Source organism: Pinus tabuliformis, chromosome X, assembly GCF_031772625.1.
Source record: "Pinus tabuliformis cultivar Carrire ecotype Pingquan chromosome X, CPIR1, whole genome shotgun sequence".
Classification (NCBI taxonomy): Eukaryota; Viridiplantae; Streptophyta; class Pinopsida; order Pinales; family Pinaceae; genus Pinus; species Pinus tabuliformis.
The window spans coordinates 767,981,873-768,053,961 of record NC_142308.1 but is presented as its reverse complement, the minus strand read 5'-3'; the positions used below and the strand labels follow the sequence as shown (position 1 = coordinate 768,053,961).

Here is a 72,089-nt window from a genome sequence, read left to right as displayed (position 1 = left end):
ATGAGTTTACAACTTCATATTGGCTAGACTACAATTTACACATGAAATTTTGTTTCACCGCTACAAAACATTTTCATTATGTTTCCAAAGAATTGCAAGTGAATTCACCAACTCTGAAGACTTTACCATCAATCTCTATGTGTGTGTCTTATGCGGATATTGGCTTTAAGGGTATCACTAGACTGGTTCTCTTCTCTCTCTTTTTTCATTTTTCGCCCGAGTGTTATCGTTTTTCTCTTTCTTCAAATCCTGCTGCTGACCATCAATATTGAGTTCCTTTTCTGAAAACAAAAAAAGCTACAGTGCAGAGTGTAATACATGAAATATGATGAACACTAGAATATAAACTAAAGTAGAGTATAAAGGATTTATATGACATATTGATGTAGGAGCATTCAACTCAACAATTTAATCATAGTCTAGTTAACTTAGGGGTCTTGTGTTTTCAAGGAAGTTGGATTCCTATGTATGTAATTATTAATGTTTTGAGTGATTAGAATAGGAATTAATTAGATATTGTGAGGATATTTGTAAATGCTCTTGAATGTAAGAGAACATGGGTGATTAATGATGATGAGAGTTAGAAATCAATTGTGAGTCTTGGACTAGAAAGTCGTTTCATGATTCGAGGAGATAGAGAGGATTCTTAGGGATAATTAGGAGTTAAAAGTGGACTTAAAGGATATTGAGGAGTTAGTTTAGTAGATTAAGGATTTGAACTAGAATTAGTTCAACGGAACCTTTTGTATAAATGTAAGCCTAAAAGGCATAAAGAGTGAGTATATAGAGGAGTAGCTGGAGAGTAGCTAGTGAGTCAAAGAGTCAGATTGTAAGCCTACGAGCAAGAGAAGAAAGGCCACTGATCAGAAAATTAGGCCAGAGAGAGAGACTCTTGTGTAAATACTTGTTATTAATACAAAAAACTCAATTCTGAGTTCATGTGTGTGTATTGAGCAATTAATATGTATATTGTATATGATCTGGAATTATTCTGTGTAACATAGGTTGCAGGTGCAGATCCAGAATCAGAGGCATAATACAGATAAGAGTAACATAACAAATTCCAATTGTGGTTGGGTGGAAGTTGTTGGGGCAGCTCCATAGTTGCGATTGTGGGTAGAGTTGTCTTAGAGATAATAATTCCAACAAAGGAAGTGTTGGGTAGAATTGTTAGTCAGCAAGAGGTTCGAGGAGAGAACCATAGAGCTTGTGTTATGGCTTTGTACACATCGACAGTATAGTAGGAAGCCTTTAGTGTTACAGTGAAGGTGGAGGAGCATAAAAGCGAGTGGAGTTAAGCGAAGGTGAGAGATGTGGCAAAATAGCGAAGGACCAGATCCCTGAAGAAAACTAGAATCACAGAAGACATTGAAGAAATGGCGTAAAACCAAAGTAAAGAGTTGCGGGGGTAGAAGAGGTCAAATTCCCTTGACCATGGTTGAAGTTCCGCAATTGAACTCAACCGTCGATCATAGAAGTCAACACTTACGTCATAGTCAACTACGGGGGTTGAGAGGTTGATAACTCGCGTGCTAGTTGAAGGGTCGTAGATTGTAGGATTTATAGGCCTCGTCATCCAATGGATATCGAGCCGTAAAGGGATCAAACGTTAACTGCAAGGACAGACCCAAAATTTTATAAATTGAGGACTTATAATTCTCATCAGGTCCGTAAAGGCGTTAAATGTTGTGCAAGTGATCCACTTGATATCGTTGTGGACCTTCGGATCAAACGGATCTTGATCAACGATTATAAAGCATCAGGTTAGTTTGTTGATCGGGAGAAAGTGCAGCCGTCAGATCGAGGGTCAGATCGACGGTGGATATTGAAACGAAAATATTTATGGAGAAGGCGGACCTGAGGAGGTTATAGGCACGGTTCTAATTTAATTGAAGTCTGGTTGTATTGTTGCATGTCGCATGTGAAAGGCGATGAAGGAACATGCTGGGGTGATGCGATATTGCGACAACCGTTGATCTGATGGACGAAATCAATGGTGGAAAAGGATCATCGCATATCGCAAGTCGGGAGTTCTGAAAGTATATCCTATTGAGTTGAAAGGTTTTGAGAAAAGGATGAAGGGTTGAGTTATAAGTCCCGATAGAAAGATTGATGAAGGGTTAGACTATAGAAAGTCTAATGAAATGTGTTCTACATGAGTTAAATGAAGGGGCCTTAAACCTTAGCTTATGAAGATTTGATCAAAGCAGGTCATAGAAACTCCTGGGATGAATGAGATTATGCATTTTATATGCATATTGTGGGTACATCAGGTTTTTCCCCTACGTCAGAGTGGTACCAAAGCTAGTTAAAGCTCTTTTTTATTAAAGAAAAATTGTGCAGAATACAAGTGTGATTGCAAAAGAAAGAGGAGACCAAGTTATTTGAATATGATAAGTAGAAGGCATGAGATAAGATGAGAGTAAGTGATACTCTCAAGAATATATTGCAGAAGCATAAGGAAAACACAGTGATGTTTGTTTTCTTGAGGAAAGTGGAGGTTCACTCAAATGTGAATAATGGATGGAGACTACTTGTGAAGCCATGCAGTGGCAGTGATCCTGAAGAATCCAACTGAAGGTTGGACAGGGAGGATAAGAGTGTTCTTATAAGGAAGCTAAGAAACAAGCTTTTGAAAGCTTAGGAATTATCTTTGGTTTGAATAACATTGATACATAAGTGACAACAGAGGAAGGTGAGAAGATTACAGCAACCTAGAGCAAGGAATGCTCAATTGGTTCCAGAGGAAAGAACAAGTGAAATGCTAAAATACTAAGCTTAGAAGAGAGAAGCTTAGTGAGGCATATGTAGCAAGGAGGAGACTTGTTACTGCAGAGGTATTGATGCAGCTCACAAAGGCAATTCCACAAAGGATGTGGGTAGAATTGCTAAGGGATGAAGAAAGCTGGTAAGAGTTTCTGAGTAAACGAAGAAGTGGTCAGAACCTAGTATTTCATTTGTGATTTAAGTACAAGAGGACAGTTGTGTACTTAGAAGATGTAGATGAGTTGAAGCCTAGAAGGAGCAGAGAGAAGTGCTCAAAGAGGTTCCAGATAATAGAGAACCAAGTGCTTGCCAAAAGACCAAGTACAGAGGAAATCTTGTTGAGGTAAGTGGCAACAGGGAGGACTTGCTATTGCAGAGGCTTTAATGCAGCTCATAATAAGTAAGTGAGGAACTCATGAAGATAGTGAAGAAGATGGCTATTGATAGTCATAACAGAGATAACAGAGGTTCTAAAGAAGACCACAATAGAAGAAAAGTGAAGAAAGAGGATGCCAAGGCAAATGGAAAGAGGATGAGTCGAGAGGAAATTGACAAAGAGATTGTTGAGATGAAAGAACAACTCAATGTATTAAGGATGATACTTGAGGAAAGACAAAGACAAGGTTGGCTCTTGAAGAAAAATCCAGTGAAGTGGCATAAGTTACAGAGAGGGCTATGGCAGAGGTAAGTGACGTGGTTGGTGGAAGTACTCAAAGAAGCTAAGTTGAGAATGGAAGTTTCCATTTGTGAAACAGAACATGGTGAAGTTCTAGGTGAAGATGAAGACTGTAGATCAGTGGAAGATATTATGAATCAAATGAAGGATTCAGAACAACAAGGAGATATGATGACTGAAGCATCAAGTGAGACCAAGGTCGTATGTTTTTAAAACTGATAGTTTGAGTATGATTGTAGGAATTCCAGGAGAAAAGAAACAAAGTGAAGATAACCAGCATAAGATTAAAGACAAATTTAAAGAAGAGACTATGTTAGCTGAAAACATAGTAAAGGATCATCATTCCATCATGATGATAGACACAATGTAGATAACTAGGGAAATTGTTGAGGCAGTAAATAAAGAAGAAGGACTAAACAAATATTAAAGGATTAGTGAATGGGAGACAGAATTGGAGCTACTGGAGAAATGGCTGAAAGAACCAGTAGGGAAGAAAGAACCTGATGAAGGTTGCAAAGGATATGCAAGAGAGGAAGAGGAAAGAGTGTTGGAAATAATACTGAGAGGGGGGGTGAATCAGTATTATCAGATCAATCAAACCTTTTCAATGCTCAGAAACATATACGCTACTTCAGTTAAGTAAAACAGCGTGTACACGCTACTGTGACTAAATAAAACAGCGTATAAGCAGAAAACTCATAACTTAGTTAGCTTATTCTTCAGTTAAGTTCATCAGGACATTATTCAGCACATTAACAGTAAGAAGATGCAGTATAACAGAACGGATCAAAAGCCACACACATGAACACCAAGATATAAGGTGGAAACCCAATGTGGGTGAAAACCACCTGCTGCAAGTTATCTCTATCTTTCTTTAAGAAACTTCAGTTTACAATCTTTTGTACTGGTGCAGCCTTATACCAGTACGCAGGCTACAACCTGCAGAAGGCTACAACCTTCTCTCGTTCTCCAAACTTCCTTGGAAGGGAGCTCCAACCCCCTTTGTTCTTGTACTAGCCAAGATACTAGTACGTAGGTGCTGACCTACAATCTTCTTTTCTTCAGGTATCACCTTTCATACATTTTCAGACTTGAATATTCCTGAAGCACAACATTACAATCTGAAGACCACAATTCATTCAATTTCCACAACAGATCATTGAAGCATAAAACAACCAAACTCTGAATCACTGAACCACTGAACCCTGTCAATCACCAGTTACCAGAACACAGAGCAGACTACAGAACTCTGCAATAACTGTCAGACCCCACTGTAAACCCAAAAACAAGCTTCAAAAGATATACGCTACTTCAAGGAGCCAAACCCGCGTATACACGCTCTTTTACCGAAGCCAACCTGCGTACAGATCTAAAAATAAACTTTCTCAATTTGCAGCTGTACCAGACATTAGTTAGACCCAGAACATAGCATTGCGACAATATGCAGATCTAGAAATAAGCATAATCAACCATATCATGATAGTGCATTTCAAACCATTAGATCCCGATCTATCCTTAGATCTAGTCTTCCATCAACCAATGTGATCTCTCCTTGGCTTAGATCAAGCAACCCAGCACCTGCAAATCAGATCTCTTTCACTCTTAGATATTCAAGCCCTTGTCGAAAGATGATATTGCCTAATGATCTTCTTCTCCTTATATAGTCTTAGGCCTAGCTCAATACCAAGAGCCAAAACCATAGTAACACAATACCATCAACTTCAAAACTAGGGATCGACACGCCCGTCGAGACACAATGGTCCGAAATCATAGGCACAACTTCCAAGGACTAACCACCATGGACCAAAGGAACCTTTCCACATACACGCGCTTTTTATGAATCGAACTAGCGTGTACACGCGACTTGGGCTTAACGAAACGGCGTGTATGAGCTTCCTTGGCATGCTGTACTGAGATCTGTCTTCTGATTAAGATGCCATCACTTGTACCAACCTCTGAGCACCTGTACCATCCTCTGAGTGAGTTGCCATCAAGGACAACACTTGAATCATAATGCCAACAATCTCCCCCTTTGGACTTGATGGCAACCACCACACCAAGTCACTCTCCCCCTTTGACATCAAGAGCAAAGGGCTGTGCTCCCCCTGAGGACATGCTGATACCTCTGCTTGGCTGTGCTGACTCGTGCTCCCCCTGACAGTAGGCCAGATCTGAAAAAGATGTTCTTCAACAAGAACCAAGATTTATACACCATAAGGGACCTTCCTATCACCAAAAGACTCAATACATACATCCATACTCCCTACCAAGAGGGGACATATCAGAAACAACCAATTATATTACAGCATTCATCCCAGGCATAGTGGGGAAACCAACATAGGCCGTTACATGACCTTGACACCATAAAAGAGATATGACAAGAGAGATACATGACATAGAGACAACAGATCTAGACCAAGACTTAGGAAAGACACCAGCAGCATCTGATAAACATCTTGTTAGATCAGCAACCAGAATTTCTTTCTGAGCTCCTTCTCCTGAAACCAACAACCAAAACATCTGAATGCCAACAATGCTTTATGAGACTTTTGAGCTGCTCCCCCTGAACCTGTGCCTGTTGCACTCCCTGAAACTGTGCCTGAAGAATTCTGACATTCCTATTGCTGTTCAGAACTTCAGAGTTTTCCCTTGCTGTTCAGAACTTCATATACGCGTTTTATCCTGTATAAAACAGCGTATGTACGCGGATATTCTTTCTGCAACAAGCGTCCAGCATACACGCGACTTACCCAACATAAATCCGCGTGTATACGCTCATATCCCTTCCGTAACCTGCGTATACCAACTTTTCTGTAGAACAAACAATCTTCAACAACAGGATGAAGCATCAACTACTCCCAGCTTTTGTCTGAGATATTCAAAAGTTTCCCTGGGCAGTGGTTTTGTGAGAATATCAGCAACTTGCTCCTTAGAAGGAACATACTCCAACTTGACCTTCTGCTCAAGCACTTGTTCCCGAAGAAAATGGTACTTGATTGGTATGTGCTTGGTCTTTGAGTGCATGACAAGATTCTTTGAAATGCTGATTGCACTTGTATTATCACATAAGATAGAGACAGGTGGAGTGCAAGTGATTTGAAAGTCCTGCAAGGTCTGCATCATCCAAAGAAGTTGTGTGCAACAAGATGCTGCAGCTACATATTCTGCTTCAGCTGTAGATAAGGCAATCGAACTTTGTTTCTTGCTGAACCAAGATACTAATCTGGAACCCATGAAGAAAGCACCTCCACTTGTGCTTTTCCTATCATCCACACTTCCAGCCCAATCTGCATCTGTGTAAGCATGAAGAGTGAGATCAGTATTTCTAGGATACCATAAGCCATAGTTTTGGGTCCCTTGAAGATATTTGAAGATTCTTTTGACTGCCTGAAGATGAGTTTCCTTTGGGTTGGCTTGAAATCTTCCAACCATTCCTACTGCATGTGTAATATCTGGTCGAGTACCTGTCAAATAAAGCAAACTCCCAATCATGGATCTATAAGTGGGTTGGTGAACTGCTGCTGATTCATCATTTGCACTGAGGCTGCATCCTGTAACCATGGGTGTACATACTGGCTTTGACTCTTCCATGCCATACTTCTTCAAGATCTGCTTGAGGTATTTGGTTTGAGACAAGAAGATACCTCCTTCATTTTGTTGGATTTGCAATCCAAGAAAATATGTCAATTCTCCAAGAAGTGACATTTCGAATTCTTTCTGCATAACCAAGGCAAAGTTTTGACTCATGGTCTCTTCATTGCTGCCAAAAATAATATCATCTACATAAACAACAAGGATTAGCAATTTGTTATTTTCAACTTTTATATAGAGATTGCTATCTGCTGATCCTTTTGAAAAGCCTTGTTGGTGAAGATATTTGTCCAACCGATAGTACCAAGCCCTTGGAGCTTGTTTGAGCCCATAGAGTGCCTTTTTCAATCTGCATACAAGGTTTGGATCATTTCCAAGAATGAACCCATCTGGCTGCTCAATATATACTTCTTCTTCTAAGTCTCCATTTAGGAAGGCTGATTTCACGTCCATTTGAAATACCTTGAAGTTTTGAAAGCTTGAGAGAGCAAGGAACATTCGGATGGCCTCTAGTCTTGCCACAGGAGCAAAGGTCTCTTCAAAATCTATTCCTTCTTGCTGTGCATACCCTTTACAAACAAGTCTGGCCTTGTTTCTAATTACTTCTCCATTTTCATTTAACTTATTCTTGAAGACCCATTTTGTTCCTATTACATTCTTATCTTTTGGTCTAGGAACTAATTCCCAAGTGTTGTTCCTTTCGATTTGCTCAAGTTCTTCATCCATTGCTTTGACCCAACATTCATCTTTGCATGCTTCTTTCACATTTTGTGGTTCAATGGAGGAGAGTAGAGCCAAGTAGCTTGAAGCTTCTGCAAGTGTCCTTCTTGTTTGTACTCCTGCTTCTTTCTGCCCCACAATCTGAGTTTCTGGATGATTCTTTTGGACATATCTGGATGGAGTCTTCTCTTCTATTCTTGTCTGCTCCTCTGGTTCTTCTTGAGATTCTTCTTCTTCTTGAGGTTCTTCTTCTTCATCATTTCGCCTTTGAGAGTAACCTTCATCTTCTTCAATGTCTTCATGATGAACTTGCCTAGGAATATATCCCTTCTCATCAACCACTATATCAATACTGTCAACAATTCTGCCAAGTCTTTTATTGTAGCACTTGTATGCTTTGCTATGTGGAGAATAACCAAGAAGAATGCCCTCATCTGCTCTAGGTTCAAGTTTGCCAAGTTGCTCATCAGTATTCTTAATATAACATTTGCTCCCAAAGATTTTGAAATGCTTCACGGAAGGAGTTTTACCACTCCAAAGCTCATGAGGTGTTTGAGTGCTGTTTACTCGGACATTTGTTTTGTTAAGAATGATAACAGCAGCATGTGCAGCTTCACCCCAGAAGGTTGCAGGAGTACCTGATTCATCGAGCATAGCACGAGCCATTTGTTGGATAGTTCTGTTCATTCTTTCCACAACCCCATTTTGCTGAGGAGTTCTAGCTGTAGAGAATTCTCTTCTTATCCCATGTTCATCGCAGAAATCGAAAAATTCATTTGATGTGAACTCCCCACCTCTGTCAGATCTGAGGCACTTAATTTTGTGTCCTGATTCATTTTCAGCCAATGCTTTGAAGGATTTGAATTTTTCGAATGCTTCATCTTTGTGCTTCATAAGCCCTAACCAAACAAACCTTGAGAAATCATCAATGAATAATATCAGATATTCTTCTCCTCGAGGTGTCCTTTTCCTAAATGGACCACATACATCTGTATGGACTAGCTCAAGAGGCAAGCTAGCTGATCCTTCCTTTTCTGGAAAGTTAGTTCTGGTTTGCTTTCCAAACTGACAAGATTTGCATATAGTGTTGTCTGGAATTTTGATATCTGGAAGATCGCGAACTGCCTGATATTTGCATGCTTTTCTTATTTGTGAGAAGCTTAGATGTCCCAACCTTCGATGCCATAGCCAGTGCTCTTCATCCTTGCTAAGATAGCATTGTTGTTGTCCTTCTTCAAATATGTACAGATTATTTGGAGTTCTTTTGCCTTTGAGAACTGTTTTACCTGTATCAAGATCACGAACAAGACATCCATTCGATCTGAAAATAACCTCGGTTTTTTGATCACACATCTGACTGACACTTAGAAGATTATGCTTCAATCCATCAACATACAAAACATTTCCAGCCTTGACCTTTTCTTTCAAAGGAGCAATACCTTTTCCTTTTATAGTTGCAGGAGTATCATTTCCAAAAGAAACTTTCTTTCCCTTTTCTAAAGTAGAATAAGATTCAAGTTTTTCTTTATCACCTGTCATATGTTTCGAACATCCACTGTCAATGTACCATAGATTTTCCTGTCCTTCTGCATAAAACGCTATCCCACATCTTTCTGTCTGAGGTTCTTTTATTCTCCATTTTTTGGTGCTCGTGGCTTGTTCCTTTTTCTCCTGAAACCTGCTCCTGCATTCAGATTCTTTATGACCAAAATTATTGCAAATAGAACATTCAACTTCATTTTCAAGAACCGAAAAGTTGTTATAGGTCCTCTTTGTAATCCCTGTCATACTTCTTTGTTTTTGAGCTTCCCTAGTCATGATTGTTTTATATGCAACACATTGAGCTGCTTTGTGACCAAAGTTATGGCAAGAAAAGCATTGTCCATTGAAGAAGCTTCTGCGGTTATTGAATCTACCAGCCAACTGATTGTAATTTCTATTTTCATCTATTCTTGTGCCAAACTGAGAAGATTTTACCTGTGGTTGGTTGTAGCTTTTGTTCACCCTTAAGAAGGATTGTCCCTGATAGTTTCTGTTTGTAATTCGTCCCTGCTTTACCTGATTATCTTCATTGTTCTTCTGCTCATTTCTTCTTGCTGCATCAAGATAACTCTTTGAGGTGGATGCTTTAGAGGTTTCTCCATTATAGCCCAAACCTGTCTTGTTTAGAGGAGACCACTGCACATTGATAATCTCATCCAAAGTTTCAGATCCTTTGACAAACTTAAGATTAATAGCTTTTGTTTTCTCAATTTCTTTTCTGAGACCAACAATTTCACCTTCTAGTTTTTCAAGATGTTTTTCCTTTTCATCAATTTGAAATTGCAAAGTATCAATGATCACACTCTTTTCTTCTATGCATCTCTTGAGTCTAGTAATTTCATTATAGAGATTATCCACATCTACAGCATCCTCATAATCATCATCTTCAAATGCCATTAATAGCTTATATTTATTACCTTGTTCATCTTCATCACTGTTTGATAAGCCATCACTATCTTCATGGGTGTAGTAGCTTTTCTTATTTGCACTTTGTTTCTTATTCCATCTAGCAGGTTCTTTTCCTTTATCTTTATTAGGACATTTTGCAGCATAATGACCTACTCTTCCACAAGCAAAGCATTTGAAAGGTAGCTTACCTCTGAACCTTCCAGCACCCCTTTGAAGATTTCTGACAAAATTTGATTCTTCTTCCTCTTCTTCTGGAACATGGCTTGCCTCATAGTAATCTTCTTTTCCTGATGCCTTAAAAGCAGCTTCCCTTCTGTCTGATGGACCTCCCTTTCTCATTTCATAAGCAGTTAGAATTCCATGTAACTGAGACATAGTGAGAACTTTGAGATTTTCCTTTTCTTCTATTGCAGATACTTTAGATTCAAACTTGGGGGATAATGATCTTAGAATCTTTGAAACTACTATAGTCTCTTTTATTTCTTCACCCAAATTTTTCATACAATTAACAATCTCGTCTACCCGAAGAAAATAATTTGCCACACTTTCATCATTATACATCTTGAGAGTCTCATATTGAATCCTGAGAGTTTGAAGTTTAGCTTCCTTTACCTGTTCATCTCCTTCATAGCTAGTGATCATTTTGTCCCATATCTCTTTTGCTGATTTGAAGTGCATGACCTTCATGAATTCTGTTTGGGATATACTTCCTAATAGAGTACTGACTGCTTTTGCATTTGTTTCATATGTCTTTTTCTCAGCTGGATCTGTAGGAGTAACTGAAGGAAAAGCATAGCCTGTTTCTACAATGTTCCAAACTTCTGTACCAAGAGATTGAAGATATGCAGTAACTCTTACCTTCCAATAATTGAAATTTGTTCCATCAAAAACCGGTGGCCTGATTGATGCTTCTTTCTCGTAGTTGCTCATGATGAATGATCTACCTTCAAGCGATCAAGCTTCCCTGAAGGACCTGCTCCGATACCAATTGTTGGAAATAATACTGAGAGGGGGGGTGAATCAGTATTATCAGATCAATCAAACCTTTTCAATGCTCAGAAACATATACGCTACTTCAGTTAAGTAAAACAGCGTGTACACGCTACTGTGACTAAATAAAACAGCGTATAAGCAGAAAACTCATAACTTAGTTAGCTTATTCTTCAGTTAAGTTCATCAGGACATTATTCAGCACATTAACAGTAAGCAGATGCAGTATAACAGAACGGATCAAAAGCCACACACATGAACACCAAGATATAAGGTGGAAACCCAATGTGGGTGAAAACCACCTGCTGCAAGTTATCTCTATCTTTCTTTAAGAAACTTCAGTTTACAATCTTTTGTACTGGTGCAGCCTTATACCAGTACGCAGGCTACAACCTGCAGAAGGCTACAACCTTCTCTCGTTCTCCAAACTTCCTTGGAAGGGAGCTCCAACCCCCTTTGTTCTTGTACTAGCCAAGATACTAGTACGTAGGTGCTGACCTACAATCTTCTTTTCTTCAGGTATCACCTTTCATACATTTTCAGACTTGAATATTCCTGAAGCACAACATTACAATCTGAAGACCACAATTCATTCAATTTCCACAACAGATCATTGAAGCATAAAACAACCAAACTCTGAATCACTGAACCACTGAACCCTGTCAATCACCAGTTACCAGAACACAGAGCAGACTACAGAACTCTGCAATAACTGTCAGACCCCACTGTAAACCCAAAAACAAGCTTCAAAAGATATACGCTACTTCAAGGAGCCAAACCCGCGTATACACGCTCTTTTACCGAAGCCAACCTGCGTACAGATCTAAAAATAAACTTTCTCAATTTGCAGCTGTACCAGACATTAGTTAGACCCAGAACATAGCATTGCGACAATATGCAGATCTAGAAATAAGCATAATCAACCATATCATGATAGTGCATTTCAAACCATTAGATCCCGATCTATCATTAGATCTAGTCTTCCATCAACCAATGTGATCTCTCCTTGGCTTAGATCAAGCAACCCAGCACCTGCAAATCAGATCTCTTTCACTCTTAGATATTCAAGCCCTTGTCGAAAGATGATATTGCCTAATGATCTTCTTCTCCTTATATAGTCTTAGGCCTAGCTCAATACCAAGAGCCAAAACCATAGTAACACAATACCATCAACTTCAAAACTAGGGATCGACACGCCCGTCGAGACACAATGGTCCGAAATCATAGGCACAACTTCCAAGGACTAACCACCATGGACCAAAGGAACCTTTCCACATACACGCGCTTTTTATGAATCGAACTAGTGTGTACACGCGACTTGGGCTTAACGAAACGGCGTGTATGAGCTTCCTTGGCATGCTGTACTGAGATCTGTCTTCTGATTAAGATGCCATCACTTGTACCAACCTCTGAGCACCTGTACCATCCTCTGAGTGAGTTGCCATCAAGGACAACACTTGAATCATAATGCCAACAAAGAGTCCAACAAAGAAGGGAGTTGGAAAAGCAGAGGATATATACTTAGGATAGATTGCTGAAAAAGGAAGACAAACAAATTGTCATGAAGCTCAATCATAAGGAAAAGGAGATGGTAATGAAAGTTCTACAAATTGACATTACAAAAGGAGGAGTTCATTATTATGAACCAGAGCAGAGAGATATCATTGAAACAGATGATACGGAGGAGAGTTTAAATCAACATACTGATGTGTTGAAAAAGGAATTGAAGGAAAACTCAGTGCAACATACTAAGATGTTTCCAGAGAAGGAAAAGGTAATGAGGCCTTATATTTTTAATTCTAATAATTGTTTTATGATTACAGGGTTTGTTGAAAATGAGACAGACATGTTTCAAATTGAGGAGTCAGTTTTAGAAGTGAAGAAGACTGGAAGTTGCCAGGACAGACATGGTGATGAGGAAAAAGAAAAGCATGAAGATACTATGCTTGAAGAAGTTAAATTGATTGTTAGAATCAGTCAAGAAAGTGAAGGACAATTATTGAGGGTTGTCAAGGAAGAAGAAGGAAAATATGTTGGAACTGATGAACAACATAGTGATGTATTTGAGGGGAATCAAGTACAAATGAAATTGGAGCCTGACAATTTACTTTTTGAAAGTAAATTTACAGATATTGAACAGAGGTTGTTTGGACAGCAACAAGAGGGTAAGGATGAAAGGGTGGTAGTAAGGATCCAACAACTTCAAAGAGAAGACAGTAAAAACAGTTTGAAGATGAGTGGATAAAGTACAACAACAATTGGCAAAGTAATTATCAGTCAAAGGACAAATTAGACATAGAGATTGAAAGAATAATAAGATTGATGATGAAGGTGCATCAAAAGAAAACATCAATAAGAATACCAAGGAGTAGTAGAATGTGAAAGCATATCTAGTGCAGAAAAGCAACATAAAATGTGGAAACCTGGAGAACAACAACAAACAACATCAACAACTAAAGGCAAATTACAGAATAAAGTATGGGATCTAGGGAAACAAAGGACAAAAGCACATGATCAGGAGATCATGATTATTTTAACCTTGGGAGTCTGATGCAGGCGCATTCAGCTCAACAATTTCATCATAGTCTAGTTAACTTAGGGGTCTTGTGTTTTCAAGGAAGTTGGATTCCTATGTATGTAATTATTAATGTTTTGAGTGATTAGACTAGGAATTAATCAGATATTATGAGGATATTTGTAAATTCTCTCGAATGTAAGAGAACATGGGTGATTAATGATGATGAGAGAGTTAGAAATCAATTATGAGTCTTGGAGTAGAAAGTGGTTTCATGATTTGAGGAGCTAGAGAGGATTCTTAGGGATAAGTAGGAGTTAAAAGTGGACTTAGAGGATATTGAGGAGTTAGTTCAGCAGATTAAGGATCTGAACTAGAATTAGTTCAATAGAACCTTTTTGTATAAATATAAGCCTAAAAGGGATGAAGAGTGAGTATCTAGAGGAGTAGCTGGAGAGTAGCTAGTGAGTCAAAGAGTCAAATTGTAAGCCTACAGTTAAGAGAAGAAAGGCCTCTAATCAGAAAATCAGGCCAGAGAGAGAGACTCTTGTGATACTTGTTTATTAATACAAACAACTCGATTCTGAGTTCATGTGTGTGTATTGAGCAATTGAGATGTATATTGTATATGATCTGGAATTATTCTGTGTAACATAGGTCGCAGGTGCAGATCCAGAATCAAAGGCATAATACAGAGAAGAGTAACAGAACAACTTCCAACTATGGTTGGGTAGAAGTTTTTGGGGCAGCTCCACAGTTGCGATTGTGGGTAGAGTTGTCTTAGAGATAAAAATTCTAGCAAAGGAAGTGTTGGGTAGAATTTTTAGTCAACAAGAGGTTCGTGGAGAGAACCATAGAGCTTGTGTTACAGCTCTGTACACATCGACAGTACAGTAGGAAGCCTTTAGTGTTACAGTGAAGGTGGAGGAGCATAAAGGCGAGTGGAGTTAAGCGAAGGTGAGAGTTGTGGCAAACAGTGAAGCACCAGATCCCTAAAGAAAACTGGAATCACAGAAGACATTGAAGAAATGACGTAAAACCAAAGTAAAGAGTTGCGGGGGTAGAAGAGGACAAATTCCCTTAATCGTGGTTGAAGTTTCAAAATTGATCTCAACCGTCGATCGTAGAAGTAAACACTTACGTCATAGTCAACTACGGGGGTTGAGAGGTTGATAACTCGTGTGCTAGTTAAAGGGCTGTAGATCGTAGGATTAAAAGGCCTTGTCATCCAACGAATATCAAGCCGTAAAGAGATCAAACGTTAACTACAAGGATGGACCCGAACTTGTATAAATTGAGGACTTATAATTCTCATCAGGTCTGTAAAAGCATTAAATGTCGTGCAAGTGATCCACCCGATATCGTTGTGGACAGTCGGATCAAGCGTATCTTGATCAACGGTTATAAAGAGTCGAGTTAGTTTGTTGATCGGGAGAAAGTGTAGTCGCCAGATTAAGGGAAGATCGATGGTGGATATTGCAACGAAACGATTTGTGGAGAAGGCGGACCTGGGGAGGTTATAGGCGCAGTTCTAATTTAATGGAAGTCTGGTTGTATTGTCACATGTCGCATGTGAAAGGTGATGAAGGCACATGATTGTGTGATGTGATATTGCGACAGTCGTTGATCTGATGGACAAAATCAATAGTGGAAAAGGATCATCACATATTGCAAGTCGGGAGTTCCGAAAGTATATCCTATTGAGTTGAAAGGTTTCGAGAAAAGGATGAAGGGTTGAGTTATAAAGTCCCGATAGAAATATTGATGAAGGGTTAGACTATAGAAATTCTAATGAAATGTGTTCCGCATGAGTTAAATGAAGGGGCCTTAAACCTTAGCTTATGAAGATTTAACCAAAGCAAGTCATAGAAACTCCTGGGACGAATGAGATTATGCATTTTATATGCATATTGTGGGTATAGCGGGTTTTCCCTGCGTCACATATACCTCAACATCAACAATGTTAAATTCATTTCCCCCATAAAAGGAAGAAGCTCGAACAAGATTTCTTTCGTTGAGCGATAATGGCCACTATGTGGTTAGATGACCTGTATAAACAAAGAAAATAAAGTTTCACCATAGAAAATATCACCTTAGTAACTTAGTATTCAACCTTCAGGAAAAGCTTAGGCACAATCATGCTAACTAAATTACATTCTAAAATTCTCAAGCTATAAATAACTTTTGAAAACAAATAATTTGAGGTGTGATGTGTAATCCTTGTGGTTTTATTTGCAACATCTCATTCTATAACGCATGAACTTGGTCAAGTATATAAACAACATGTGCTCAAATAACAACATGAAAGTAAACTTTTCTAATAGTCATGAAAATATTTCAACACAAAACAATTAACAAATTTCAATCAACATTGTGTAATACTAGTTTCATCTTCAAGCTTTGGTTGTTGTTTAAATGGACATGATACCAAGTATTTTCAATTTCATAGTTAAAATACAAAGAAAATTCAAAAGTGATGCTTAAAATATAATCAAACAATAAAGAGAGGTTATCATGGAACAGAAATTGCAATTATAAAAAAATTGTTTACCTATCAATTGTTGTATTGCCAGACATTCCTAAAACATTTTCTTGCCCAAAATAACCATGAGGTGAAAGAATCACAACATTAAAAACATCGATGGACAACCTATGCTCAAACCATTTTTTATTTTTTCACTTAAAAAATAATTGAAACAAGATATAGCACTGATTTCAAACAACTTACAAAAAAATTCCTTAGTGGCACAAACTCTCCCAATATTTGTACTAGAGCTTAGAAGAATTTTGTATACTCCTTTTAGGACTATCTGCAATATGCCACTTGTCTTTAGTAAAGTTCAACAACATATTACACTCTTTAAATGGAAAATCAGATACAGTTTCAATAAACAAAATGAGAAATTAAGAGTGAAATGCATATGGACACTAATACCATTGAACAGACAATATGTTACCAATAAGAAGATTGTTTTTAAGAACTTAAAGGAGGACAAAATACCAACCCAAGCATGATTTAAGAGCCTTTTGAATATTTCCATACTTCTTTCTCGCAAACCCTTTCAACATGGATTCAAAAGATCGGGTAACAAAGTAACCTGTAGTTATAGCCATTGAATTAAAATAAGAAAATGTTATTTTCACCCTCTTGCTCTTGGGAATGTTGCTTTTACATTGCCCCTATTTCTGAGTGTGTCGTCCCATCATCCAACCTACACAGGGAAAAAAAATATATTCAGTTGTTGAATATATTGGAAATCAAATGTAAAATTAACTCAATTTTATCTTTACATGGCATAGGCATAATGAAATGGTATAATATAAGCATGCTAACTCAGAAATAGGAGATGATAAAAAAGAATAATGGAGCATTGTTTCCTGCCATAAAATTTTCTCTAGCCACAACAGTCGAAATGATGTCATGTATCAACATATGCTCCTCATTGGTACATGCATTTCCTTATTCCATGAAATCTTGCACATCTGCTACCCTCTTACTAGACATGACCCTCGATCCCAAAGCTTAAGCGCAGTGAGAATAGCGCTTCTGCAAGCATGCGTGCAACTTGATATTCATGGTGAAACCAATGAACGTGGCAATGGTATTGAGATTTCTCATTCTTGGCTAACATTGTTTGCCTAGAACAATGTTCTTGGTAACTGGAATTCTCGTTCTCATTCTTGGTACATGTTTCCTGCATTGATCATCATAAACAACTTGATGTCATAAAGTAAGTCAAATAGACATCAAAATTTAACCATAACTCCTATAGTCAAATATTAAGGTCCGTCTTGCATAATGAATTTTAAGGAATTGCTCATCATATCCCAGTAAACTTCTAATTTAATATCCTAATATCATGGATTATAATCAATATGATTAGCCTCACATATTTCATCACAAAAATAATTCTCCTTATATAATCACCCAATTTTAAATTAAAATCATAACCTTCAAAGTTGTCATTACAATCATCCATCATTGGACTCAAATGAGGGCATGTATATTATGGATTTAAATGACAACTATAATCTAATTGAAAGATACAATTTATGAAGCATGCATAAATATTTGAAGATGTAATCAATGTGAAGTATGTAATTTATACAACATATTTTAAAATTTTAAAATAAAAAATAAATAAATATGTAATTTATACCAATGTTTTAAAATTTAAAGATAGAAAATAAGTAAAAATAAATAGTAATAAGTAAACCAACATAGATCCACATTTACCCTAGATCTACCAAGCAGAGAAGGATCAAATAAATTTTCACTCTATACACACTTAGGAGTAAAGATGGATCTATGGTGGAATAGTTCCCCCTTTAAATAGGCTACATTCCACGCGATAATACCAAGTGCCATCTTTATTTTTATTAATATTAATATTAGGGTTAATAATGTTTTTTTGCATGATAACATTAGAAATTGCTCTGGACTCGGATTTTCGGCTTGCTGCTGCGCGCGCGCGAACCCGCGATCGAGCCTCGGCCTGGGAACGCCTGAACGAGCTTCAGCATGGATCCTCCGGATCCACCCGGTGGGGATCCGGAGCTGCAAAGAGCCTTCTCCAATCTGGTAAAGTCACTCCCTCCGCAAAGACCTAGATCAACAACAACAAAGTTTGTGAATAAGCTTGATGTATTACAGGAAGTCCAACTGCCTCCTACCATTCCACGCATGGCAGCCATTTCCTTAGCAGAGAAAGGGTTAATCGGGCAATTTACAGGACTGTGGCCATCACCCAGAACAGTGTAAAGATGGGTCGAGAGAAACTGGTCGGACAAGATCCAGGGTAAAATATCAATCAGATTCTGTGGCAGAGGATATTTTACTTTTCATTTTGAAACCAAAGAGGATAAAGATCTAATATTCAGAAATGGGCCTTACTTTATGGACTCCAGAGGTCTCTATCTCAATAAATGGACTCCAGATTTTGATCCAGAACTTGATATACCAAATGCGATCCCAGTTTGGGTTAGACTGCCTCACCTTCCCCTTCACTGCTGGGGGGACGACTCGGTTAAAGCAATAGGAAATGCGGTTGGGAAATACATAGATCGCAGTGAACCCAAAGACAACATGCAGGCGTCTGTGCGGATTTGTGTTGAATTCGATCTGGGTCGAGGACTACCGGAAGCGATCAAACTGAAATTTGATGACAGGTGCCATATTCAGCAGTTGGATTACGAGCAGATACCCTTCAAATGCAAGGTATGCCACGAATATGGACACTTTGCAAATAGATGCACTAAAATAGTTAATGTAGAATCTGATGAGCAGGATGGGCAATGGGAAACTGTAAAAAGGAAAAAATCATCTCCTCCCCTCAAATCTACGAAACCTGAGGCCCCTGGTCCTTCCCATCAGCATCCTTCTCGTCAGCAACCTTCCCATCAGCAACCCTCCTCCTCCCAGCAACCTCCCCTTCAGAATCCTCCCTCATCTCCTCGAATTTCCGATCCTCTTATCCCTCCTTCCTCTAATCCCTTCGTGATCCTCTCTGAGGCAGATTTCAGGCCTGATTTCCCTTCCACAGATCCTCCTCTCCATCTTTCTCCTCCTCACAACTCTCAGCCCTCTCCCGATCCCCCTTCTTCTAGGATTACCAAGAGCTCTTCAAAGGAACATGGAGCGCCTAGCGATGTTCCTAAAAAGCATGGGCCTGGCAGGAAATCGGCTAAGCAACAGAGGGAAGAAAATGCTCAGAAAGACATAGCCATGGGTTCCCAGACTCCAATAGAGTCCTTCATTCTTGGACACTTGGAAAAAGAAAATAGTAACAAAGGCAATGAGAGGCGAGCACCTCTCCATGTAACCAGTAAATCATGATGAAAACACTATCTTGGAATAGTAGGGGATTAGGGCACCCCTCCAAGATAGCTGCCCTCAAAGATTTAATACACAGTGAAAGCCCTGAAATTGTTCTTATCCACGAAACAAAGCAAGATCAGTCTGAAATTAGCAGAGTAATAAGCCAGCAAAAGCATTTCAATGGATGTGCAAGCGAAGCAAGAGGAGGCTCAGGCGACATACTAACTATGTGGGATAGCAATAAATGGATTTGTGATTCCACCAGAGTCCATCAGAACTAGATTCGAGTCAAACTGGAAAGCAAAACTGGTGGCCCAAAGGTAACAGTTTACAACATATATGCACCGAATCAGTACAGAGAGAAAGAAGTGTGTTGGAACACATTGGAAGCAAGTATAGAAGAAGAGCAGAACAATAATCTCATCATAGCAGGAGATTTAAATCTGGTGATGCACGCTAACGAAAAAAGAGGAGGGAATTTCATCCCTGATCCTTTCAGAAGTCGACTTGAGACTATCATGCAGGAGCAAGACCTTGTTGATATCAGACCCAAAAACCGTAGGTACACCTCGAGTAATAGAAGAATTGGCGCCGGCAATATCATGGAACGTCTTGATAGGTTCCTTATAAGTATAGCATTCCTGTCCACCTTCACTACAAGCCATTCAAATATTCTCAATGTTTCAGCCTCTGATCATTACCCAATAACGCTCACTCTTCATAATCAATGTCAGTTAGGACCCATACCCTTCAAATACTGCTCCATTTGGAATCGTTCCCCAGCAGCAAAAGATGTGGTGCAGCAGGCTTGGATTCAACATGTGGAAGGATTGCCAACTTATATTTGGGAGACAAAATTGAAGAGAGTAAGACAGGCTCTAAAAAATTGGGCAAAGAACAATTATCAAGAGCCCGAGGTGAACAAAAAGAAAATTAAGTAAGAGCTAGAGGAAGTGCAGCAAAGAATTGAAACTGTTGGGCTATCCCAGCAAACTAAAGAGCAAGAAACTAGATTATATTCTCAGTTAAGTCAAACTATAAGGGATGAAGAAACAAAATGGAGACTGAAGTCAAGGCAACTCTGGTTGCAAGAGGGGGACAAAAACACAGCTTATTTCCACAAGCAGGCCACAGTTCGAAAGGCCAAAAATACAGTGAGCACAATAAAGGATAATGAAGGGAACAGTTACAACACTCAGGATTCTATAAAGGAAGCAGCCACCAAACACTTTAATAGCCTTCTGACTGAGGATAAAGATGAGGAGGATTATTCAAGCATGCTGCAACATCTGTCTAAAGGAGTCACACAAGAAATGAATAGCAGTCTCAGAAAAGAAGTAGAAGAAGAAGAAATCCAAGCAGCAATTTGGAGCTTACACCCAGATAAAGCTCCAGGACCTGATGGGTTTCCAATCAGCTTTTATAGAGAATATTGGCAGATGATCAAAAAAGATCTCTCAAAGATGATTCGTTGGGTTCTTAAAAAAGGAAAAATGGGGGGATTTACCAACTCCACCTATCTAGCCTTAATCCCAAAAGAGAACAGACCTTCCACTTTTTCAAGATTTTGGCCAATATCTCTATGCAACTCAACATATAAAATAGTTTCAAAAATTCTAGCATCCAGGCTCAAGCCATACCTCCCATCCCTGATCTCAGAAAACCAAGGGGGCTTTCTCCCTAATAGGCACATCATTGATTCTATCCTTCTTGTGCAAGAGGCCATCCACTCAAGTTTAAGCAGAAAAGATAAAGGGTTTGTCCTTAAGCTGGATCTCGCCAATACTTTTGATAGGGTAAGGCATTCCTTCCTGTATGCTGTTCTACATAAAATGGGATTCGACCCCTCCTTTATCACAATGATCAAAGCTTGTATAACGGATCCCTGGATCTCCCCTTTAATCAATGGGAGACCGTGTGCTGCATTCCAATCTTCTCGTGGCCTTAGACAAGGCTGCCCCCTATCTCCTTACTTGTTTATCCTTATGGCTGAATCACTCAGTCAAACCTTGGATTACAAGCGGAGAATAGGTCTAATCACTGGCATCAAGATCGAACAAGGAACAAAGAACATCAATCACTCTCAATTTGCAGATGATACTCTCTTAATAGGAGGAGCTTCCACCACTATTGCAAGGCGCTTTAAGAAGATTTTAGACCAATTCATGGATTACTCAGGTGGGAAGGTCAATCAGATAAAAAGTTGTATATATGGTTGGAACACACCAAATCACACCATCCATAACATTGCAAGTATATTTGGAGTCTCCTGCAAACTATTCTGGAATCATTTCTCCTATCTAGGGATGCCAGTAAGTATGGGACCGCTGAAAGCTGATACCTGGAGCGAAATTCTTGACAAAATAAAGAGAAAAATCTGGCAATGGGGCACCATGTGGCTGAATCCAGCAGGGCGACTAGTTCTTCTAAAATCAGGTATAGCCTCTCTTCCCATATATCGTTTCTCCTTATATCAAGCTCCTGTTGTTTTCCATCAGAAAATGGAAAGAGATCTCAGGGACTTCCTTTGGCAAGGAGGGAAAACGGAAAAAAAAAATAAAAAAAAATTCAATCTTGTAAGCTGGAAGAACATCATTCAATCACAGGAAAAAGGAGGATTAGGCATCAGATCACCAAAATTGCTAAATTTAGCACTTGGAGCTAAAATAGTATGGAGGTTGATCACAGGGCCTGCAGCGTGGTGGAAGAAGGTTTTAGAAACAAAATACCTGAACTGCATAAGGCATCAACTCTTGGAGACTAATATACCCAACAGAGATAGTACAAAAATTTGGCAACTCTGCAAGAAGGCCACTACCTTTATGTCTCAGAATATCTCAAAGGTCCCAGGAGGGGGGAGCAGCATCAACTTCTCCACAGACAGAATTTTAGGGCAGCATCCCATTGGAACAAACATGGAGGCAATCCCTGCCATAAACTGGCTCAATGGCAAACGAATAATGCACTTGGCCCAAATATCACAATGGGACAATCATTCTCAAGCATGGACAGGTTGAAATTTCCTGGATCATCCCAGGGAGCTAGACACTAGCCTCACTGTCCTAAAGAATCTCCTACACAGCAAAGCTCTGATCCAGGAAGGCAAGCATGATGGATATCGTTGGGACCCAACTGGAACTCAATACACGGTTAAAGCTGGACACCAATTTCTATGTGAGAGCAAATTCCATCAGGAAATATGGAACCAATGGAAACTTGTATGGAGAGCAGAAGCCCCCCCCAAAATCAAATTTTTCATTTGGCTGCTCTTGAAAGGAAAAATACTAACAGCGGAAAACTTAAAGAAAAGAGGCATAATGGGGCCATCCAGATGCCCAAACTGCTATAGATCATAGGAAACAATCTAGCACCTGTTTATAGAATGTCTGGTGGCTGATGAATGTTGGAGAAAGATGGCCTCAATAGGGGAAGCTTCCTGGGAGCCTCAGGCAACTATTGCAGAAACGATACACAAATGGAGGAAGAACTGTCCATGGAAAGAGAAAAGGAGTAAATTGGTGCAAAGGGTATGGAACACCATTCCTCTAACCCTTTTATGGCGCATTTGGTTGGCAAGAAATGGAAAGGTTTTCCAGGAGAAAGGCTGCAATACCAGGATAATTTGTCACAAGGAAAAAATGTTAGCGAAGGAGACAATCACAAATCACACCAAAGGCAAGATTGAGGCAACAAATTATAGCATAGAAGAGAGAAATCTGATCAGCTATGTTTTAGAGAATACTGCTAGCGCTCAGGAAACAAATCAAGCAAGAACACAAATGAAAGAAACAAGTAGCGCATGGAAACTGAGGCTAAAGGATGAGGAATTTTCGAATTGGTTGAGAAATTGTAACAGGTTCTACTTATTTTTTGATGGAGCTTCTAAATCGAACCCGGGCCAAGCTGGTGCAGGGGGTCTAATTTGCAACGCAAATGGAGAGAGCATGCTTCATTTCGAATGGGTGCTAGGAGAGATCTCCAACAACAGGGCATAGGGATTAGCACTATATCAGGGCCTCACACAGCTGCTGAAGTTAGGGATACGAAAAGCAGTGGTATTTTGGGACTCAGCAATAATTATCAGGCTTATGGCATAGAGACAGAGCACGCCGAATATCCTCCTCCAACAGATAAACCACCGGAATCAGATCCTCCATGCTTCAATGGAAGAGGTCGAATACTATCACATCTTACGGGGCTTGAACAAGGAGGCTGATAAGTATGCCAACAGGGCATGCGCGCGCTCCAAGGGCAGCCTGAGTTGTAATAACATTGTCTCTCTGCAGCCATTACCATGAACCTACAACGGTTAGTCAACAGCAGGTGTACCACAACTGACAGAATTAATGACATCAGACAAGTAATCAGAGCCGATGACGGAGCAGGTAAGGTAGGCAGGATTTGGATCAGAATTGAGATCAGAACATCGATTCAATACATGGAAACCAAGAGAAATCCAGTAGAGAATCGTCCTTACAGTAGGATCCCATTTGCGGTTCATGATACGCATTTGACCATCCCGTGGACTACTGCGAGCCGTAGCTGAGCATCTTCCCGCCCACACAGCATGCAAATGGTTTCTATTTATACCTCAGATGGCAGAACTTCTCAATACATTAAGAAAGCCAATTTCTCCAGGCAACAGAGCATTATCGTTCCCGTTCAGCTCCAATCAGCTCGAGGGAGTTGTTATAGCGCCCAACAGAATCATAACAACCCTGCGAGAGTCGTGGTTGCAGTCTGCAGTAATTAAGAACTCAGAGGTCCCGCGCTAAAGAAGCCAACAACGCAGACAGGGAATTTTCAGTGATAATGGCTCGCTCAGAAGATTGCTTCCACTGCAGAGACCTTCAGGCAGAGTTCGAGGAGTTGAGAGCGCAACAGCGTGCACTGGAGGACCAAGTCCGAAGCTTGGAAACGCGAATGGAAGATCAGTTCAGAGTTCTCAATGAGAAGTATCGGGCAGAGATCAATTTGTTCCTACACAAAGTCAATTCTCTACATGAACAATTCAGCAACTTGGCCAACCGGTGCAGCCATGCAGAAGAATCGATAGTAGTCCTCAAGTTCATGATGGACAAAAAGCTCAAGGAAACCCCTTCTTCCTCCAGTGCAAAACAGAATGAGCCGGACCCATACCCAGAAGAGTCCACAGCAAGGAAGATCAACCATATAGAGATAGACTAAATATGTTTTGTAGTTGTAAATTTTGGTGCTTGCAATATGTAAGGATCTGCAGTAGTATAAGAAGCCTTAGAGGCAGGAAAACTAGAACAAGGATCAAGGAATGGACCCTTTTTGTAATTCCTTGGATCCATGATGTCCAGGAAATATTGTATGTATGGCGAACAACCTCTTCTTTTTTCAGATTATAATATAGCAACCGAAGTTTGTCTAAAAAAAAAAATAATGTTTTTTTGCATGGTAATTATAAAAATTTGGCCCATAGGGTTCACCTAAATAAAACCTCTTTTTTTAATGTTCCTAAATATAAAGTGAATTATGGAGTAAATATAAAAAAAATGTTTTATTTATTTACCATACCTCTAGTTTATTTATATTTTTATTAATTTATCATACTTCTTTTATAAATATGGTGTTTGGCCCATGGTATTAAAATAGTATTTGGCCCATAGGCTTCACCTAAATAATTTTTTTTTGAGTCTTCGTAATATAAAAGGTTTATGGACTAAATATAAAAAGAGGTTTTATTTATTTACTATACCTCTAATTTATTTATATTTTTATTTATTTATCACGCCTTTGGAGTAAGTATAAAAAAGAGGTTTTATTTATCTACCATACCTCCACTTTATTTATATTTTTATTTATTTACCATACCTATTTTTTGAGTGTTCATAAACCTCTTTACATTTTAAATTTATATTGCATTTATATATAATAATAATTAGATTGATTTCTAAATAAGACCATTAGATTAAAAATGTTAAATATTTACGTTTACATTTTAATTTACATTTTTATGTGAGATCTACCCCATACTGGGACATTTACATTTTTATATGAGATCTACCCCATACTGGGTTGTAGAGCGCCTCTTGGCACAATAAATAATAATAATAAGTAATAAACAGTAACTAAATAATAATAGTAATAAGTGGATAAATAGTAACAAGTATAAATAATACAAATTCAAATTTAAAAGGTTTACATAAATACATTATTTTTTTACCCAAAACTTTATACATTACCCATAAATGTTCTTAAGCATTATTGAAATCGAGGTGTTATAGGTGTTTGGGAGTAAGTGGAATTTTAGTAAAATATATAATTAAAAACAAAAGAACAAGATTATTAAAATGCATAATCTACATAAGTCCAAATGTGAGTTTGGTATAAAAATAAAATGACCAATCTACATAAGTTCAAATATGTAAGATTTGGGGATAAAATTAAAATGATCACTCAAAGAATACCCAAATGTCGAGATAAAAATAAAATGACCAACCTACATAAATCCAAATGTCTAGGAGTTCGGGATAAACAATAAAATTATCACTCAAAAAATACCCAGATTCTCAATAAGAACTCATAATGCTGAAGGGTTTTAAAAATAATAAAAACTAGTTTCTTTGAAAATCACGGTCTGGGGAGATTGGGAAGTTCTAGAGATTTTGAATAAGAACCAATAATGGCGAAGGCGGTTAAAAATAATAAAAACTAGTTTCTTTGAAAAGCATGATCCGGGGATATTCAGAAGTTCCAGAGGCTAGGGCACGAGGGCTATGGAACATGTTTAATCCTATGGATATTTCGATATCTGTCTCTAGATGGCTAAAACATTTTTGAAGTTGGACATTTTATTTGCAAAAGAACTATATAAAAGATTTATCAAATGAGAAATAATATTCAGAAATAAATTATACTGAAGAAATGCTTAGATCCATATATATCCGAGATTTGAGTTGTAAACAAGCTAGTAATTTGTAAAACCATGTGAGGAAAAAAAACGAAATTTATTAAAGAAATGCATATAAAGTGGATTGAAACATAATGGTGTTTTAGAAAAATGTGTGGAATCTAGACTTACTCACAAAATATTAAACCTCGACTTATGCTTTGCAGGTCCAAGCTGGAAGTGCAGTTTCTCCACCTTCCTCATTCTCCACATTAATGTTCAACGTACTCCTTATTGCCTAGGGATTGGACGTATACACACAGAGAGAGGAACAAACCTCATCCTCACTGAAACCTCCCGCCTAGCATATGCACTCAAATAGCTCCCCAGATGTTGTGTATTCCATGAGTATAGCTAGATGGGTTGGAGTCAGCAATACCTCCTTGAAGCGAACTATGTTGGGACGTCTTAAAGATTTGTGATTAATAATCTCTCGTCTCACATTTTCATCAATTTTCCTTCGTTACTACGCATCGTCTTTCCCCCACCCGGCATCAACCCTCTCCCAATAGGATTGGGCAATAACTGCACTCAACTAGTAGAAAAGAGGTCGCTTCCCTACGCTCTATTGGCAGTAGTGGGCGCCATTAATGTGACACAACTTAATGAAAATAGCACAGGACAATGCAGAGCAGATCCACCGTAAATCTAGCCTCACCAAGGAGATCTGGATCAATGCTACCATCCCAGAAACAGTGCCAAGTTGTAAAACAATGCCAAGTATCATGGAAGGATCTATGATCTATAACCCCTAGGGTTTACCACCAAAGCACCCCAAACCCCAAATTTACCACCTCTACATTTTAGTCATTTTTTCTTTTGCCTCACCAAGGAGATCTAGATCAATGCTACCATCCCAGAAACAGTGCCAAGTTGTAAAACAATGTCAATTATCACGGAAGGATCTACGATCTATAACCCCTAAGATTTACCACCAAATCACCCCAAACCCCAAATTTACCGCCTCTACATTTTAGTCATTTTTTTCCTTTGCCTCACGAAGGAGATCTAGATCAATGCTACCATCCTATAAACAGTGCCAAGTTGTAAAATATTGGCAATTATCACGGAAGGATCTATGATCTATAATCCCTAGGGTTTACCACCAAAGCACCCCAAACCCCAAATTTACGGCCTGTACATTTTAATCATTTTTTTCCTTTGTGGTCGATTAAATTCCAGTCCACACAGTTATACCATGGCGGCAAAACCTTCTCAATAAGAACAAAAAATTCGATGAGAAAATAAAAGTAGAGGAAGAACTCAAAAATAAAGCAAGAAAATTGAATTGCTAAAAGGAAAAAACAAAGAGTGAAAAATACTTTGGAATCTCAACAATTTAGATCCGGGCAAGCATGAGAAGATGGCTTGAAAAATTATGTAAATTAGAGACGCTTATTGATCTAACATGCATGTGTTGCAATAAATCCAATTTGAAGCCTTTGTTTGTTTCATATGAGCCCCTGTTCATTGCTTTCCACAATCTAAATGCCAATATTTACACGTAGCATCCGACTTGTTATAACAATTTAGTGAAATATTTATTTATACTCCTCTCACTTGCAAAAGAGTTTTATTTGAGCCGATTTGGGCACACGAGCCTAAATAGTTTATAATAGGCTAGTGGATTATAATAAATTATTTTCATAGCATTTCACACACTAATTTTTTTTTTGTAAGCTACGATAGTACCTTCCTTTTCTATTTATAAAATCAAGTTGTTCCATATATAGTAGTTTGGTGGCCTCAACTTGCCCATATGGGAAACCAAGTCTGTTGGCCACCTAAGTCTATTATATGCCATCCAATAACAAAATTTAATCAGTCTTTCAATCCAAGCTAAGTAAATTGCACATCTAGAAACACTAATCATGTTCCGAACTAACATAAAACACCTGAAAAGAAAATGCTAGCTGCAAAATGATGAAAAGAAAATGCTAGCTGCAAAATGATCAAACTAGAAACTACAAAAAAAATAATCATTTTGGTCATCTTTGTCAGATTCCACATTAGCAGGTGTTGTCCCCAAGTCGCCTAGTGTTGGAGAGAGCTTCATCAACTGTTGCTGGGTCTCATCCAGCTTGCTGTCTTGCATAATCATGATAATTTGCAGGTTTTTCATGTCCTTTTTTATATTGGGCATACCTTGGGCTATTTTTGCCATTTCCCCCGCCACCTGCTCCAGGGCCCTAGCTAGTAAGTGCTTCAAAGCCCAGTACATGTGCAAGGCTTGCCTATATAGCGTCATCCTGCCTCTAGTGTGCCATGGGTCGGGGATAATATCCCCCCATTCCTCCATCTCTGGCTCAGAATCCTCTTCCATGATGCTATCTTCCATCACCTGTATTAGCTAACGAATGTCAGCATTCGTCCCTTCTCTATATGCATGGGCGGCTTCTTGGATAGTCGTCCTAATAGATTTCCTGCCTCACCTCTAACTTGTTGATTTCGAGGTTGTCGGATCACTTCTACCCGGCTGGCTCTGACGCCCCCTACATCCACAACCCCTGCCTCTACCCAGGCGAGCCATCTTTTCCTTTACTACCTCCTGCTTACAATTATCAACAGAAAACGTTAGCTTTCTAGGAGCTACAATCTTCTCATAAGCCAGCATGTCCTTGTCGCTTAGCATTCCTTCCCCACTCCAGCCTTCCCCATTATTCTGGAGAATCGATGGTCTCTCCCCCCTTGGACTAAGGTAGGTGGGCAAGCCCTCAATCATTTTGTCCTCCACATGGATTGCATTCTTAGTTTTCTCGGGCTGACCCTTAGCACTGCTAATACATTCCCCCAGCATGCTTATGCTTTGTTCCTCTCGCTTCCTCACCATGCAGTCCTCTGACCCATTCAGACACCGCCCCTCTCCTGCAAATCGCAACTTCCCCCCCTCCTTTAATGTACTATGCATGACAGAATGAATTACAGACCCGCTCAGACACGGCCCCTCCCCTGCAATTCCCAACTTTCCCCCCTCCTCCAACATACAATGCATGACAGAATGAAATGCAGGATGCGAGCCAAAGGAAACATATCTGTAATTAAGCTTGACCGCAGAAGATCCTGTCACCCGCGCTGCTTTGTGCTCCTCCTTCCTTCACTGCACCCTGGGCTCTCTACCTACCCTTGCCACCCTCATGTACCCCTGCCCATCTGCCTTACGTCCCATCCCACTACAACCACCATTTCTTCCCTCCTCTCCCTCCACTCTCCTGCCACTTCGTTGCCTCGAAACTCCCGCAGGCATGCAGGATGCCACCACGTCCGTTTGATCCATGTTGAGGGCAGTAGGTGGCCGTCCTAGCCATCCTTTCCCTTGCGTTGTCCTCCTGTTTGTACTCTCCTCTTTCATCACCCCGATCAGGGGATTTCACACACTAAATTTTATTTGTGTACACTTTTTACATTAAATTTTATTTTACCGAGTTTCCTAAAATCAGATATTAAAATTGATTTTCAAATAAAATAAAATGGCTATATTTTTTAATATTAAAAGTTAGTTTTAAGTTTCTCTATGGTGTACACTAGTTGATGATAGAATTGGTTGTTAAGGCATTTTTTAATGTTATTGGTTTAAATTTAGATTAACTTAGTATACCACGTGTGAGGTAATGTGGGTATACTTGGAGGTGATTATGTTAAAATTGATTTTCAAATAAAATAAAATGGCTATATTTTTTAATATTAAAAGTTAGTTTTAATTTGCTCGATGGTGTGGATTAGTTGATGATGGAATGGGTTGTTAAGGCATTTTTTATAATGTTATTGGTTTAAACTTAGATTAACTTAGTGTACCACATGTGAGGTAATGTGGGTATACTTGGAGGTGATTGTGTTAAAATTGATTTTCAAATAAAATAAAATGGCTATATTTTTTAATATTAAAAGTGATTGTTCAAAGGTACATCCAAGTCGGAATACGAGACATGCAAGGGCTGCAAGAGATGAACCCTACAACAGCCGCCGCCGCAGCACCCTCGGCCTCCGTTTGGCCTTGGATCTCTGCCACTGAAGGGGAAGATCTACTCCAGATAAGAAGGTCGGAGCCGAAACAGGCATTGAGCAGAGTTACAGAGCCGAAATCCAACTGCGAAGATGCAGCCGCTGTCGCCTCCCTGTCCTTGGTCGCTGCCTGGCCTATGCTTGGACTTGCTACTGAAAGGAGGGCACGATTAAGGATCTATTGGAGGCGTGAACCCGAGTTGAAGATTCAAGCGGAGGTTGAGCCGAAGGAAGAGGCGAACTTCCAGGCGTTGAGCTCAGGAGCGCATAGCCATGGCAGCTCTGGCCCCTCCATTGATCAGGGGCCTCTCCACAGATCGGTCGCCCTTCCCTTCGCTGCAGATCCGAGTTGGAGCCAAAGAAACCTCAGGCAGAAGATTTCTTCTCTCCTGCTGCCGCCTTTGCGTCAAGAGCTGGGAGACTCAAAAGATTCTGGCCCCGTGCTGCTCCAGAAATCTTTTGATAATTCCTCTGCCCCCTTTCAGGTTCAAATAGCACAGATCTTGGGCAAAACCATTCTGCAATGGGTAAACCCTACAGATCTGGTGCAGAACCTCAAAGCAAATCTGGAGCACAGACTTGGGATCCCCTCATCCCTACAGAGACTTATTTTCCAAGGTAAACAGCTCGAAGATCCTCTTCCTCTCTCTTTTTACAGCATAAAAAACAACAGTTCTTTAGTGTTTTCCTTTCGCTTGAGAGGTGGAGCTGCAGGGCAATCCTCTTCTGCGCCGCCATACTCCTACAAAGCTGCAGTCCGCTCTGAGATACCCGCAACCCCGGAGCCTCCCAAACCCAAGCCTTTCTTGGTTGAAAAATTGGACGAGGTTCCCTCAGTTGAGATCTCCTACTCTGACCTTGCAGACGACACCCAAAAATTTGCTGAAAGGGCCATCATCTGCAGATTCAATGGGCTCTGGCCACGCTCAAAGGATCTTTATGACTGGATCAATGACAACTGGACTGACCGTTGCAAGGTTCATTTATGTGCAAAGGGATATTTTATAGTGCTGTTCGATAACCCCGAGCACTACGAAAAGGCCTTAGAAGAAGGCCCTTGGTTCATGGGTTCAGCAGGCCTCTTCTTAACTCCATGGTTCCCAGACTTCGACCCAGCTTCTGCAGTCTTCACTAAAGCCCCTGTATGGATCAAACTTCCAAATCTCCCAATACACCTGTGGCACACAGAAGTATACAGGCAAATAGGCAACACCCTGGGTTGCTTTTTAATGGGAGATTACAAGAGGGAACTGCAAGGTCTCTATATATATGCTAGAGTATGTGTGGAACTAGATTTAAGCAAGGGATTGCCAGAGAAAATTAATCTCAAGATCAATGACTCTGTTTGGACCCAGTTTATAGATTACGAAAACACTACCTTCCGATGCCGCCATTGTCACCTAACAGGGCACCTGCAGAACTCCTGCCCATCGCTGACAGCAAGAACGAAAAAGGGCATCTTCGCAAAATCCAAACCCAAGCGTTGGGCTCCCTGTCCACCGCCGCCAGTTGGGAGCTCTAGCTCCCCAAGTATGGAGGATGAGGAAAGCGATTCAGAACCGGACCAGGCACCTCAGCCGATGGTTCTGCCCACAGATACTAAGGGGCACACCCATGTCACAGCAATCTCCCAGAAACGGGCCCATGAGACTTCCTCCTCTGAATCAGAAAAGGAGTTCCCAAAGATAGAGAATTCCAGTCTTCAAGTTGTTCTAGCTCATTCTCCCCATGATGGCTGGACAAAAGTCAACAAAAAGAAAGGGAAAAAACACTGTGTTGTTGTTTCTGACCCTGTGGGGTAAAAGTCAGTTAGTCAGTTTTTGCTCTCAAATTATCTGATGTAGCTCTGAGATTGTATCTTTCTACCGGGACCGAGGTTGATGGATCCATCATTTCCGGTCTGCCGGTCTCTTGCTTCTCCTGATTGTACTATATTTTTCTTAATAGATTTAGTCTTTATCGATTAAAAAAAAATATTAAAAGTTAGTTTTAATTTTCTCCGTGGTGTGGATTAGTTGATGATGGAATGGGTTGTTAAGGAATTTTTTATAATGTTATTGGTTTAAACTTAATATTAGCTTAGTGTACTAGGTGTGAGGTAATGTGGGTATACTTGGAGGTGATTGTGGTAGTGGATAGGATTGTCACATAAGTGCAAGCTCGCTATAGTTGTCTATTTTCTCATATTCAAAAAATAATAATAATAATAATAATCTTATTTTTTAAATTTTATTGCATTAGTTATCTATCAAAATTAGATGTTATTAAAATATCATGATTTTATTGGAGGTAGTTTAGGTGATGACAATAAGGTAAATTAATTTTCTTGTAAGGATTTTCCTAAAAGACAACTCTCAAGAAAGCCACCCAATGTCACATTGGTGGCTTTCTCTCACTCTTTAGACTACACTGAAGGATATCCTTGTCTAAAGGGGGAATCCATAAACATCAAACTAAGCTAGGTCATTGAGTAATGAAGAAAAGTTCCTTAACAAAGACTAGTGATTTGCCACTACTCACCCTCAAAGTAAAAGGTTAGGGATAAGTGTGTGAATAGTCAAATAAACCATGAATTATGAACAAATTTTGAATGATTTTAATTAGAAAACTATGCTTATTCATGCAACGAAATTATACTTAAAAAATGAAAAATAAAACTTGTTCAATTAACTATATAACATGAGATGCTAGTGAAGCATATATACAATGGCACAATAAAAATAGAAAATGAATCATAAATAGTGTCCATACAACTAAGGCATTAGATCATTCATTCATCATATTCATTATCATTGGAGATTGAGAGTTTTTTATCATCATCAAGAGACCATTCCATAACTAAGAGATCATACACCAATAGTATTAACTATGTTTGAGACGTCAAAGAGTTATGTGTTTGCAATGATAAATAAAGGAAATGTTCAACTTTTCGTTGTTAATAAGGACAATGAAGACAACAAAGTTGAATGTGGACCACTTACACATTTGTAACATTAAAATGTCATCCATTTATCACCATTTATAGTTGGGTAGTTTGTAAATGTAGAATTGTAACCTAAATGATGTATTTGTAACATTCTAAAGTATGTAATTACAACTAATAAACCATGAACAATACAATTAGCGTGTGAACACATTAAAAACTATGTATTTGTCACAAATTTCCATTAAGACTAGAGACCAGTGTAACTTTTAAAGCACCCTTGAACAAAAAGAAATTCCATATCATGTTAACATCAAATATTTAAGAACTGCATGCATTGTCTAAATTGTGTGTAGAGTGCACCAATAATGGAACTATTGTGCTTCGATCACTACTTTGTTAATGTGGGTTAAGATGTGACATTTAAAATTAGAGATTGATCATACATCTATAAAAAGGAAAGCATGTAAACCGTCAAGATAATCTTAAAAATAGTGAATTGTTATCCTTATGAACCAAGTCATTTCATGTTCCCATGCATTGATTTGTGTAAGGGTGTGGTTAAAATGTCAAATGTGTTAAAAAAATGTAAGAAGTAAATGTATCAAGAACAAAATTTGATTATGATGCAGATTTGTAAACCCTTTTCACAATTATTAAAGAGCTTAAATATCAAGGTGCTTCATGCATTCATGTACTCATGTGAAGCTTAAGAGTGTTTACTATGGCATAGATATGTTACCTAGATATGTCAAATCCAACATGAACAAGTATAGATATGATAATTTGTCCTTACAAGTAAAGCGTTAATCATTTTTAATTTTGTCACTTATTCTCTAGTCATATATTTTAGTCATAGACTAAATTAGTCATTTAAGTTAGTCATTTTTAGTTGAGTCACTTAATTCTAATCATATATTTGATCCCTAGACTAAATTAGTTGTTTAAGTTAGTCACTTTTAGTTCGGTCACTCAAAATTGCTCAATTCTAGTAGTAATTCAATTGAAATTATTGTGGTGACTAACTTTTTTAGTCACGTTGTCACTAATCTCTCATTTTGTACTAGTGATTGTTCAGTAGGTGAGGGTATAGCTCCCTCACCTTCTCGGTCTACAACCATTTGGCTTGAGAAGGCTTTTGTCTCTTGAGTCCCACTCTAAGGTATTCAACATCCCCTCTCTTTGAAGTCCTAGTTCTTTTGTCAAGTATGAGATCTTCACTAGTACAAAATGGCTAATTAGTTACTAAAAAAATGACTAAAATTTGCATATAAATGACTATTTTTCAGTTGGTGACCAATAGTGGCTAATTTACAGTATCTTATAATGTGACAAACTTTTAGTCATATTTAACTTAGTCATTAATTGGTTGTCTCAAATTGATCATCTAATGCTATATTTAGTCATTAATTGGTTGTCTCAAATTGATCATCTAATGCTATATTTAGTCATTAATTGGTTGTCTCAAATTGATCATCTAATGCTATATTTAGTCATTAATTTGGTCATTAATTTAGTCATTAATTGTCGTTAATTGTCATAATTAATGACCAAAATACACAACAAAATATACTACCATATGATCACCTGATAAAACCAATTAATGACCAAAGAAATATGACCAAAATATTGGTCGCGTTATAAGACACTATAAATTAGCTACTAATAGTCATATATATGCAAATTTTAATCATCATTTGAAAACAATTAATGACCAGAGAAATATGACTAAGTTTTAGTAGTGTTATAAGATACTTTAAATTGGCTATTAATAGTCGTATATATGCAAAATTTAGTCGTCATTTGTAATCACTGATTTAGTCATTTATCCTTTTTTTTGTAGTTTCATATTCATCATATAAACGACTGATTTGGTGGTTTATATTCATTTCATTTACTTGCATTAATAATCATTATAAACGAATAATGTAGTTGTATATTCATTTTATTTGTGCTCATCTTTAATCAATATAAAATACTAATTTAGTGGTTTTAGATTAATTTTGTGTTCATTATCAATCAACATAAATTAATTAGTATGATTTTGCAACTAAATTAAAAAAATGTCATACAATGTACATGTTCATCTAATATGAAAATGCAAAGTTACATGTGTTAATGACAATACTAAATAATGTCAAGTACAACTATCAATAATTTCAACCACATAAATTATATTATATGAAATTTCAAGTATTAAAATATGAATTTCCAACTCAATATTGGTAGGACTACAATTTACACATGAAATATTGTTTCATCACTTCAAAAAATTAACATTGTGTTTCCAAGGCATTGCAAGTGAATTCAGAAATTTAGAAGACTTGACCATCAGTTTGGATCTGATGCAGGATATTGGCGTTAAGAGTGTCACTAGACCAATTGTCTTCTCTCTCTTTTTCTACATTCGTTGCTCCAATGTTGCTTTTCTCCTCTTTCTTTAATTCTTGCTTTTAACCATTAATAATGAATTCCTCCTCTGAAAATGAAAGAAGATACAATTCAAATTATAAGGCATGAAATAAAATGAACACCAAAATATAAAATAAATTAGACTATAAAAGATTTATACGACATATACTTCAACATCAGCAATATCAATGCCATTTTTTCGGAAAAGCAAGAAACTCGAACAAGTTTTGTTTAGTTGGGCGATAGTGGCTAGTAGGTGACCAAACAACCTGTATAAACAAAGCAAATAAAATGTCACCATAGATAAGAACACCTTAGAAACTTAATATTTAACTTTCAAGAACATCTCAACATAAATAAGTAACCATTTTCTTAGATCAATTAGTTCTCCAAGGAATACAATAAAATAACTCCCTCAACAACTTCCTTACTAGAAATAACAGTAAGTTGTTGAGATCCACATATTTCTCCTAGAATAATTAATAAAATATCCAAGGAAAACAAATTCAAAAATGTTCTTATGTAACCAAATCCATTAGACAAGCCAACAATGCTAAAATAATATAGCTACTCACTTGAGTGTGAAGAAGGACCCAAAACTCCAACCAAACAATGGATCCAATCAAGGCAGATTCATGTGATACACCCAATACATGCGACAGATTAATCAATCATTATGCAGGCTCAATGAGTCAACATAATAAAAATCCAACTCCATTAAATTAAAGTGTCACGCGTCCTCCTTAAAGGTCATGGGCTAAGTAATGGAAAGGTCAAGCCACAACTCAAAGACATAGCTCCATTCACATGAACAACTATCACATGATGGATCCATGTGCCAAGAAATAAAAACAACTCCATAGCATACTATATGCATCCACCACTACGACAATATGTGAACATTTGGACCCATGACATCACAATGGCAGCGCCATAATATTAAAAGGTGAATAGAGCATGTGATAAATAGTGTATCCTTCACAACTCATGGGCTAGGCATGTTTACCCACGACTCCATGAAATAGTGATGTACAACCCCAATGAATATGATATTGTTTCTATGTAAACAAATGTGTCGTGGATAAAGAGTGTGGCCAACCATATGTATGGGAAGCTCAAAACAAGGGTAGGACTATACCATATAATGTGCAAGATATAGTACAAGTTGTAAAGTATGTGCCCACCATGGTATAAAAAGGCACTGCCTTCACCAGAATAATAATATGTTATTTTCACATGTGCCAATACAACCCCAATAATAAATCAAGAGAGCAAAGGGGAATGTGTCAAATACTTTCCTCAAATGTGATCGGATCCTTGCCAACATGTGATGACCATAGGAAATATATCAATAAGTTATAGGGAACCTCAACAAACAAACTGATCAAATATCACCCCACCTAGGTCTCACCAAGTTTCAAGTGATGATTAGCAACATAACATGTGAAGTGTGCCCTCCTAATAAATCAACCAATGATTTATCATCACCACCATAGCCAATCCCTTGGGGAATTAGACCCATCATACACAAGCATAGGTGTAGTACTCTCTAAACATAATAAGCAACATACCAATAACAACATCATGATGCTAAGAATAGTCACATGAAGAAAATTTAAGCACCATAACGAAATATTCAATAGCATACTAATCCATCAACCATAGATATGCCACCCTGAATAAAAAACCAACGGATAAGCCATTACCATTGATCCCAAAGGGATAAAATAATCTCATCCAATCCAAAATACTAAAGCAACCTAATGGAATTACCATCTCCAAGTAATCACTTCTCATAAAGCTATCATCCTGCAAATCCCTGTAATGTTTAATAAAAATCACACATACAATCCTCATGCAGTATGAGGGGTAATGATGACAAAAGTGGAAATAATATAGCACATTGATGATTGAGGACTAGAATCTTAGTGCTTGTGGTCATGGATTCCAATGTTAATTTCCTAATAGTAATAATTGATAGTAGTTCTCTAGGACTTTGTTATAGATACAAAGGACTATATCCATGTCAAAAAAGCAAGCTAGATCTCTAATGTAGTATTGTAATACAATTCAGTTCTCCAACATGATGCACTGATATAAAACATGATGGTAGAGTCAAGGATGTTGTTATATTCCTCAATAGCAGCCTAATGAAGGTCAAAATCAATAGATACTAGAAGCAAGATCTTCAAGCTGGTCGGGAAGTTCATCAGGATAAGAATCTAGGTGAAATTTTTAATGCTTTAGATTTAGCCTAAGCATTCACTTTATGGCCAAAAATTTCAAGCGTCGTTATTGAAAAATTTCAATTTATTAGATGATAACTTAACATAATACAAAGAGAAATTCTTTAGAAAAAAAAAGGATAACTAATCCAAATTTCATAAGCCATTTTACCTTCTAGATGGGAAATATCATTATATCCAATATCTCAACAAATAAATGAATGTTGTCCAAATAATCTAGTTTATTATCAGTGATGTCCACACACATGGAGAAAAAGAGGCCTACATATTTCTTGTAAATCACCTTGGGCGTTCGAAACTGCAAGCAAAATGAAATTAAACACAATCGCGTGTGAGTAAAATTTATATATAATACACATGAAAGGAAAAGAAAGCTATAACCTTGAGAAATCTTTGCAGTACTCTAGTAATTTCAAACTCTCAAATCTATACTAAACTCAAAGAATAATATAAATACAAAGTATTGGGAGAGCAAATGGATCAGCGCATTAGTATGGCATGCTTCCAAACTTCTATATCATCTGAATTGAACTTTACAAGGGTTGAAGCATTCAGTTTGATACCCTGTTAGGTTAGGGTTGTAGGGGTTGTGATTTCATATGCAGTTAAGGCTACAAAACCAAAATCACAATGCACTTTTCCATTCTCCCTTCATTGCACAGAGTTGTACACTCTACACCCCATGTGGAGGATATGTGTCACATGTCCCTTTTTGTCATGTGTATCAATTAAAATGGAAAAAATTTGGCATCTGACTTTGTTAAAATTGGCAACTAGGGCCAAATCCCACTTTGGACAAGTCCTTTGAGGAAGATAATTGTGGCATTGAATTCCTCTTTTCGAGAGGACCAAAATAGACCTATAGAACACCAAATTTGAATAAGGGAAAATATTTATTTATTTAAAAGAAATCCTACAAGTCATGGTTTTATTAAAGCGGGAAAATTGAAAATTTGAAATTCAAATTTGCCTCCAAATGTCAAGGTCGGTTTCACCTTCATAAGGACAAATTGTCATATATATAGAGGCGTCCTCCATCTTCATTTGCATCATCAAATGTCTAAAATCAAGTCTGAGGCAATCAAGTTTAGAAGGACGTCAAAAGGGTTTATGTTTTGTGCTTTCTTTCTTGTCACGGGTCGAGATACTCATGAGAGACAGTCGTTGGACTGAAGGGAATACTCTTATAATTGCAGGATAAAATCAACGACCAGAACATGAGGCTGAATTGTGTAATGATTTGTGGGACAGTTTGTGATCATCCTAAGAAAGAATCTCTTATCTTTTAAGACCACTCTCCTGATCTATTGTCTCAGCAAGGATCACAGATACTAGTCCAAAGAACCAAAAGCAGCTTATGTTGGATCTAAGTCAACCCCAAGTGCCAGCGAAAGGAATCTCCTTATGTGCCTAGGTCAATTGTAGTGGAATGGATGTATGTTGGGTTAATTGAGTGAGACAACAGCATATAATATGCAGCCCTAACCAAATGGCAAGCAACCTATCTTGACATAGTCTTGGAGTTGCAGACATTGAGCCACTTTCTTGTCTAAGGTTGGAATTTCAAATTGGCAAGTCTGTTTCACTTTGTTCTATTGTACACTCTCTCTCTTTGCTAAACAATTGACATTAGTAATAAGAAGATTTGATCAAGGGTTTTCCCCGTCTTGGGGGATTTTTCCCTGGCTTGTGCCATATTATTGTGTTCTCTTGTCTTGGCTTGTCTTCATCATCTATTATGTTCTCTCTTCAGAAATTGTTAATATGATAGTTGAATTAAGAAATGGGCTAATATGGAACTGTGAAGAATCTATCCTAATAAAAAAAACATGTCATAAATTTAACATGGTATCAGAGCTAGTGAGGACAAGCCCAAGCAAGAATCTGAACTTTTTCTTTCAAGTTGCAGATCTAATTCTTGTCTAAGTCATTAGAGGCAATCATCTCACTGAGATATGGTGCATATGAGTTCTTGGAGATATTCTATCCAGATCAAGATCTCGTGGTACCAAATTTCGGTGAAGATACTATGAGTCATCTTATTATTTGGTGCCTGGAGTAATTCTATGACAGAGCTTGCCCATTCTGAAGTGATCTACGACAAACTGAGGCCACTGTGATTATACAATGAAGGGTTTTACAGATTCACAGTCATTTTGTGCTAAGGTAAACATTCCATGGAAATCCAGTAACGAATATGCTTCCTGTGGTGTTTCTATTTATGATCCAAATATTCTAAAGAAAGCGAGATTTGATGGTCAGGTTTCGTGGCCAATCAAGTAACCACTAGGAAAAATTAGGGTTTCCAGGAGGAAGTGACAAATATGTTTTCTGCGAGGATTGTCCAAAATATTTTTATATTGGATGGGCTCTTATCTGTCACATGTGTTTTGCTTCTAGGGGTTTCACTAAATTTTTGCAGTGACAGTGACACACCACTCAGTAGTTAACTCCTACTAACGATATTTGTTGAGTAAGTTTTTTTTTTTTTTTTTTTTTTTTTTTTTTTTTATGGCGGTTATAACTTTTCACATGCATATTTGTGTCTCTTTGCAGTTCAGATCTGCGACCCACTAAGGATCAGATCTGCGGTCTGGAGCTTCATAAGAAAAGGCGAAGTGCTAGGCATTTGTGTTGTACAAAACCACTTGGCCTCTATACACCAAACAATTTGGAGTATTTCTAGTCTGAAGTGATATTTTTTTCTATGTTTATTCATTTGGTTAGTGGCCTCTGTTCAAGAACAATTGAATTTCTTTTCTGAGAATCTCGATTAAAGAAATCTTGAGTTGTAGAAGGAACTCCTACATGCACCGAAGCCAAAAGAATAAAAATACATGGTTTTGTAATGCAGACATAATAAACAAATTACTTGGTCATGCATTGATCAAGGGACGAGTTTCTTGGTCCACTAATCCACTGATTGTGCCATGGTCGAAGCATGAATTATGTTGATGGGAATATTCCTATGATCAGTATTTTCATATTTACATTGAGTCCTGTGACATATTGAAGATTTGTAGAAAGCTAGGATCCCTGTGACAGTGAGCTTGGATTCCCTGGTATATCAAACACCATCACAACCCTGCATCTATGGTCTAATCTAAAAATTGAAAATAAGAAATCCAATAGAGACAACACTAGATCTTTAATTGGCATAAAGATATGTCTCAGAGAAAGGATGCATAACTCCAACATAAATTCTTGAGCTGATATCAAAACAAATTTGTAAGGGAGCTCTACTTCAATGATCAACTTCTGAAAGATCATATGGTTTAGCAAAAGAAATAATGCTACATCTATTTTACAACTATGTCGAAGAAACACTCCATCAGTTTTTTATTATTAGCACTTGAGCATCAAAGAAGACATTTTTAAGGATTCATAAAATTCATACATATATGTCCTCATCCCTCCTCAAGGATGACAGTCTTATAGCTCTTTAAGAATAATGTCCATTATGATTTTAATCTGAATAGAGAACCAAAGGACATAAAGCAAAACATCGGTAATCCATAGACCTGAGGCACAAGAGCTATGTATGATGAAATATTGTAGCAGTCTTGAGAGATCTCCTGAAGGCAGCTATAGTGACGGGCAGATTGAATACAGAATCCAATTCATAAGACAACAACAGTAGCATAGAGAAGCCTTGGTCTTTTCACTAGTGTGGTTATGACATCATGAATTCAGTGTTGTTGAAGCAAGTTGATCAGTCTAGCAGTAAAGGCTTGCAAACTTTATATAACAACACCTTATGAAAACACATTTATCTTCTTGAAAGTATCTTAGTTTTGTGCTACTCCATCCTAGTAGCATAATTGATGTTGTTGAGCTTAAAAATATGTTAGATGCTTGATTCACGAAAACGTTGTTATTTAGTGGAGATTATATAAATTGACAATTATGAGAGATAGAGATGTATAGGAATGATCATTGGAATATATCTTGAGCAGTGATGATTCACTTACAGAAGTTCATATGCAGAATATGGAGGATTGTGCTACTTGACAGTGACCAAAATTATGATATTTGAATCATTAGTAAGGTCTCATCACTTTGTCCTTCAGTCTCAGGCAACAGCTCAAATAAACAAAAAAAGAGGGGGATTATTACATCTGTACATACTACTGGGACAAATGATGATGATATATATGTTTCTGTCCATTGACATAATCAGCCCAATATCAGATGAGCCATCTTATGGAGATTTCCTATCTTATAGCAGCTATGGGCATCAAGAAATGAAAGCATCTGGAAGCATCTGATTCAAGAATCAATCCACCTTCTATTGAAAAGTTTCAATTATGTAACTCTCAAGTAAGAATGGTATTCCTGAAAGTATATAGACCTACAGCTATCAAGGATAGAACCCTATAAATATTTTTAGCCATATGCAGCATCAGTCCTTCTATGTATGACATTGCCCCTTCTATGACATCTCAACAAATGCAACTCAACATCATTTTTGTTCCCTTTTCAGTTCAACATAATGCATGATATCATTACAAGTCCAGTAGTCGTGATGATATGTTGATGACAGTATTACAATCTTGTTCACAATCAAGGTTGTGAACAAGACAGATGTTTTAAAAAGATCATCTATTATCTGGGGCGCATCTCACTTGAAGCTTTCAAACTTAAAGAAGAAGAAGTGGATGGCACTTTGAAAACTCCTGACCTTCATGACAATGGCCACTTAGCATATAATGAACAAAAACCTAAATCTGGGTAAAATGTTACTATTGATGTCTATCAAGTCACAGTGAGAAGGCAATCTGGACACTTTAAGCCTAGACAAATATATATTGAATTGATATCCCCAACTTTTCCATGATATTTCTCAATTTTTCATGCATTTTGAAGATTGCATAGACCTTTGAAACTCAACTCTGAATATATTTTGACACCTTTTAATGAACACTTGGTAATTTACCATGTGCACTCTAACAACAACACCACCACCAATAAGTAATAACTTGATAAAGAGTAGTGGTTGGGTTCACACCTTTCAAGCCAATACTTCAGCGAAAGAAGATGTGCCGAGCTTAATTTCACAACTTCTGGAGGAAAATTTGTACTAGATGATTCAGTAGTTCACACGTTAGTCCAAGAGATGGGAAAAAAAAAGACTACGCAATGTGCCTTAATTCTATTTCATTCAACTGAATGTACACGGTCCAACTGACCTCCAACTGGAGAAAAGATTCATAAATCCTGCCATAGGTCACAATTTCAGTAGAAGTGACTTGGAATTTTGTTGTAGGTGGTGCTATGTCTCATGAGCAGGGTGGTATTAGTATGCAAGGGTGGGTTTTTAGCCTTAGGATATTGGGCATTTCCAGAAGTCACAACCACTTGGCTTCTAGAAGCTCCAAAAAACCCATCCTAAGGTTGTGAGCTGTCACAACTTCGGTATGAACCTCAGTTGCATGCTAGTCATTAACTGAATTAAGGGATCACACTAAGGTATCTACTACGCTAAAGATAATACTGTTCCTAAGGTTAGTGCCTAATCCAAATCTAGAACAACAGTTGACTAAAGCTTAACAAAAGAACACAACTAACTCTGGAACAACACACTAAAATAGCCACTATGCTAAGGATAACACTGCTCCTAAGGTTAGTGTATATACTGCTATGATTGATCACACTCTATAAGACTGTTGCACCTCTCTTGATCCTTGACCAGAGCTGTGTTGTCACTACAAACACCTCTGCCACACACAGGAGCCATGACAGTTGGATCTGATGTAGGTTGTTGTATCTGTTGAAGGTGAAAAGATCCATGGAAACAAGTTACAAAACTAACCCTTACTTTTCGCAAGACAATTGCTCTCCACCAACCCAAGTTTCTCCCTCATCTATATATTCAATACATTATATTTACCCTATATGGATTTCTCATTCATGTCCTGTTTGTTTTGGACATTCATTAAATGAAACACTTAGGTTTAACTAATAAAATAGTTGTCATGACCAACTTGTCCTAGAAAATACAATACCATGCACTGGACGGACAAGGTGGCAATGGAACTCAACCATTTTAAATAGTTTTTTGGCCTAATGGGGAAGTTCTTTGTCATTTTTCAACAGTGTCCTGGTGGAAGCCTCCTCAGGGCACAGACAACAGCCAACATCATAGCTAATTTCAGAAACAGCTAAGATGTCCATAGGAATATTATGATAAGCCATGAAAGGACCATCTTTGATTTGGAATTAGTTAAAAATCTCTTCTAACAAACACAAACTCGCCACATTTCTATGGTTGATCTAATATCATAATGCTATTTACATAAGAAGATGAGAATACACACAGTTCCTGCATGGCTTCATACAATTTTCTATTTTTCTGGGACATCATAACATGACTATGGGGCGATGAAAGGTCCAAGACATCATCCAAATGACCTTCAAAAAAACAAACTGGTTTTTCCGAAAGCAAGAATACACTTTCCAGCAGCAAAGCACAGTCCATTATCGATCTCTTTCTACCAGAGGTGGCCTTTCCTCTTTTCATTTTATCTACGAGGTTTTCAATATTCAAGGAAACCAATTCTGGTGAACCATTGATTGTAAAATAGGGCATTGGAGGCACTATCATCTGGTTTATTGGCAGATGCAGCAAATTTGCGGTCTGATTCTATCACCTTCTAGTGTCCCTACATAAATAACAGGGTCTTGATCAACTCTAGTAACATAATGACCATCCATGTTGAACTTCATCGTCCAAATATAGCCATGATGAGCTTGGATTTCTTGATGCATGTAAAGTACTGTTAATTCCTAGCAAGAATTTCCATATTGACACACTTTCATCTGTTGTGGAATACACAGGAGAATATTCTGACTATCATCTGTAGCAAAACTAGATCTCCTTCCCCCCTTCCCGAAAGAAGTGCCCCTCTCATCACTTCTCTTCTTATATTTGGTCCCCCAAATTGTGTGGAAAATAACCTTGATAGTTTTTAACCAACCCGCTTTCTTTTTGGACTTGAAACTAAGCCCTTCCATTTGAGTCAGGATCCTCTTTCTCCTCTGCATGTTCCACATTTTCCCACAGCATCATTTCTTGGACAATAGGAGAATTCCCAACAGCTCTCTCAAACTCCTCCATGGTTAGCTTCTTGCCAGTTTCTGTGTCTTTGAGAGCTTGTTTCACATGCCATCTTCGCCTACTTCATTCACCACAAACTTATTTCCATTATCTAGATTCTTTATGTTGCAAAAAGACCCTCCATTGTTATCTGTGTGAGAGACAATGCCAATGCCATCTCTCCTAGCTCATTTTGCTTCTCTACTACGCTAAACTGCTAAATACCCAAGACTAACATCACTAGACCTAAAGAACCTGCACAGAGTTTGAATTTCTCTTGTCATTTCTGTCAATTCTGCTTCCAAGGCTACTAACCTGATCCCCACCAAAAGAAAAATGATTGTATCTCCTCCTTTCGGTGTTTGTTATTGCCTGATTGTTATTGATGTGTATCATTCTTATTTTCTTGTAATATATGTATCTGTGCACACAACCTGTTTGGGGTCACACATTCAAAACATTCTCGTTTCAGCAACCCATACCCAATTCCAAGTTTCATGCGACTTAGGTTAAAAAAAAGACTTTACATTATTTCAATTAATATTAGATGAATCTAGACAACAAAAGCTATTATTTACCTGCCAGTGCTTTTAGCATGTTTTCCTTTGTTTTGGTACCTTGGCGGTTCAGCTATCATTATGTACTCCCATCACAAGTATGTCGATGTCTGCAAGTTAATACAAGCACATAACTTTTCCCATTTACATCAAGACAACATATTAACAGGAGGCATTATAGATAGTCTGTTATCATATAAATAAGGGACCTACCTCAAAATAAAATAATCATTTGTCTTACCAGTGCCAATGGCAACTAACATCAACACAAAGTTCATTATGAGCATCCCTTCTCATACAATCTGAAGTTGAAGGTCATCAATTCATCACCTCTTTATCAGGTCTCCGCAAATTTGACACTGCAATTCATAACACATCCAATTTCTCAAATGTGAGAAGTAAAATTCATTTACACTCGTAGTTGTCCATGCTACATTTTCTAGATATAGTTCAGAGTTGTGGAAATCATCTAGCATTAAAAAGAAATAAAGACTAAAAGTTATGAATCATAATGCAAGAAATGGTTGCCAAAAATATCAAATAAAATCATAGGACAAAAAAACCACTTATTTCCAAGTAAAAGCATTGATTAAAGAAAAAGGAAGAATTAAAAAAATGGTTGTTAAATTCCAATTAGCATAATTCATATCACACCTCCGGTTATCTTGGATCTATCTATATTATTTGTACTCTACTGACTTCAAAGTAATCTGTAATCTCCAATCATGAAGATTTCACATGTGTACTCATCTTAGGTTGTTCCAATGAATGTGCATTGTACACACAAGACAGAGAGTGACTGCACACCCTCAAATGCTCTATAATCCCTTGTTGAAAATTCAAGATTCTCACTTGAAGCATCCTTTCAGTACTTCAATAACCAGCACCAACATCAAAATCATAGATTGGTGGACAAATATAGGATCTACACTACATTTTATCAACACAATCCATACTGTTAAAAGTAGGCAATTTGTACGAAGTAAATAACTTTCAGAAAATCTTACTTCATTTTACAAGCACCTCCAGTGGCATTTTAATAGCACAAATTCATTATTTATGTGTTTTTCTATGATTTCCCTGCTTTTATAAATATTTTCATCTGAGTTGGCATGTTGAGATCCTGGTTTTTTTGTAACACTATCAATGATGACCTCAACTTTTTCATACTTTCTCAGTTTCATGAACTTCGTTGACATAAACCACCAAGGACCCTAAATTTCCTTGCCTTCCCATTACAGTAGTACTAAAACTGTTCTAAACAATCAAAACCATTAAAAATGTGTTGGCATATCTTTCATAAACAATCTTCTTTGTTCATTTCCACCAATTAACTGAGAATTCTACACCATAAATCAGACATTGGTTAAGGAATTAATTACAGGACATCAAGACCAAGGTATACATTGCAATAAAGAAGAGCACAATAAAGTGACCTCTAACTCCTGTGATCAACTCCCAAATCAAATATTATCAAAATTTTCAGCCATACGACCAACTCCCTATTCCAAATTTTCAGTTATGGATATAACTCCTAGATTATATAATTTTTCAAGAGTGTGGTGTACAAAATACCAAGAGATGTTATTAGTACCAAAGATGGCACCATTTTCAAGTAATCTGTCACACTTGGAAATCCAAATGTATGAAATCATGTTTGCAAGACAAAACTTAGAAATTCCTTTGGTGTTTACTTTAGATTATTAAGTTTCCCAATTACATTTTAATGTCCAATGATAATAAAGTAGAGGCCAATAGCTAGCTCAGATTAGGAATACACAATTTCCCCAATCGATATGTAAGAATATCCATCAATTCCTTTTCTTTTACCAGACCTTTAAAGAATAAAAGCAAACCTGACTCTAATAAAATAAGTTTGCACACCTACACAATGTTCTGCAAACCTTCAGAAGGCAATAACAAACCAAGAGAAGGATTTCCTTGCAGAAACATAATAACATAACTAGTAAAGAGGGATTGCAAGATAAATATCAAGTCTGTCTGCTCCAGCTATTGCATCATGCCTGGGTTGAAGTTAAGAGATTCCCTCCAAATGAGCTCTTTTATATGTACCTCAGTGAACGAGGGCTACTCAAATCAAAGTTGAAAGGACTGGGGCAGCTGGTTTCATCATTGATGTCATGCAGACTTGGCAAGTAAGGGTGACTCAAGGCCTCTTGAACTAAAGAGCAACACAATAATAACATATAACATGATTCAGTTGAAGATGAGATAAGAAAAACTAAAATCATATTGCACATCTTCAGTGTAGAACTTCCCTTCTCCGGGGCAAAAAACCTGATGCTATCACAACACATCTGAAAATAATAATAACTAGCCAATTATAAGAGAAACAAGTAAAATACATGTAATGTGTTTTCTTGTATCAAATACAAGCATTTTTCCAAGTAAATCTACAGCTGCTAGAGCCATGTTAGGGAATTTCTAAGAAAAAGATCGCTTAGGAAATTGTGGAAGTTACCTGCTGTATCTTCTAGCATTGTCACTCAGTAAAAAGTCAATATCAGAGTCATCTGGTGAACCAATTAACCGTTAAGAAACCAAACACAAAAGAAATCAGTGTCTGATGATTTAAGATAGGTAAAGCAGCCCATTTCAATTTGTATCTCAATTGTTATCATTGACATCAAATCATTTATGTTTTAAGCATAGACTTGCCCATCTTTGTAAAAAAAAAAGAATGAATAAGCATTTACCTCAGTGATGAGCATTAATTGTTGAACATAATCTTTACCAGGAAACAAGGGCACCTGCTTTAGTTCTCCACAAAAATGCAGCCCACTGACCAGATATCAATGACTGCTGTATACCCAGGACATTTCAATAGTGTTTCTAGTGCATGATACCAATGAGTAACAACATACTCTGTCATAAAGTCTGTTTCTGAGGTAGTCTGTGCAATCCCAAAATCACATTTTTTCGGTCACAGTTTGCATTTAGAAGCAAATACTTTAAATCTCTATGCAGAATATTTGTTGAGTGTATGTACTTCAGCCCTCTCAATAGTTGATATAGGAAAAACTGCAAAAGGACATCCATGTCAAGATGCATAACCATGCTTATTATTGACAGATAATGTAGTTGACAAGTTGTAATGGATATTTCCCTAACTTCTTATTAGATAATGTTCCTACCAACACCCCATGGATAATAGTGAAGACCCTTATCCACTTCAATATGAAGAAACTGCAAATATATTTTCTTATCCAGAGCAGCCAAATAATGAAAGTATAATTTATCAAATCTCATGCTCAAAGCAAAGATATCTTCACAAGAGAAGGTGGACTGCTGACAAATGATAAAGCTAAAATATAAGCATTGGTACACTGAATTTTCTTTGGTTGAAATATGAGTTACTCTGCCAGCTGAAAAGTCATTAAGCAACATCTCAGGACACCACAAACAAGATGAATTCATAATTATGGCATACAACTCAGGTTACTATCTTTAGTTTTAGTAAATCCACACTATGATACACTTACAAATAATACAAGTAACACACTAACCTTCTAACAGAAGTGCCAAACCAAAAATGGAGTGTACCAGCTTGAATGTTTAGCGGAAATAATTAGTGCAATTTTCATTTTCTCAATTGTGAGTGGTACAGGTTCCCTGTGAATTTAGCAAGCTAGATCCCTAAGTATACAACTTCCAATTGACAATTGGACAACAAACTTTCCAAATAACTGGATTCTGGTCCTAATCACTGAAGAAAATGAAAAAAATTAGAATTTCAGTGGGCAAATAGCAACACAGAAGATTACCTTCTGCAAACATTAGCCCTAAAAATCATAAAAAATAACAACCAATTCATCATAATGCCAAAGTTGAAGAGAACCTCTAAATATATATTATTATTTTTGGAATCAACTGTGTAGAGAAAGTTAATAATTCATGACACATCTCGCTTGAAGATTAGTCATGAATTGATCATTTTGACTCGTTCTCATGGGAGATGGGTCATGCATCAATACCTTACTCTACATAATTATGCCCAATAAAGATATTTCATATATTGGATAACACAAGGTCCCCACACACCGTAGATATAGTTGTAACAATATGAAAATCATGACACAAAACCATACAAGATTAAGAGTTCATTTAACCTTGCAATCGTTGTAGTTCTAAAAATATCTAAATCATGATGAAAAACCAAACAATATTAAGAGTTTAATTCATTTAACATTGCAATAGTTGGGATCTCTTTACATCAATAATGTGAACAATTTTTTATTGAAAACCTAGAAATGTGTTTCATAGATACCAAGAAATGCTTCTTTAATTCCTTTGTGCTGTGATCTACAACATATTTGACTGGAGCTCCAAGAAAGCCCAACATTGGCTTGAACTGAAACTGGACTTTCGACCTATGCTGCACAGGATTCCGAAATAGGGATTAAATGGAATGGGTGTCCACAATGGATTCAGGGAATATATATATATATATATATATATATATATATATATATATATATATATATATATATATATATATATATATATATATATATATGTAAGCTACGGAATTTCTATTATCTACATCAAATTTAAAAGTACAAACTTAGGAACCTCAATCCGCCCAACTGGGAAACCGGATCAGTTGGCTCCTATTCATCAGACGTTCAATAATTTTTTTCATGCTGAATACTGTCAAAAAACTTTGCAGGACATTAAGCCCTATCTCGCCAGGTTTTTCCAAAAAACTATTCTTTCCAGGTTCTACTAACAGACCCAACTTTACTACTACTACTATGGCATGCAAACTAATATTCAAAACCAGAGCAATATCATTCTAAATTAAAAAAGAAGACAATTGACAGGCCTCTCAATTCTTCGCGTTTCCTCTTCTGGATTCATTGCTGTCGTTGGTCTTCCCCAGCTCCTTCAGCATCTCTTGAATTTCCTTGAGTTGTTCGTTCTGTTGATGGAGCAGCCCTTCAACGTTCGCTACCTCCTTCTTCGCTGCCGTTGTTTCCTGAGCCATTTCCACCATCTCAGCCGCTACTTTCTCCATGGCCTTTGCCAAGAGATGCTTCAACACCCAGTATGTGTGAAGAGCGTGGCGGTAAAGGGTTAATCTGCCTCGCATGTTGCCTGGGTTCGACAGCTGAGAAGTCCATTCTTCCATCTCCGGGTCGGACGGTTCCTCCAATACTCTGTCCTCCATAACATCAATAATTTTCCTTATGTCTACATTTGTCTCCAGATTGTATGCCTGTTCTGCTTCGTGCACCACCATGCGGATCGATTTCTTCCCCCTTTTCCGTCTTCTCTGCGCCTGATTACCCTCCTCGTTGATGATTGGTTGTCGGGGTCTACCTCTGCCTCTCTGTTCACGTGCCTTCCTTCTTCCGTCCTTTTTGCCCCGCTTAGTTCCTTTGCTGCTTTGCCCTGTTTCAAAATGCCTACTCCTGAAACCTTCCCCCTGGTTATACTCCATTTCATCTGAGCTTTCTATTTCGATTTTTACTCTACCCCGTTCGAAATGCCTGTCGCCTACTGCCTCCCTCTCTGCCTGGACTGTCTTATCCCATTTGTCAGCCATTTTTGTACAGTTGAGGCGTTGATTTTGGTTCCTCTGCCAAGTCTCTCCTTCTCTCACCACCTTCTTCGACTTCTTACTGCCTGTCATCCTTCTCCTGTTCCACCTTATAGAATTCTCGCCACCTTTTCGCTTATGATGGGTTTGCTCTCCACTTCCTTTCTCCCTTGCACCTTGAATGATGCTTTCTTTGGTGTTTTCTGGTTTTTGTTTTGCGCTGCGTACCTGCTATTCTGAATTATCATTAAATGCTGATGTCAGGGAGGTGAGGCCACCGTCCTTCTGTCCTGTCTTCGCTGCTGCATAAACCTGCCTTATTTTCCTTCTGCAGATCCTCGCAATTTTTTGATTACCATTATGATGTTTCATGGTTATCGTTGTCTATGAGCTGTTTTAAGCCGTCCCATCTTGTCATCACTACTTGATTAGTCCAGCTGTCATCCACTTTTGCCAATGATTCCTTACTTCCCCAATTGGCCAAGCAATCCGCGGGCTTATTTCCTTCTCTTCTGACATGCGAGGTGATCTTGTATTCGATCCCTTTCAGTCTTTCCTCGATTTCTTGGACTATACTCGCTGTTCTCCAGCTTTTAACTACCTTCGCCCACTGTTTCCCTTGTATTAATTTTCTTATGGTGCTTATGACCAAGGCTGAATCACCTTCGATCTATATCTTCCTATATCCATTTCTTATAGCAATTTTGAGACCCTGATAAACTGCCATAAATTCCCCCTCGTTATTACTCATTGTTCCTCCGTGTTCTACATAGATCCATTCTACCTCTCCTTGTCTATTTCTAAAGATTCCTCCAAATCCTGCTGGACCTGGATTCCCCTTTGCTGCCTCGTCGAAGTTGAGCTTGATAAACCCTTCCGGTGGCTTACGATAAACTGCATGACTTTGGCCCACTATAGGTTGGTGTTGCTTTGCTTTTTGTTGGTAGATCATTCCTTGTTCCAAGTTCAGCCTTTTTAGGATTTCTGCTTCTTCCTCAGAAGTCTTCCAATCTTCTTCTGCCCAATTTTCCACGAGGATTGATTCTCTGATTTGTCTTAGGGTTCTTTTCCAAACTTCTTCCGGATTTGATGATTTCCCCTTGAAGATTCGACCATTTCTCTCTTTCCAAAGATTCCACACGTTGAAGCCTGCCGCCATGTTCCAAGCTCTTCTTACTACCTTGCTTTTGAACTTTCCTTCTCCCTAGTCACATAGGGTTTGAATGATATCCTGAGGATTTCGTTCTGTGGTCGAGAATAAGTTTCTAGTCTTTTCCCATTGGAATTGGGCCATGCTGCATCCATTGAGAAGGTGTTCCTGGTCTTCTTCATCTTGATAACAAAGGCAGCATCTTGATGGGCCTGAGAAACCTCTTTTTTGTATTCGATCCCAAGTTAGAATGCGTTTCCTTCCTACCAGCCATACGAACATCTTAATCTTCGGCCACCATTTATTTCTCCATAGCTTCCTCCACTTCTGCTCTTCATCCCCCTGCTCTTGCTGTATCTTTACATTATATGCTTCCTTTATGGTAAACGCTCCTTTGGTTTCTTTACCCCATCGTAGAATGTCCCTGCCTCCTCTATTTTTTATTTTCCTGAAATCTAATTCCTTGCTAAATATAGTTTTTTGATCCTCTGTTGCATTCCTGTTCCATTCTTCCATTGATTTCCATTCCCTCCATTCTTCGTTTCCTCTTTCTTCTATCCAATAATCTTTAACCCTGATGAGGTCTCTGTTCATACATGTTCTGTAGATTTCCTGCATTCCTTGTAGGTCCAATATTTTCTCCCTTTGTTTCCATGCTTCCTCCGAAAATCTCGCATTCTGACCTCCTCTGATTTCCCAAAAAATATGACCATCAACTAATTCTCTGCTTTGAATGGTTAGGTTCCATATATCTGATCCCCGGGGTGCTTCTTGTTTCCTTAGTACTTCTTCCGGGGTTGATGGCATATTATATTTTGTTGTCCAGATTTCTTTCCACAGGTCCTTCCCTCCTTGCATCCATCTCCATCTTAATTTGGCTGCTAGAACTTGATTTAGGATCCATGGGTCCCTTAGGCCAAGACCTCCTTTTTCTTTTGGTTTGGTTAGGCTGTCCCATGAACAGAGGGCCCATTTCTTTTGTTGCTTGGGTCCTCCCCATAGAAATTTTCTATAAATCTCTACCAACTTATTGCATATCCCTTTTGGTGCTGCCATCACTGATAAAGGATATATCAGAATCGCCTGAATGGTGGATTTAAGCAGAACAACCCTTGCCGCCAAGTTCAGAGTGCGAAAGGACCAATTTTCCAGTCTTTTCATGATCTTTTCCAGGATGGTTTTCCAGTTTCCTATTTTGAGGGATGAGGAATCTAGCATAGTTCCTAAGTACTTAGTTGGGAGATCCCCTTTCCTATAACCCAAGATCCTGGTTAAATGATTTTTGATGGGTTCCACTGTATTAAAGAAGAATGTTCTTGATTTTTCATTGTTTACCTCCATACCTGAGCCTTCCATGAATACCTCTAAAATTTTCTTTATCCTTCTCACCTCATTCATGGAAGCTTTGCAGTATATCATGATGTCATCCACGAACTGTTGGTGGGTGACTGAAGTTTGATTGCCCCATAGTCTCAGACCCTGGATTTTCCTTTCTCTTAATTATTTTTTGAAGTATCTACCTAATCCTTCTGCTGCTATTATGAAGAGAAAGGGGGATAGGGGGTCCCCTTGTCGAAGTCCTCTTGTAGCATTAAAAGTAGCAGATGGGGCTCCATTTAGCAGGATAGAGAAATTCGGGGTGGAAATCATGCTTAAGACCCATTTCACCCGTCTGTCACAGAATCCAAAGGGTTTAAGGATGGTTTCTAGATATTTCCAGCTTAACCTATCATAGGCTTTTGACAGGTCTAATTTTATCAGCATTCCTTTTTCTTTCTTTGCTTTCAAAGTGTGGATTACTTCCTGGGCCACCACTAATTCATCCAAGATCTGTCTTCCTTCTACAAACTCAGTTTTTTCTGGGGATATTATGCTTGGTAGAATCAATTTCAGCGTTTGTGCCACCACTGATGCCACTATCTTGTAGATAACGTTACATAAAGCTATAGGGCGAAAGCCTTCAGCTTGATCCGCTTGATTAGTTTTAGGAATAAGAGTCAGCAGGGTTGAGTTTATTCCTGGCCATATTCTTTGATTGATTCTAGCTTCCTCCACCACTTCTAGAACTTCTGCAGCAAGGAAATGCCCCCTGCTTGATAGAACTCTACCATATACCCATCCGGCCCGGGAGCTTTGTTCCTTTTCATGTTCTTGACTATATCCTCCACTTCTTCCATCGTAAATTTCCTCATTAAAGCCAAATTCTGATCTCTGGTTACCAGTTTAGGGATCTCCCTGCTTATCTTTGTTATGGCTTCTGATCTATTATCCTGAGTTTCCTTTAATAAGTTTTTGAAATGATTGACCAACACTTTTTCGATTTCTTCATGCTGGAGGACTCTCTGACCTTCTTGATTTTTTATTGAGAAGATTCGGTTTCTTTGTCCATGCCGTATCATTTCTTTATGGAAGAACTTAATATTCTTTTCCCCTTCTCTAAGCCACTAAACCCTTGACTTCTGTCTCCATAAGATCTCTTCTTGTTTCCTTCTTTCTTCAAGCTGGTTCAATATAATTCCTTCTTCCTTTGTTCTATCTTCCTGTATGCCTTCTAGGATATCCATCTATTGCAGCTCTTCCATTCTCTGCTCCAGGCGCCTTTTCTCTTCCAGTGTATTTCCAAATTCTTCTTTATTCCACTTTTTTAATTTATCTTTCATCTCCTTTAGTTTGAGTTGAAAGGTGTGCATCTTGTTTCTTCCTCTTTGGTCACTCTTCCTCCACCATTCTTCAAGTTTCTCTAACAGTCCTTCATTTCTTAGCCAAAAAGCTTCAAATATAAAGGGTTTGTTGTTTGGTCTTTGCTTTAGATCTATTTCCATTTTAATCGGCCAATGATCCGATCCTGTTACTGGTAGAATTGTGGCTTCTATGAATACATCTTTCATCATTATTTGTTCGGAGATTAAGAATTTGTCAAGTCGAGATGCAATTTGATTAGCTCCCCCTCTGCGGTTATTCCAGGTGTGGTTTCCATTTATAGTTTGAATATCGATCAGTCTCTGCTCCCTTATCAAGTCTCCGAACTGTTCCATTGCTTTATCCATTCTCCTTAGCCCTCCTCTTTTTTCCTCTGAGGTTTTAATCAGATTGAAATCCCCTCCTACGATCCATTTTCTTCCAGGGATTAGACTTCTCAATGCTTTTAAGTTTTGCAGAATGTTTTCCTTTTCTCCTTGGATATGTTGCCCATACACCCCTGTTATAATAACCTCCTCCATTGTTCCTATTATCTTTGCTGTCCCTGTTAGTATTCTTGGAAAACTTATCCAAATATATATATTTATATATATAAACCAATTAAGTCAATTGTTAAATGAAACCAAAAGATAAACACAATAAGAAACTTGAACAACAATTAACATGCTTGTGCTAAATGCTGATAACAGTTCTAATCAATAGCCAACACCAGTTACATTCATTATTCATCCTATCGGTTTAATTATTTTCATTTCCATGCTACTCTGTTTAAGCCAAAGCAGTATTCCAGTAGGGTTAAACATGATGTATTTGTTCCCTTTCGCTGGGGTCCTACTTTTAGAATCTTATCGAGTTTGTCATATTAGCAAAAAAAAACTCTCAAAGACAATCTTCTCCCACTGTTATGCTAATTGTAGGGTCATTACCTCTTACTTCCAGCTTCCAGACAACTTTAACCACTAGAGGTGTCATAAGCAAGTCTTCAATACTATACCATTCATGCAAAGTGGAATTGAGAAACACAATCAGCGAACCATAAGAATCGTATTGCCCAATTCTTCTTGGCCTTAGAGCTAAGAAAACTTATGCTTAACACCTTTAGGACTTCTTTCTTTTAATTGTTTCCCATTTTTACTTTTGGGCCTTTTAGCATTTGATTTTATCTCTTTTGAAACTCATTATGTTATCTTTCATTCAATGTTAGACAAGAACACATCCTACACCTAGGGAACCCATCCATGGGATTCCCATGTTGCAAGGTACTTGACCAAGAATGGGGACACTCCCTTTTCATTATGGACATCCCCCAAGGTGTCCCTTTCCAGAATCAAGGATGTGCAAAGGACAACTGGGCATCCCTCAACCTGGTGGCCCCAACAAGTGCCAAAACAAGTTGTTTTGGTGTCTACTCAACCAAGAGTGATCCCTTATGAGGTCAGCTTGGAAAATGATGAATACAATAGTGAAAGAACAAAAAACTTGAGATCAACAATAGAAAAATGTTATTTGACATGTTTCTGGAGGCAAGAAGACATGCATAACTGGTCTGCTAAGCACACAAACCAACGAGCAAGCAATCCATACTAATTATTTGGCCTTTGGATCATGCATAGCAAGTTGCAACCATTCTCAAGCTTTTGAGAGGTTCAAAGGTCTGTAGTGAAGATTTAATGTGGACAGAAAGTTTGGACTAAATGATATTTATGTATTTTTCAAATTTGAATTATGTATCCACTCATTCACTTTAAATAGCTAAATTATCATTTTAGTTTTTTTATTATTAATATATTATATATAGAATTTGAATGGTCTGTATGTGGGTCATGATATTGAAATATCATTTTGGTTTTTTATTTTTTATATATTTTATATAAAATATGAATGGTGTGTATTTGTGTCATGTTTATTTTGACTCATCGCTTAATTTTTGAAGCAATTTTGAATATCTTGATTTTTTTAAATTTCATTATTGTCCCCATGGAAGGTGAGCATTAATTTCAGGTTAAGTGCATGATGAGTGGTCAAGTGCAAAACAATCAAATTATAGTTGCCTCCTCCACCTAGAAGGCATGCATATAAGCAGCATGCATCATTTGCAAGCAATGTACTGGCAATTATAGAGGTTCATGAGTTAGGCTGGTTCTGTATGGCGATGGGGCTCCACTCCAAAGGGCATCATTGCACTCAAAGGAGATTTGACATACGATAGTTATGGAGGAAATAGGGAATGTCATTTTGGAATTTGGTTTGCAAGAATGTTGGATGATGGGAACATGGACCTTTCCCAAGAATCATATCACTCAGCATATCCATATCCCTTGGATTTTATGGATTGGTTTACATTAGTACTATAAATCAGTTGCCCTTGGACAAATGTTTTTTAAATGTAAATGCAAGTTCGAGGCTTTGGATGTTAAATGGACTAGAGGTTTTGAGTTTCGCCATTCTCCTCTGGTCTCTTTCGGGTCTCCTTCTAGTCTCTTCATGATGTTCTTTGTTTCACTCTAGTTCAGTTTAGGCCCTCTTGAAGTTTCAAGCTTCTGGATTACTGACTCTGTGATTCTATGTGGCTCAATGATTGTTTTGTTCTCCTTGGAGCCTAGTCAATAATGGCTCATTCTCTCTATTATCCAAGCTTCACAACAGTGATCAAAGGCTTTGAATTTTCCCCAAGAATTCATTTGGTGGTTTCCTACCAGTTTTGACACTACTTTCATGGAAAGATTTTCTAGGCTCTCTTCCTGATTTTGACTTTGATCTACTTTGTATTCTCCTATGGATTCTATGGATGTGGTTTTGTTTGAAATTTGAATCCCTACGCTCTCAATTCCTTCATACTTTATTTATCTTCACTCTCTAGTTATCTTATCCTCAATCAAAAGATGGTTTTGGTTTTGGCCCTGTGGTGGGTAGTCTTTGGGTCTGGGCTAAACAAGGTCCTTCTCTCTTCGCTGGTGGAATACCATGCCTCGAGTAAGAGGCTCTCACAGTAGAAGAGGTCATCAAAATAGTGATGGCCCATCAACCTCCTGGGCACAAACAATAATGGAGCACTTGGCACAAGTCTATTACAATAATATCCCACCAACAATCCAAAGGAAAATTGAGAATGCTGAGAGGGAAGCCAGAATTGAACATAGATTTATTGCCACTAAAAGGGTCATGGAGAAAATTGGCAATTGGATTCTAGATGACGGAATCACAAGATCGAGGCACACCAGATACATGCAAAAGGTGGATATTTACTAACAACTCAAAATCATAATGGGCAAGGTGTTGGTGGTGCAATCGAAGGAGCAACAAGAGATTCTACTATGCCTAGATGAGGCTCGAAAACAAATTGAAAAGTTGGATATCAAGATGAAAACAATGGCAAACAATGGCAAGAAAGCTTGGTAATTGGGAATTCACAGAATCAGAGGGGGATACAGGCCCACCTGTTATAATCCAGATGGAATTCCCCTCTTGAGAATTTCTCTTTACGGCAACAGTGTTAAAAATATTAGTGAGAAAAGGGTTCCTTGATTTGTGCCTTAATCATAGGAGCCAGAACAATTTCCTTCTTGTGCATGACTCGAGATCCTAAAAATTAGGAGATTCCCTATAAATTAGGACGAGTTCCTATAATTTAGGAATTAGTCCCTAAAAATTAAGACAAGTTAAGTGGAAATTAACTGATGTGTTGAAACTGAAGGTCGAGTTTTTTATTTTATAGTGTGAGTTAATTGAGGAAAAACACAAGTGATTGAGTTTCAGGTGGTTGGCTTGAAATAGGATGAGTTGAATGAGTAATTAACCCATGCTAACTCAATCAATCACAAAAGAATTCCTTAATTATAAAACTCACTAATTTTAATCATTCAAATTGCCATTAAAAGAAGGAACGAAGGCACAAGTTTAATCATTGGTTTGGCGAGCACGAGTTGGTGAGACCAAGCAATAGGAAGCACAAGTTTGTGCGTGGAGCTAGTGAGAGGAAGAGTGTGCAAGAGAAGCTTGTGCACAGGTTGGTGGAGGGCGACAGAGATCAACAGTCTTGCAAGGGTTTTGAGCTTAGATCAAGCAGGAAAGACAAGTGTCTTTCAAATTGAAACAACTGTATTTTGTAAGAGATCAATTGCTCAGTTTTTGCTATCAATAAAATTCTCATCAAGTAGAGGGTTTTTCCCAGTTGGGTTCCCTAGTAAAAAAAAATGCCTTGAATTGTGTGACTATGTTTTATTTTTGTTCCTAATTCCGCTGCTGTTACACTAAAAAATGTCACCATGACTATTTACAGTTAGTATGGCTCAATCAACAGTCATGCTACCCTCTTAGGCAAGTCTTATGCCTCTGCTCTCCATGTCAAACTCCAAAAAGAGAGAAAGTCTTGTATAAATGTATTTATCTCTGGGGACGCAGGTTCTCTCAACCTTGCCTGCGGGGACGCTCCCAATGTTCACAAAAAGCTGCGTCCAAAGACGCTCTGTATGTAAAGGGGTAGGTGCGTCCCCCTGTAAAGGTTAGAATGCGCAAGTTTCATCTTTAAAAAGTTACTTGTGGTCATTTCTAGAGCATTCTAGAAGGTTGTTCGACGTGTATTGAGCGCCTCCAGATGGTTCATGCACTCCTATCAAAGAGGAACTTATCCCATCAATAAGGGAGCTATCCCACCCAAAGAGGGGATTATCCCATTGATGGTGGACCTGATTAACCTCCTCTTGAGCACTATAAATATAGGCATTGGGCCAGAAGGAGGAGAGGTTGAAGCTATACATTTTCTAAGGGTAAATGCTGTAGGAATTAGGACTCCCATTTAGAAGCTTGTGAGGAGAGATTGCTATCTTTGCTTGTTATATTTGGAAGTGGGTGTGCTTTGTCAAAGTAAAGGAGAACTCTTGATGGACCCTGGGAAGGACTTGCACAACACCAAGGCTCAGGTTGTATTTGTTCCTTTTGTTACCTATTAATGCAAATGAGTCCATTCTTCTCAATAACTTGTTATTTATGAGTTACTTCATGTACTCCTTGGTCTATATGTTGAATATGCTTTGTTTTATGTTATAATCAGGTGCTATTTAATGGTTTGACTGTTGGTGATTGCAGGTTTTGGAGAAAAGGAGGAGCTCATCCAGATCAACAAAGCTTGGACTTCTACAACAGCGTTTGGACAAAGGTAAGAACAAAACACTTGATATCTCATATCATAATGCATGTTTAGAGAAGGATAGATCTTGTTTGTCTTGTTTGTCACTAGACAGTCTTAGGCTCCTAGGGAGGTTGGTCATGTCCGCACAATCGACTCTTTCCGTCTGACAAATTGGCGACTCCACTGGGGATCCCATTAATGTGAAAAGTCTTTTCCTTTGTATGAACTTTGCTCTGAGAAAATTGGTTTATTTTTCTGGTTTTTGGCTCTGTGACTTTGTTTTTGGGTGGGTTAGCTTAGAGTTAGAATCCTTTTAGTTTTTCTTGAGTTTTTCAGTAGGATGCACCCTCTGAGTGTTGCACAGTGCGTCCCTGGACGCACTGTTGCTGTGTGCACAGAGCGGGCCCGCACCTGTTCTAACGGGTCGCCTGCGTCCCCTGCTAAAATTTGAGAAAACTCCATTTTTTGCTTTTTTACTCTTAGATTTTGTTTTTTCTTAGTTTTTACTGCCCAGATTCATTAGTCCCTTGTCAAAGATCTTCACCTGAACTTGTTTCGATAGCATTGAGTGTTTTAGTGGATTTCAAAGAGGTTTAAGCCCTAGGGTTTGATTTTTGAGTAGGTCTTGTAGTGACTTTGGCGGTAGAGGTTGTCAAGCCTTAGATCTCTCTGGTTTTGTCAACATTCTTAGAAGTCAGACCTGTCATAAAGTCTACCTGTGTGAGCAACTTACCATTGAGTTGTCTCGTTGGCGAATTTCGAAGTGCTTGTTGATTAAGTCCTGAATTCCATTTTACAAAAAGAACAAAAAGATTTGAGTTTTGTTTTGACTAGTCTTTTGATTCTGCATTAGCTGGTCCTTGATTTGATTTTGGTCAAGTAAAACAACCTAGAATTATCTTTGTGAGCTTTTGCCTTGTTAGGTTTGCTTAGAGTAATTTCCTTTTTGATTTGCTTGTGAGTCAAGTTTTCATAGTTTTTATAGCTTTTAAGATTGATTTTTGTTACAATAGATTTATATGCTTTATTAAAAAGAGAAAATACAAAAATATCTCCTTTGAAAAGTTTTGTTTCAAGTAGCTTTGAAAAGATTTGAAAGAAAAAGAGTTTTTCGTGCACGTAAAGAGTGGTCATGTTTGTATGCTTGAAAAGATAAAGAGAATTGTTTCTTTGATTGTCTTTATTAAGAAAGTTGTTTTCTATAAAATTTGCATTCTCTCAACTCTCTTAGTTAAGAATTTCATTGAAAAAGGAAAAGTAGCGTAAATCATCTTAGGTGCATCTTTGTAGTGGTTTGAGTCGAGTCTACACACCATTGGTTTCACTTCCGCTACCTTTTGTCTTTTAAGAAAAAACCATAAAATTAACGCTTAAAGTAAAATCGACGTAGTAACTTTTATTTACTAGGGCTCTGAAACACCAATTTAGATCAGGCTAGTGTCTTGGAGTAGGTGAGTACTTAACTCTCCAAGACAAAAAAACCAAACAAGTAGCTTATCTTGTGATAGATTAAATCCAATTGTCTCATTTGTACTCTGGGAAAGCTCCTCTTAAAGGAGAAGCACGAGCTCGTGTCCGAACCAGTGAGGGGATCAATCCCCCCTCGTTGGGAATGACGCCAGACACGCACGTATTACAAACGGTAAACCTCAGATTAACCATTGTCGAGGAGCCAGGGGTCACTTGTCGGTAAACCTTGGATTATTGTCAAGGAGCCGGCAAGGGGATTGAGCTTGATACTCTGCCCTTGCGTGCTGTCGGAGTTTAGACTGTTCCCCCAGGTGCATTTGTTGCGATTGGTAACCTTAGTGACCATTATCTTTAGGATTCTACCGAGGTGACGGTGGAGGGAAGATCCCACTATACCTGGAGCAGACGTCGGCTATACTCACTTGGATTTTCTGGGGGGTTCACTTCACTCGAGACGGTTAAAGTGGAGGAACTTGGTCCAGTCTATTCATTAAGCAGGTTGTCGGGGTAACTGTTCCACCCGCCACTTCTGTACTGAATCCGGCGATGTTGGGTTTCATCACCAACTAGCGCTTTCGGTCTGGAAGGCTACTGTTTGTGCTTGGTTTCACGCCCTAGATTCTTTAGGCGTGTGCTTCAAATTTGTTTGGTTCTTTAGAGACTTTAGGTGGTTTGATTTGAAATTTTACTTTGTTTTCGTGTGTAGTAGTTAAAAGTTTTTAGCTGTGGCGGAATTACCGAGACAGTCTCGTAGACTTCGGGGCAAGTCTCCTGAGATTGTTACCGGAATAGATTTGTTAAGAAAACTCCGTAAATCGCAGGGTGAATCTCCTGAAGACATTCCGGGTTAGTACGAAGGGTTAAAGGTCCTTGTAACTCCTCCTAGTGACAGTAGAGTAGGTTCACCTGAAGAAGGAGAATCTTCCTTGGTAGTCCATCCAGATTACCAAAGTTTAGAGACAGGTTATAATCCCGAAGCTGTTTCAGTTTCTGAGCTTGTTGGTATTTTTTCGTCTGCTAGTGATACAGGCGAAGAGCCTGAAATATCCGAACCTGTTACTCCGACTTCTAGTGTTCCAGATTCACCGAGAATAGAAAGAATTATCACCGAAAATCTTCCTACTGGTTTGATTGCTATAGAAGAACTTGCTCCAGAGGAGGATATAGGTGTCTCTAACCTTGAAGGTCAACTTACTATTGATCTAAGGGAGCGTGAATCCATCTTTTACAGTCCTCCTAGAAGTACTTCTTGGTACCTTGCGTTAACCAATTTTTTAGACAACTCAGGGGTAGGTTTTTCTACACCTCGTACTCCTTTTCCACCTAGAGGTATTTATACTCCTGTAAATATGTCTGGTCAGTCGTCCGTGTTTACTCAAAATCCTGAATCTTTCTTACACGGCGGTCCTTCTTTTCCCACTGGGTATCAATCACTTTCTGGTACCTTTGCGGGGGCATCTCCTCAACCCGTTGATCATGGGTTATTTACTGGAAACAGTGGTAATATACCATTGGGTGTAGGAGACATTTACATGATGTCAGGTTCAGTTCCCGTTTCCCAACCTCAAGGTGGCCAATTACCGCCTGGGGGGCAACCGCAGTTAACGCCTGGGGGGCAACCTCAAGGTACACAAATCGTGTCTGGGGGGCAACCTCAAAGTCAGTATGTACCTATGGTGCAATACGTGCCTCAAGGTCAACCCCAGCCTCAATATGTACCAGAGGGTCAACCTCAAGGATGGCAACCTCAAGGATGGCAACCTCAAGGTTATCAACCCCAAGGTTATCAACCTCAAGGATACCAACTTCAAGGTCAAGGTCAACCCCAGTATCAGTATTTACCTCAAGGTTATCAACCTCAAGGTCAATACTCGAGTCAAGGTTATCAACCGCCTCAAGGTCAGTCATATGTTCCAAGTATGGGAACTACACCTTACAATTATCAATCCTACCCTCAATCCGGTTATGGATCTCAGTATCCTCAACCTGTTACGGGTCAATACCCTGGAATGTTAGTGTGGGATCCATCACAGGGTCAACAGGTGTTGCATCCAAGTATACAGATGGTTCCTCAAGCTGGACAACCCATAGTTTCTGGTCCACCCCAGCAACCGCAGCCTGTCCAGTCAAATGTTCAAACTTCTGTAACTTCGGTAGTTACTCAGCCGCCAATTGCACCTAGTAATCCATCTCAAACGGCTGCTGCAACTACCGCTACATCTGCCACACTTACTTCTGGAGTATCGACGGCTCCTGTTTCTACTGTCTCTGTAACCACGCCTTAGACATCTTTACCGTTGTCTGGATCTACGATTCAAACCATGGTCCAGATGCCTGTAGGTCAGCCTGGTATAAGTACGGTTGTTACTACTCAACCTCAATTTGTTCAACCTCCGTACCAGGGACAGTACCAACATGGGCAAGCTGTCCAACAACCGGTTTACCAGTATCAACCGTATCCTGGGTACACTTATCAACAACCTCAACAACCCCAGTACGGTCCGGTTAATCCTGGTTTTCCAGGAGGATATAATATCCCAAATGCGACTCCTGTTCCTAGTTATCCTGGATATCCTCCTCCTGGGGCTGGTATTGTGACCCAGAGTTTTAGAGATCCTAACCGGCAATTACCGTTTATCACAACTTTGGATTTACCAGACTTGACGCGCCTAACGAATGATCCAATTCAATATCTTCAGTTCTGGCCGCCAATGCCAAATAAGTTGCCCAGTGATATACCCAAGTTCGAAGGTAAGTCTGGAGAGGATCCGTCCAATCACGTGATGACTTACCACCTCTGGTGTGCTTCAAATTCTATCTCGGATGATTCGATCCGCTTACGTCTTTTCCAGCGTACACTCATTGGTCTCGCGGCCAAGTGGTACATTGAGTTACCACGGGCCTCTTTTTACAATTTTAGCCAGTTAGCTACCTCGTTCTTAACTCACTTTCAGTTGCCGGTCAGATACGATAACGGCACGGAGTTATTAACTTCACTAAAACAATCGACATCCACATATATTTCTGATCACATTCATGAGTGGAGACGTCGAAGAAGACTAGTGAAAGTTTTTATCGCGGACCAAATCTTAGCTGAATGGTTTGTCAAATCATTATTACCGAAGATTACTGAAGATGTAGCTAAGGCCGGAGTAGTTACTGAGGAGCAAGTCATTGCTCAGGCACAATACCTTGACTTAGTTTACACTCAGTCGGGTACGTTACACGAGAAGATTCTGGATCTTCCAAAGTCGAATCAAATCGCTGCTGCTCCTTCGGGATCTCATGCCGCTGATGGTATGATTGGTATCGTGAATACAAAGAGCAAGAAGAAGTCTTCCAAGGCTTCAACTACTCCAATTATCACTTTGCCTGATTCTCCGACAGGAGAGTCTTCCCCTGAACTTACCGCCGATATTCACGCTGTAGAGTCATCTACGGCCAAATCAAAAAACGGTGGAAAGAAGAAAGGAAAGAAGAAGGCTAAAGCAGACAAGGCTCCGAAGGAGAAAACTGAAAAGTCGAAAACCAATGACGAAAAGCGCAAACCTTGATATCCTTGTCTGATTTGTGAAGAGGATCATTTTATGAGAGATTGCCCTCATCGGGTCGAGGTTGTGAAAATAGTCAAAGGTTCTCCCACTCCTGCTGTGTTAAAAAATCCATTTCCGGAGCAGGAGAATAAGATGATAGGTTCTTCTTCGAATGACAGTGAAGAACCCATTTTGATGATGTCTCATGTGAGGATTGCGACTCGATCGCAAGATTATGGTAGTAAGGCTCCTGTTGATGGTAAGGAAGCAGAATCTTCTCATTCTAACCCATCAACCTCAGCTCCTGGTTCCGATCCACTACAGATCGAAAAACCTAACCCGGACTTAGTAATTAAACCACCCGCCAAGGGTGTACTTCGAAGGTCTGCTTTCAATCCACATGCGAGAGCAGCCCAAAATTACAACATTGTTGAGGACTTAGCTGTTTCACCCTCAGCAATGTCGGCGTTAGAAGTGCTGCAATCATGCCCAGCACAACGAAAATTACTTTTGTCGGCTATCGGAGCTGTTGATGTTCAGGACCCGAACCTGATAATCTTCGATCTAGAAAATAGTACACAACGTCTCCCCCATCAAATGGCTTTCCAAATTCCAGTGATAGTCAAGAACAGGCCTATTCATCGGACTGTGATTGATGAGGGAGCCTCTACGTGTATTATGTCGATTCAATGTTGGAGATCCCTTGGTTCTCCTTCGTTGAACCAATCCCCCACCATCCTTAAGGCCTTTGATGGCCGTGGGTTCCGTCCGTTTGGTATTCTACAGGAATTGCCTATAGGGGTAGAAGGTAAAACTGTTAGTCTGGATGTGGAAGTGGTTGATGCCCCTCTAGACTACAACCTTCTTTTGGGTCGAAGTTGGTCATATGCTATGACAGCGGTCGTTTCATCGGTCTTCAGAGTAATTAAGTTTCCATATAACGGTAAGATCGTGACTATTGATCAGCTGACATACTTTTCATCCGACCCAGCCTCTTCAGAGAGTATCCAGCATGTTGGTAAGACGACAATCCCTTATAGGGACGTTGGTGTAGGTTTAGTTAAGGATTCTGGTTTACTGGGAACTTTTCCTCTCCCTCCACTCAGCGTAGAACCTTCATTTGCAACAATTCATATGATTACATCAGAAAACATTATTTATGATGATCCTTGGATTGTCCCATCTGACTCTGAGATAGACTCATTCGGTGATGCTATGCCTTTGAGTCCATATGAAATTGCTTATGAAGCTGTCATGTCTTTTACCGACTCGCGTTCAACCGAAATCGACCAAATGAATGTGGTCAATGAAGAATCACTTTTCACCTCAACCTTAGAACGGATAATGTTTCCCAAAGTCGTGTCATCTGACGAACAACTTCGCGAAATCCTAAGTGTAGACGATCTACCGTGGGAGGATCTCCATCACAGATCTTCGTTTTTACCTAAGGATGATGCATTTGAAAATGATTTTTCATCTATCTTTACCGCTGAATATGTCAAAGACGCTCAGGATCCAACGAAACATTATGATTCAGAGTTGAATTTAGGGAATATTTCTCGTACTATTCCCATTGATATTTCAGTGAAGCCCGGAATTGAGGAAAACATTCATATAGGTGCCGCTTGTATAGAAGATGAAATCCAAACTTACAAGGCCCTATTCCAAGAATTCCGCGACGTGTTTGCCTGGTCTTACGAGGAAATGCCGGGAATCGATCCTGCCATTGTTGTTCATGAAATCAAGACCTACCCGAATGCTAAACCCGTCCGGCAACGGTTGCGTCAGATTCACCCTCGAAAAGCGGCTGCGATTAAAGCAGAAGTCGAAAAGCTGTTGAAAGCAGGTTTCATATATCCGATCCCGTTAACAGATTGGGTATCGAATATTGTTCCGGTCAACAAGAAACAAGGAACAATAAGAATCTGTATCGACTATAGGGATATAAATCGAGCTTGTCCAAAAGACAACTATCCTACGCCTTATATCGATCAAATTATTGATGATTGTGCCGGAAGTGAAATGTTTTCCTTTATGGATGGTTTTTCAGGCTATAATCAAATCAATATTCTACCTGCCGACCAACCAAAAACGGCATTCATTTGTCCATGGGGGACATTTGCTTATTGCAAATTACCTTTTGGGCTTAAGAATGCCGGGGCCACTTTTCAACAGGCGATGTCTTATGCATTTCATGAAATCAAGCACATTGTGCAACCGTATCTCGATGATTTGCCTGCTCATTCTTTACATCGAGCTGATCACCTTGTCCACCTACGAGCAATCTTTATGAGGTGTAGGCATTATCGAATTCGGTTGAATCCCCACAAGTGTGTTTTCTGTATAGAAACAGGTCGATTGCTGGGATTTGTTGTTTCAAAAACCGGCATTTGCGTCAATCCCTCGAAGGTCGAAGCTATCATCAAATTGCCTCCTCCTTCGTGTTTGCGCCAACTCCAAAGTTTGCAAGGGAAAGCAAACTTTTTACGCCGATTCATCCCAAACTATGCCGAGGTCACTAACTTTTGGGACGAGATTGCTCAACAATCTTTTGATGCACTTAAACACGCGTTGACCCATGCACCGTTGTTGCATCCTCCCAACTACAACCAGGACTACTTCTTATACCTCGCAGCTTCGCATTCCACCATTGGAATGGTGTTAGTTCAAGAAGATGAATTCGGAGCGGAACATGTGATATATTATCTTAGTAGGACCTTAAATCCCACTCAGTTAAAATATTCGCATGTGGAGAAATTGGCCCTGGCAGCCGTTCAAGCTGTCCAGCGTTTCCGTCACTACATTCTTCTCCGTAAAACTACAGTCATTTCGGATTGCAACCCTATGATTTATATTTTGACAAAACAACTGCTAGGGGGAAAGTACTCTAAATGGATTGTTATCCTACAAGAGTTCGACTTGGAGTTCGAGAAGTCCAAGTCTAAGAAATCCTTAGTTTTTGCGGAATTGATGTGTGATTTCCCGAGTGCTGACACAGAGACTGTGGCAGAGGAGTCCATTGCGGACGAATCTTTGTTTCTTATCAGTACTTTAGATCCGTGGTACGGGGATATAATCATCTATCTCCAAACCCAAACCTTTCGGCCTGAAGCTTCCAAGGCAGAACGTCGAAAAATTTGGTTTCAATCCCAGCAATACAAAATTATTGGAGATACACTTTATCGCCGGGGGGCAGACTTAGTTTTTCGACGTTGTTTAACTCACGAAGAGGCTGAGAGGGTTTTGAATGATTGTCACTCTGGAGCATGTGGTGGTCATATGTCTGGGTATGCCACAGCTCAGAAGGTGTTGCGCGCTGGCTATTTCTGGCCGTCTATGTTTAAAGATTGTATCATTGCCATCAGGAAGTGCCACAACTGTCAAGTGTTTGATCACAAGATGCGCGCTCCACCTGCTCCTCTCCACCCTATAATTGCCGTTGGTCCATTCGCCAAATGGGGTATCGACTTTATTACTTGTAACCCTCACTCGGCCGGGGGGCATGCGTATATCATCCTCGCGGTTGATTATTTTACTAAATGGGCCGAGGCGATGCCTACATTCGACGCAAGCGGCAAAACAGCTGCAGTTTTCGTATTCAATCATATCATAACTAGGTTTGGTGTCCCACAAGCAATCATTACTGACCATGGGAGCCATTTTCGAAACATCATGATGAATGAGCTTACAAGCCAGCTTGGTTTGCGCCACGATAGCTCTACTCCTTATTATCCGCAAGCCAACGGTTTGGTTGAGTCTATCAACAAAGTTCTGGTTATCATGATCCGACGAACCATTGGTGTTCATCGGTCGAATTGGCACAACATGTTATTTTCAGCGCTATGGGCATACCGAACCTCAGTGAAAAATTCAACAGGGTTCACTCCCTTCCAGCTAGTTTATGGCTTGGAAGCTGTGTTACCCATTGAATGCGAAATCCCATCACTTCAAATGGCTGTTGAATTACTTCCAGCTACTTCCGAAGAGGAGAAACGTTTATTGTACTTAGCTAAATTAGATGAGACTCGACGTGACGCTACATTGGCAATCGAGACTCACGCGAAGCGAATGAAAGCTCAGTATGATAGAAATGTAACCCCTCGAAGTTTTTCGGAGGGAGACCTAGTGCTATTATATGATCAAGCTAACGATAAGCTAGGTGCTGGAAAATTCGTTCCTATGTGGCATGGACCCTACATTGTAAAGCAAAAGCTAGCAAAAGGGGCTTATGAGCTGGTTGATTTTGATGGGGACTCTTTGGGTAAACCCAGAAATGGACTTTACCTAAAGAGGTATTATGCTTAAATGGTGGGTATGGAGAAATTCTTAGATAGGTTAAATTTTCTTTCTAGCTAGCGTGTTTGTTAGTTTAGTCAGTGTGCTTAGCTTAGAGAGTGTGTTTTTCGTCGTTATTCTGGCTTATCTTGGTTTTACTCTCGATATTGCAGATGTCGACGCCTCTCCAAACATACATTGGATTTGCTGATGGTGCTTGTCGTAGTACACGGAATATCTCTTCCGCAGCTTGGGTTATCTATTCGCCCTCTGACGAGTTAGTTTCTATGCATGGGGTAAGCCTCGGTCAAACAACGAACAACATTGCAGAATGCAGTGCAGTGGTTGAATTATTATCCGAATCTATTTCATTTGGAATTCGACGTTTGATAGTGAGGTTAGATTCTGAACTTGTTGTATTACAGCTTAATAGAGTTTATGCCATTAGAAATCCTGTGTTATTAAGGTTGTTTTTGAGAGTGCGTCTCTTGGAACGTGAATTTGATTACATTGAATATCAGCATATTCCAAGGTCTTTAAATACATTAGCAGATGCAATTGCTTCTCGAATGTTGGACAGACATTTACGATAATCATGCAAGTAAATTTAAAAACATTTCATCACATATGTTAAACAAGATAAGCCGGTAATAGTGATATATATATATATATATATAGGAGTGTGTCAAAAAATATACATCGTCTTCGATCATAGGTTGAAAAACACCTTATGATCGGCAAAAATGATAAGTACAAAAAGCCAAAAATGTCATATGTGTCTACAAAAGTGACTAGTCAATCACTGGTGGTGCTCCCTATACGACACCACTGCACGGGCTACCTTATGCAAAAATCTCCTAAACGGTCCAGGGACTGCGACTACAAAGCGCTAAAGCCTGATAGGAATATCATCCATAGTAGTCTCAGGCATATCTGCCGTCAGACGCTCTAGATCATGCTCCAACTCAGCTAGTACCTCTGCAGCCGCGTCCTGTGGGGCCGGTACCGGTGCAACTGGATGTCTCCTCTCAAAAGGCCGGAGGTTGGCTGGGCGCTGTGGACCAACATCTGCATTTTCAAAATTTTACTGTCAGTTTAGAGACGATATATATAAAAAAACAAAAAAATATATATAATTTGAAAACTTGTGAAAAATAAAAGTACCTATGTCATCCCATTGTTCTCCCTGTGGAAGAACCATGTCCGGATCATGTCGAAAATCTACTCCGGCATACGGAAAGTCCTAGATCGAAAAAACCTGGTCCTCTAACCAGTGAAAATAACTATCAGTAAATCGAACAACCGCCGCGCCCTCGTCAGGATGCCGGGCCATCACCGCAACCCATCGTACTAGCTTTGGCTCCCGAGGACCCAAGATATCAACAGTGAGTTGCCGAGGGATCAACATCAGAACTCTCTCTAAGGCAAAGCTCACAACTAAAGGCCCATATCCAAAAGTTTTCAGTCGTCCGTTCTTTGCCTTAGTCAGTTGGCTCTTCATATTAGCCGACACAGCATCACACCAGTTGAAAATGGTGCCTTGGTAACAGTCAATTGCCATCCGCATTTGGGACCCAGAAGCAATGTGCAAAGCGGCCGTGCCGCAAATTCTGGTAACCGTGAAAGCTATAACTTTGAGTTCACGCAGAGAGATGTGTTTGATTTCCACGCCTTTCGCATGGTGTGAATTGGGTGTGCACCAATCTTCCCGGAGACTAACAAGGGATTGGCCACCCGGCCTAGTCCCGGCTAGATTGAGTTGCTCACCTCTATTCGGCAAGCCAGTGAGAAAGTATACATCAGAGGGCTCTATCTCGAGCTGGTGCCCTCCGATGTAAAAGCATTGTTCTTGAACGTTCCATCTCTCAACTAGCCATTCTAAGAATCTTACCCGAGCCCTCATGCCCGGTATGGCCCAGTATTTGTATAACCCGCATGCTTTTAGGGCATCCAGGGAAGGTTGGTGTTCTATTGCAGCTTCATCAACCTCTTCGTGCTCTCTTTCTCTCTAATCCAACATGGTGAGTGCCCTACACACCAAGAAATAATGATTAGAATTAATTTGGGGAAATTTGAATGGTTATTTGTGAGGATTGGGGTTTCAAATTCCGCGTTCCACGGAGGACGCACCCCGCGTTTGGAACACAGGGCGTCGGGACGCAGCTGGACTGAAGGTGGGCTGCGTCCCCCGACCATTTTCCTGTATAGGAAAAAGTCAGGGGACGCAGGTCACCCGAAGGGCACCTGCGTCCACCGAGGAACGCATTTTGAAACCTAAACCCTCCCAAAAAACAAAACTAAAACCTAAAATACAATTTTAATCGGATAGAAATGAAGAGTAGGATGTTGTAAAATACCTGGAAGAGACGGCGTTCGATTCTGACGGTCGGATTTTCCGCAGCGACCACGGGAAGTTTCTTGCCAAAAGCCCTTTTTTCAACCTCAACAGTAAAATGGTAAAAATGACATGGTAAAAAGTCTTTTTATAGGTTTTTTGGATGAATTTGTTCATTTTTTACCATGAAAAGATGTTTTTCGATGTATTTTTTCCTATCTTAAACAGGTATGAGTAATGTGTTGCTTTTGTGCAG

The 72,089-nt window shown here is 38.9% G+C and overlaps 1 protein-coding gene and 2 long non-coding RNA genes across 4 annotated transcripts; all 3 read right to left on the bottom strand.

Moving 5' to 3' along the window:
• Nucleotides 1-35,760: 35,760 nt before the first annotated feature.
• LOC149142112 (uncharacterized) lies at nucleotides 35,761-45,770 on the bottom strand. Of its 2 annotated transcripts, XR_016265049.1 has the most exons (4): nucleotides 45,701-45,770; nucleotides 45,438-45,556; nucleotides 35,950-36,049; nucleotides 35,761-35,847 (listed from the first exon to the last, which is right to left on the bottom strand). It is a non-coding gene; the product is annotated as an uncharacterized LOC149142112 (long non-coding RNA). The 2 variants fall into 2 exon arrangements; XR_016265050.1 differs by lacking the exon at nucleotides 45,438-45,556 and having other exon boundaries at nucleotides 45,701-45,762.
• A 232-nt stretch (nucleotides 45,771-46,002) lies between these two features.
• Nucleotides 46,003-48,578, bottom strand: LOC149142111 (uncharacterized). The gene is made up of 3 exons (XR_016264096.1): nucleotides 48,397-48,578; nucleotides 48,162-48,213; nucleotides 46,003-46,038 (listed from the first exon to the last, which is right to left on the bottom strand). It is a non-coding gene; the product is annotated as an uncharacterized LOC149142111 (long non-coding RNA).
• Nucleotides 48,579-51,912: 3,334 nt separating this feature from the next.
• On the bottom strand, nucleotides 51,913-52,401 carry LOC149142110 (uncharacterized). The gene has a single exon (XM_089451411.1). The coding sequence runs from the start codon at nucleotides 52,399-52,401 to the stop codon at nucleotides 51,913-51,915; it is 489 nt and encodes a 162-aa protein (XP_089307537.1).
• Nucleotides 52,402-72,089: the final 19,688 nt, after the last annotated feature.

Excerpts from the sequence above, each read along its gene's own strand:
- LOC149142110 (XM_089451411.1), bottom strand. The coding sequence starts at position 52,401 with ATGGCGGCAGGCTTCAACGTGTGGAATCTTTGGAAAGAGAGAAATGGT.